The 72,089-nt window shown below is 40.6% G+C and overlaps 1 long non-coding RNA gene across 1 annotated transcript; it reads right to left on the bottom strand.

The window, feature by feature from the left end:
- Positions 1-37,038: 37,038 nt before the first annotated feature.
- Positions 37,039-51,682, bottom strand: LOC122455513. Its single transcript, XR_006273734.1, has 3 exons — positions 50,976-51,682; positions 43,041-43,188; positions 37,039-37,158 (listed from the first exon to the last, which is right to left on the bottom strand). It is a non-coding gene; the product is annotated as an uncharacterized LOC122455513 (long non-coding RNA).
- Between the last annotated feature and the right edge of the window lie 20,407 nt (positions 51,683-72,089).

The raw sequence follows: 72,089 nt of genomic DNA, 5'->3' as shown, positions 1-72,089 counted from the left end.
TAGGGAGTGGGATGGATTGACCAGGGAATGCCATTTAGTTCTGCTAGGACTGTCTGCATGGGGGATGGGAGAGCAGGGGATGACTTCACTTGAGTGAGGATGCCTGAACCTGTAACCTGAACTGGGAAGGGGTTGGACCCAGGTGACACCTTTGCCCGGGAAACTGGACAAAGGCTGGAGGAGGAGATGGGGGAAGGAGCAGTGAGACTGCGGGGGGGGAGGGGGTTGGTTTCAGTTTTGTGCTGGATGGTCAAATGCAGGGAACCCCAGGCTGGGGTCTAAGCTCCCTGCCCCCCCAGAAGGACCTGACTGAGGGGTCCTTGTTGTACCCACAAGCTCTGTTTTAGACTGTGTTCCTATTGTCCAATAAACCTTCCGTTTTACTGGCTGGCTGAGAGTCATGGTGAATCCCAGGAAGAGGGGTGCTGGGCCTGGACTCCCACATGGCTGCTACTCTAAAACTTAAGAGACATTGAAATGTAATTTTCTACCAAATGCATCCGATGAAGTGAGCTGTATCTCATGAAAGCTTATGCTCAAATAAATTTGTTAGTCTCTAAGGTGCCACAAGTACTCCTTTTCTTTTTGAAATGTAATTGAGACAATCTACTTGTATGTGAATTTCAAAGAGATGTACTAGCCCAGCAGTCATTAACCCAGTCAAGGGTAGATGCTAAGTGTATTTGTCTGTGTTTACCTATATCTTGTTAGGTTTCAGAGTAGCAGCCGTGTTAGTCTGTATTCGCAAAAAGAAAAGGAGTACTTGTGGCATCTTAGAGACTAACATTTATTTGAGCATAAGCTTTCGTGAGCTACAGCTCACTTCATCAGATGCATTCCGATGAAGTGAGCTGTAGCTCACGAAAGCTTATGCTCTAATAAATTTGTTAGTCTCTAAGGTGCCACAAGTACTCCTTTTCTTATATCTTGTTAGAAGTTTAACAAGGTAACCAGCTTAGTATTTGTAAATACTAATTCCCTTTCATGTCTTAATTGCCTTATATTATAGATGTGGATGGTTCAGTTAACCTTAAGATCAAAGATATAAGATAATGTTTAGTTTCCTGCAGTATCTACATTGTTTTCAGCTTAACTATTAACAGCTATAATAAAGTACCTGCTAATTGCCTTCTGAATGAATGCAATTAGTTTACCTGTGTATGTATAGGAAATAGAAGATTCGCTTCAAAGCAATGGTCCACAGGCAATCTGCACTGCATATTCTTCCTCAGGGGAAGGTCTGACTGTAACAAGAGACTTGTCAGTTTGCTGAGGAGCTATAAAGGAAACCTGCAAGCCTGATCCTGGCATCCATTGCTAGTCTGCTTAAACTTTGAACAGGGAAAGTATAAGTTGTAAAACAGAGATCTTTCAAATAATGATTTGGAATAACCTGGAAAATTCATGGAAAGACTCGAACAGACTCCACACCTGGACTGCCTAATGGACTATAACCCTTAAACTGATTCCAGAAAGACTTTTACAAATTAGCAGCCTCACGAACTCTACTATGACAGGTTTCAAAGTAGCAGCCATGTCAGTCTGTATTCGCAAAAAGAAAAGGAGTACTTGTGGCACCTTAGAGACTAACAAATTTATTTGAGCATAAGCTTTCATGAGCTACAGCTCACTTCATCGGATGCATGTTAGTCTCTAAGGTGCCACAGGTACTCCTTTTCTTTTTTCATCTCTACTATGAAACTGACCTGAGGACTTTACACATATTTGTATTAATATCGATCTTTAATCATTTGCGACTCTTTCTTCTTTTCTTTTATCATTAAACCTTTAGCTTTAGTTGGTAAAGGATTGGCATTGAGTAAAATCCAAGACTCTCATTGACCTGGGAATAAGTGTCTGGTCTTTTGAGATTGGTGAACCTCACATATGGTGAATCAGGTTTTCAATAACCCCTCACTGTACTTGGCTGTCTAGATGGGTATCAGGGGCTGGACTATTTAAAGGGGATTGTGTTTGGCTTCTTGTTAACCAGTGTGGTATTACAGAAGCTGGTTTTATTGGCTTGGAGAATCTAATTATAGAATAAACCATCAGTTTGGGGGATTGTCTGCCCTGTTCCTTGCAGTCTGCCCTGAGTGTAGCATTCCCAGTGTGGCCCATCCAGGCACCCCAGTCACAGGGCTTTACTGTCCAGTGTTTTTCAGCTGACTTGTTTTTCATTTTGTGGGCAATAAAACAAACCCTGAGGAAAAGCGGCTGAAGCTTTGCGTTTCCCTTCCCTGGCTGGTGAAACTGCCTGCTAGCTTACAGGCTCTTATATGATGACAAAAAGTCAAGACTTTATTCTTCAATGTCCTATCCAATAGCACCTACAGCAGCCCACTGTCCTACAGAGACTATGATGGGAATTGGCTCAAAGTGAAGAATGTCACCTACTGAATCATTAATACCACATACTGCTGCACCTAGCTTTCCCTGGAGGTCTTCAGTATATGTACGGAATGAGCCTGACCCTGCTTTGTTTGTGAGTTCTGGATCAGAGTAGAAAGTAGTATAGTAGCAGGCTTGTATTTTAAATAAATAAATAATAAATCAAATGGGCACCGTGGTAGAGGAAAATCTTCTTGGAGTTCTTTAGAGTATATAAAATAACTTTTCACATAGGTATTTATATTTCACTTAACTCTGGGCTATAAAAAGTGGTTTATTCTGTTTCATATTGAAGCAAATATGCAGTTTCTATAGCAACTCTCATACCTTTAATGCTATGACTTAGACAGAATGTACTTAACCCTATGAAATTTGTGGGTCTGACAATTCCACTACCAAAACCTAAAATATTTTGCCATTTGCCACACTGTCAAAATCCCTCTTAGGGGTTAAATAACTATTCTGTGCATGGTTTTATTTTACTTTGTGAAAAACTGGCTAAACATTGGCTTTTATGAACAAGAGGCAAACTGCTAATTATTAATACACTGGAATTTATGGGCATACTGCAAAGAGTCCTTAGGTCACATTAACAACCTGAAAAACTAACCAATGGGGTTCCAAGTAAAAGGATTGTATTGCTAGCCATTAAAGTTGCAAATTGAGCATCAGATCTAAGAGTCTAGCAGTGTTTTTTCTGACTCCTGCATCAGCCTGAATGGCCCTGAACCAACCGAGCTGCATCATAGATGCAACTGAAGACATAATTAATTGAGATGCATCATGAAAGATGTATTTTAGATTTGGTTCTGCAAGGCTTCATCAGTCAAGATTTGTACAGTTTAAAACAAATATAAAACCATAGATGATTTGGGAATGGCATCCACTTTACTTAAGCCACCTAAACTTCGGAGTTCCTGGGGCTGGATAAAAGATCTGGGCCTCTCTAGAATTCAGAGACACTTCAGTCTAGGGGAAAAAATAGACTAGGGCCTGGTGGATAAGTCTGGAGAGGGTTCTTCTGGTTTGCTAGAGATACTATCTACAAACCATAAGGCTCCAGCTTTGATTCTCAGCTGAGGTAATGTGTAAATGCACATACATGAAATCCAGCCAACAGATGCAGCATTCATCTAATCAATTCGTGTTAGTTCTAGTGTCTAACCTCATTTGGCAGAACTTTGGCCTGATTTGGGAGCTGCTGGGTGCTGAGCACTTCCAATAAATAAATAAATAAATAAAATAAAAATAAAAATAAAAAAAGCAGGCCAGTAACATCTAACCACAGTAGGATCACAACGGCTAAACTGTGTCTGAATAAGGACACTGAATCTTCGCTCAGGCCTGGAACAATTGAAAGCTATTAAATTTGTTAGTCTCTAAGGTGCCACAAGTACTCCTTTTCTTTTAGTGAAACCTCGGTGATAGTAACCCAGGACAAAAACACCACCTTATTCTATAATCCATGAGGATTCTCTTCCTTCCCTTTTTCTTTGGGGGGGGGTCAGGGGGGGGGGCAGGGGAAGGAAGGTGGGATTGTCAAACATGGGGAGGGATTTGCTGCTCCAAAACTGTCAAGTTGTTGAGTTTGAGGATTTCAGGGTTGTTTTTTTATGAAAGTCTAACATTTGGCGAAAAAGCAAAACATTTCCTGAAGACATTTCCATTTCAACAGAATTGCCATCTTCCCTCAAAAAGAGTTCGACCAAAAGAGTTTGAACAGCAACAACAAACAGAATGGATGACCCTGAAAAAGAATCCCAGACTCAAATACCCTTCAACTGTGGGATAATTTGGATCTGAAGCCAAACTTTGTGACTACTGAACGGCTCTAACCTGCTAGATCCTAGAATATCCTGTGAAAAATTAGTGTGATGGAAAAGACAAGGATAATCAGACAGACTTGTGGTGGCTAGAATTGCCTGGTCTAGACAAAAGAAAAACAAACTGTCTCATTTCCTACATTTAAAATGGATGGCTTGCTGAGGTGAGAAATTTGCAATGTTTCTGTATTTTCTGCTTTGTGACTCCAACAGCAATTGGCCCCTTCACACCAGACTTCATTACATGGTACAGCTTGACAATGCTATCAGTTATGATGCATCACTTGGGAAAAATGCTTCTGCCTTATGTAACTCCAGAACCAAAAATCTGTTTTAAAAAAAATTAAAGAAACTCAGTTGTTTTTTGTTTTTGTTTTTGTTTTTGTTTTTTAAAAAAAAACAGGAACCAATGACAGCTGACACATTATGCCAAAGGCATATCATCAGGAATCCCCTTTATTCTGATATAACCCCAGTATGTTTGTGGCTTTTTTATGATGCTTTTTCAAAGCCAAACTTCACTCTGTTCTGGAGCAATTTCAATAGTCCTTATCTGGTACTCTGAAGGGCAGCACTGCAGACTAATATTTTTAATTAAATTTTTGGCTTAAAATTTCAGACCATCAGGATATATACCTGAAGATCTGAATCAGAAAGCCCTGTCTAGAACTTAGTTTGCAGAGTTTAGACTTCAGATGACTGTGCAGCTGGCTTACAGAAGGGGCTAACATTCATGAGATGGATCAGACCAGGTGGGGAAACAAACCCACTGCGGAGAAGGCAACTACAAAACTTCTTGGAGGAAGAACACCATTTTTGATAGAAGCAGCCTTCATTTTTGCACAGACCATGTAAAGCACAAAGATTTTAAGTGCCCATTGCCATGAGTTGTTGCGGAACGAATAGCACTTACGAGGCAAAATTCACCCCAGTGTAGAGACCCAGCACTACAGTCCTTCGAAACAGGGCCATCAGAGGACTTAAGTGGTTTATAGGTTGCTCTTGTTCCTTTGCAGGGGGTGAATTTCAGCAAACAGATTCATATATTTTAGGCCAGAAGGGACCATTTATGATCAACTAGTCTTACCTACTGAATAACAAAAGCTATAGAATCTCACCCAGTAAATTTCTGCATCAAGCTAATCACTTTTGTTTGAAAACTGCAGACAAAATCTGATCATCCTCTATATTTATGAGAGATTACACTGCTTTAAAAAAAAATCAAACTGATTTCTAAGAGAAAGTTATTTTATCTAGGGTTGAAGTGATTTTGGAATCTAGCAGTGATCTAAAGATTTTTTTTTGTATTTATCCGCCCATGAAAACACTTGAAAAATTGATAGTTGGAATCAAGTTTGAGAAAAAAAATGTATAAATATTTTAAGTACTAGTTCTGCTATCCTCAGTAATTCAGGTTATCAGGTGTGATTTTTATTCTCCATGGTTAGAACTGGACATATGAAGTATCACTCAAATCATTTTAGGTTTCAGAGTAGCAGCCGTGTTAGTCTGTATTCGCAAAAAGAAAAGGAGTACTTGTGGCACCTTAGAGACTAACAAATTTATTAGAGCATAAGCTTTCGTGAGCTACAGCTCACTTCATCGGATGCATTTCATCGGATGCATTTCATCAGTGAGCTGTAGCTCACGAAAGCTTATGCTCTAATAAATTTGTTAGTCTCTAAGGTGCCACAAGTACTCCTTTTCAAATCATTTTAATCATCTATACCCTTAATTGTTTTATTAAAAAAATATAAGAATCAAGGTAATTGAAGAAAACTGGCTTGCAATACACAAGACAACAACAACAACCTGAGTACTATGTATTGTATATATAGCTGGGGCTTATTTTTGATTTAATTAATTAATTAATTAGGCAGCGAAGTCTCCCAATGGGAACCAAACCACCAACTGCAGGACTCCCATGTGATGTTAGTTTCCAGCATTCAGATCTAAAAACGTAGAACTCAAATATATTAAATTATATTTATCAGGCCTAGTACAAAAGCTCAGCACATTAGTGAGCTGACCCATTAGATTGCAATTCTGAGTTCGAGTCCCAGCATTGTCAGGAATGCATGGATTCAATCAAAGTGTGGGATAGAATGATTCTGGATTTTGATTGCACCAGACAGGGAGAAACAGTAGTTGTTCACCCAGGAGAAATTTGAGAAGAGCATCTAGCCACCTACAGTACTTGAAGCCAATTTATTAGGATTCAAGGGAAAACAGAGGGGAAAAATGCACTTATATATAGCTGCAAGGACTAGTGGTATATATATATTTTTATGGAAGAAAAAGTGTGTACACATGTATAATTTTCTGCACATACAATTTACCCATGTCAAATCTCAGACCTAGTACTAATAAGAAATCAAAATTAAGATTGCATTATTATATAGATTTAATAAAAATCACACACGCTACAACCTATCTTAAATTACTTTCCATTGGACCGGACAAAATGTATCGTCTAGCTGAAAGTCTTTCATGCTCCGATTCAGCACAGGATTTAGCATAGCTTTATGCAGGTGAATAGTAGTCCCATTAAAGTCAAAGTTGCTTAAAGTTACACCCCTGCTTAAGTGCTTTTCTGGATTTGGGGTCTAATTGAACCATATTGTCCTGGAAATGTTGGGGTTATTGGTTCCTGGACATGGACCTTAGTGTAGATGTCACTCTAAGATTTTATTTATTTCAATAGCAGTTAAAGAGAAAATTTACAGGACTATCCTTTAGACTTTGTCTCTGTGTTTATAAAGAACAAAATTTGGTTAAAACTGAATTTTAAAAAATCAGATTATAGTAAATTTAGTGGCTTGTCTAAAAGCGTAGGTGATTTGAATTAGAGTAACTGCATTATAGCAATCTTTTTTTTATTGAAACCAGGCTTATTAAGCTTAACTGGATATACACTAATGAAAGCATTTCTCATCCTGCTCTTCTTCTGCAGAATTACAACCCAGCCTTAATATAGGTTTTACAAGCTACAGCAGCAGCAGCAAACAACAATAGCATTGTATTTCCAAGATACGGGGAGGATACTAATGCAGCATGCTGCTCTGATTGCAGCAGAGAGCCTCTTGGGAGAAAAACGCACAAGAACTTGGACTCGTTATGAAATATACACATTGTCACAGTCTCACACTTTGTACCCAAAAGCTAAATCATACAACTTTGAGTATGGATCAAATGATAGTAGACATCTGTACTTTTACACCCAAGGTTGTTTTGTACATGTATGTAATGGAGTACTTTTACCAGTACCTTTGGAGATATTCAAGCAGGTAGGGGATTTTTATTGGAAGACCATAAAAGGGGAAATAGAGCAAGGGACTCTGATGTGACTGACTGGTGTGTGTAAATGACATACAGTCATCAGTTAAAAGCAGAGAGCTCTGCAGGATATACAAGAGCCACTAAGAATAGGCTTCCGTCAGTTTCCTCATACAGATTTATGCAACTGGTCCCATTAATGTTAATGGTAGATTTACAAGGGTAAAATTTCAGAAGACCGACCAAAAACATGCAATAGTAGAGGACAGAGAAATATTTATGGATAGAGGGCAGGCAGATCCAGGTGTGGAACGAGTTTGAGCCACCTTCTTAGACTGTGCTCTGATTTTCAGTTATTTTATATCCCTACTACAGCATATCATGATGCAGGACTGTTATTGTGAATACTACAGATACTACAATAAAAGCTTTCTTTCCACTACTGAAGGTCATTTGTACCTGCCAGTTTTGAAGAGACAGTGTGTCATAGTGGATGCAGCACTAGACTGGGGCTCAGCAGACCTGGATTCTATTGGTGGATTCTAATGGGTGTCACAGGCAAGACATGAGAATAATGATTGATTAGCGATCCCTTGATTTGAGGATGATCTCTACCATGGATTTACATATGGGTCCTGAGAGGACTCAGATGCCTGATCCTGGAACTGCAAATTCACCCACAGTAGGGTACAGACATTTCGTGGCAGACCAGCTGCCCTCAGTTATTTCTTTTTTCTTCCTTCTCTCTTTTCAGCTTCAAGGGCAAGGCGCTTCTCCTCGATGCGGGCCACTGCCTGATGGAGGATATGGTGCCATTGGGGTCGGTTGGTGGCTTGCTCCTCCCAGCTTGTGATAACCACATCAGTTTTCTTAAGATACGCTTTCAGTGCGTCTTTGTAGCATTTTTTCTGACCACCACGGAATCTCTGGCCATGGGTGAGCTGAGAGTAGAGGACTTGTTTTGGGAGGCAAGGTCTGGCGTCGACGCACAAACATCAAGCCCAGCGAAGTTGATGCACGAGTATCATTGCTTCAGTGCTGGTGACTTTGGCTTCGGCAAGGATACTGGAGTTAGTGCAGTGATCTTGCCACTTGACGAGAAGGATCTTCCAGTGGCATCATTCATGATACCTCTCCAAACTCTTGAGATGCTGTCGATCGGTCATCCACGTTTTGCATCCCTAGAGGAGTGTAGGAACAACAATTGTCTTATAGACCTGGATCTTGGTGTCCTGCCGTAGGTCATGGTCCATGAAAATGCATCGGCGCAATTTCCCAAAGGAAGCACTTGCACACTGAATCCTGTGCTGGATCTCACTGTCAATTTTTTTTTCCATTTTGAGGAAGTTGGCTACCGAGATAGCAAAAGTACTCAATGATCTCCAAAGTCTGACCCTAAATAGCTATTTGTGGTGGGTCATGTGCAAGGCCTGAAGCAGGTTGATAGACCGCTTTCGTCTTCTCAATATTGAGTGAGAACCCTAAGCTTCAGTAAGCTTGTGCAAAAAAATCCAGTATGGACTGAATGCCATTCTCTGTGTCATCCTTGCACTATCATCAGCATACTGAAGATCAGTAATGGAAACCCTGAAGACTTTAGACTTTGAACAGAGATGTCAAAGATTAAAGAGTCGCCCATCCATTCTATATTAATTGTCAACTCCACTGGGGAGGTGATCTTTAATGAGGACCAACGTGACTGCTAAATAGACGGAAAACAGGATTGGGACAATAATGCATCCTTGCTTAACCCCAGTTTTGATGATGAAAGGCCATTACAGAGAACCATGGCAGTCATATGATCATGGAGAAGCCTTAGGATCTTAATAAATTGTGGAGGGAGGGCAGCCAAATCTGGCCAGCACCTTCCACAGGGCTTTGCAATAGAGAGAGTCAAAGGCCTTTGTCAAATCAATGAAAGCCATGTGCAGGTCCTGATTTTGCTCCCAAGACTTTTTCTGCATTTTGCGGGCAACAAAGATCATGTCGGTTGCCCCACAGTATGGTCTAAAGCCTCACTGAGATTCTGGCAATATTTCCTCAGCAAGGGGAAGTAATCAGTTTAAGAGGATACGGGCAAGAATTTTCCCTGCTATAGATTATCGAGGCAATGCCTCGATAGTTTCCACACTCTGATTTATCTCCTTTCTTAAAGATTGTAACAATGTTAGCGTTTCTCAAGTAATCTCCTTTGCAAAGGGCTTAGAGATCAGAGGATGAAAACCTCTATGTAAGAGCTAGGTATTACTCTCTGGGCACTTTTAAAATAAACAGTCATGCTTTAAAATTTAAGTTGTTTCCTAGCAACCCAAGCTCCAAATAAGGAAGCAGAGTGAAAAAGTACATCATTTTCTGCACACTGATTTCAAAATTTGGATTAGTCAAAGATCATGCTCTGGTTGAATTAGCCAACAAACAACTAAACAGCATTAGCAGCTGTGGTTGTTTAATAATTTCTATCCAGTTAACCTGCAACTTCACACATACTCTGCTATCAATTTAACAGTGTAGTACACGAGGAGCTGGTTGGCTCAAACAGTTGTTAATAGGATACAGATCCTTTCACAGTTAGGCACCTAACTGAAATCTAGTTCAGGTCAGTAGTGATTGAAAATAGTTTCTGCTGAAAGGCTGTTATAGTGGACAAGTGCTCATAATCCGGAGACTACTGCCACAGAGAGCTCAGGGACTGAATGGACATAGAAAATAAATTCTGCTCTGATCTCTACATATTGTCTGCCTTGGGGTCTCATTCTGTTAGGTGTTAAGGACTTCCAAGAGGGACTGAGAGCCCTTTGACTTTTATTCTCCAGGCCTGTCCTCCTGTAGCATTTCACCAACACAACTTCTTAAAAAAAAAAAAAAAAGGCGGGGGGGGTAGCATGCTTGAATCTCCTGTGAAATCTTGCACAGATAGTGCTCAAGTAGGCCCATACTATCTCAAAACAAAAGCCATCTTAATGCTTTAAAACTGACAGGGTTTGATTTTGCAGGATCCTGAGCACCCTCACTTCAGTATCGGTTGAAGGCATGCCTAGCCTGATGCAAGTCATCAGCAACTTTCAGGATTACTTGTTCTCTCTTCGGAGAGCTGGATGGTAGGTAAAATGTTTGGGGCTCTATGGAACCCCCCCAAACTCTAGACTGTCCAATCAATCTATCCCACTTTACCAATTACCATCCTTGGGCCAAATTCTGTAGGAGTGAATAATTAGAATTCTATCAAAGTCAATAGAGCTGTATTCATTTACACCAGAAGAGTTCTGTCTGTGTACTTTTGTGGCCCTCATCAGCATAGTATCTGTGCAAGTCTCAATCATTAATGGATTTTATCTGCAGTACACCCCAGTGAGGTAAGGAGACTTGTTTTGTTTTAAGCACAAATGGGGAATAGAGACACAGGACTGATTTGTGAGCTTGGGCAAATCACTTAAAGGAAATTTGTGGCTCACCCAGAAATTGAATCTGTGTTTCCCAAGTCCCAATCCAGTACCCTGTCCACTAAACCATCCTTCCTACCCCTTGTCAACATAAAATGCTTATTTTCCTTTTTCCAGATACACATGCATTTCTTCTATCATGGAGCAAAAGGCTAGTATACCCCTTTGGTCTCAAGGAAAGACCAAATTTTAAATTCCTCCCATTGACTGTGAAAGACAATATTGCTTAAATTAGAAGATCTATTTTGTAAATACTGAAAACAGTTGCTTTTCTTTGAATCTATATAAAAAAACCCTAAGTCTGGATTGTATTGTGCATTTTGGAGAGGAAATATTTTTGTTCCAATAAAAAACAAGTGTTATGTCTATTCCTAATGAGTCAGAGTTGAGAAGCATGCTGCAGGGGCAACACACACATAGCGTAACAGAGTGAGAGGGGCCAATATACTGTGACTCCTGGAATTCATTTAAGAATGCATCCATTACAAGAGTCAGTGGAAAATAGAATTCCCAGCTCTGTAAATATTAGCAGCTCAGTCTGTAACCTAAATTTCCACACACCCCCAAATAAATATGAAAGCTTATGGCTAAATTAGAGAATGTAATGTTAAAAGAACATGACCTCAGTTAAAAAAAAACACCCCAAAAACTATCAGTGCTCTAAAATAACTGTCACCTCTAAAATGACATCTCTTAAGAAAGTTTGATTGCTAATTTCTTATCAAGTCCAATGGGGTGGGGGGGAGACTACTTATCCGACATGTCTTCCACAAGACACCTAAAAAGATGTGAAGATTCTTAAGTAAATAAAGTAGCTTCAAATCTAATTCTCTCAGACAGTTGTTCTCTGTCAGCCTGACCTGGATCTATAAGCTCTATAATCTGTCCAGTACTTAAATGCATTAATGTTTAGTCTTTACACTGGAAGAAATAATTGAGTATGATAATCCTAGGATCAGCTTGTGACCCATTACACCTCAGTGGATTTGACTGCCTGATCTTTTCTCATTCACGTGTAACCCCAGCATGCCTGGTTCATTTAATTCCTTAAGCTTTAATTAAAAAGCAGCAGTGAAAGCCAACAAGACTAAAGCAACCAAAAATTCCTTTATAGCTTGTAGAACAACTATAATCAGTTTTGAGAGACAAAGGCGAGCATGGCCTTCAGATACAAAAAAGACCTATTGAAACTTCTCTTCCTGTTGTATCCTTCTGCAGAGGGCTACTTTACAGAGCTGGTCTTTTATTTATACTCTTGCATCAGGCATTTAAATGAGATGAGGAAATCATAAAATTTGTGTAGGAGTTTATGCATCACACACAATATTATTTTACCCATGTACATTTTTCCCTGCAAGTTCCTTGGAGAGCTTGAATCTTAAGTATGTTTAACTTGGGGCAAAAGAATAAAAAAAACTTTTACTCGTTGAGGGCTGGATTGCCACCAGCCCTGAATAAGAGGAACAGACAAAGGAACCAGGACCCTGCTCCCCACCTACTCCAGGGGAGTCAAGGGAAGTAACCTGTGCAAGACGTAAGCCTTTTTCCAGATTACTTCCCCGCTCAGGGTTGACTCAGCTGCAGCAGCCAGTGCACGGTGGGGAGGGAGGGCAGGCAGGAGGGAAGGCAGGTAAAGTCAAAACTCCATCCACTCCCCAAACTCTTGTAGAGGCTTCTCCTCCCCTCAAGCTGGTAACCTGCAGTACAAACAGACCATGCAGGGAAGCATCTTACTAGCCCTTACTCTCCTGTGTCAGAGTGTACAATGGATCCCAATCTGAGCCTGAGCTAGTGCTGAAGTTATTCATCTGGAATACTAGAGTGTACAGTAATTACTAGTGTGGGTGACCTTGCTCAGAAAATAAGCCAGAACCCCCACCCCCAACTCTTCCATAGCTTATAGAACCAAGCTAAGTACAACCTGCAGACCCTGGAAGTACTAAATACCAAGTTCTGGCCTCATAGAATAATTGCACCAACAGGAAATGCATCATGCTTTCTGCAAGATATTTGGCTGCCCTATGCCAGAGTCAAGCTGTGGGTGCTCAGCGCTTCTGAAAACCAGGCCACTCTTATTTTAGGTGTTTCAAGGCCCTTGGCCTATATATTTCATACCCAATGGTATTTGTGCCCACATAAACTAAGGCAAAAGTTGGAATATAATCTTCACTGAAATGTGAAGGGTGGTTTTGTGTTTAGCACCCTGGATGGGACTCAGGAGTTAGGTTTAATTCATTGCTGTGCAGGAGTGCTGGAACTATTTTTATAGTGGGGGTGCTGATGATGGAAGCCATGGATTCGGTGTTAAGTATTACTACATCAAGCCAGCGGCTGCAGCAGCACCCCTAGTTCCAGCACCACTGTTGCTGTGTGTCACGATCCCTCAGTCAGAACTTCTCCTGCGTCAGCATTTGTCAAATATAAAGGGAAGGGTAAACACCTTTAAAATCCTTTAAAGGGTTAAGAAGCTAGGATAACCTTGCTGGCACCTGACCAAAATGACCAATGAGGAAACAAGATACTTTCAAAGCTGGAGCGGGGGGGGAGAAACAAAGGCTCTCTCTGTCTGTTGCCGGGACCAGAACAGGAATGGAGTCTTAGAACTTAGTAAGTAATCTAGCTAGATATGCATTAGATTCTGTTTTGTTTAAATGGCTGATAAAATAGCTTGCTGAATGGAATGGATATTCCGGTTTTTGTGTCTTTTTGTAACTTACGGTTTTGCCTAAAGGGATTCTCAATGTTTTGAATCTGATTACCCTGTAAGGTATTTACCAACCTGATTTTACAGAGGTGATTCTTTTACTTTTTCTTCTATTAAAATTCTTCTTTTAAGAACCTGATTGCTTTTTCATTGTTCTTAAGATCCAAGGGTTTGGGTCTGTGTTCACCTATGCAAATTGGTGAGGATTTTTGATCAAACCTTCCCCAGGAAAGTGGGTGTAAGGCTTGGGGAGGATTTTTTTGGGGGGAAAGACGTTTCTAAGCAGGCTCTTTCCCAGTTATATATCTGTTAGACGCTTGGTGGTGGCAGCAATAAAGTCCAAGGGAAAAAGGAAAATAGTTTGTACCTTGGGGAAGTTTTAACCTAAGCTGGTAAAAATAAGCTTAGGAGGTTTTCAGGCAGGTACCCACATCTGTACCCTAGAATTCAGAGTGGGGAAGGAACCTCAACAGCATTGTTATGTTGTGCCCCACTCAACAGTGCCCTTGCTTTCGGGCCAGTCTAAATGTCAACCTTCCTCCGGAGATGATGGCAGCACTTTAACTCATTTGTGTTTTTAGCTGTGAAAACTTAACACTGAAATAAGGCATGTTTCTGTCTTTCATTTTTATTGGCTTGACTTCTTTTAGTTCAATCGTATTTAAAAAGTCAAATTGAAAGCCGTAAAACTAGTTTATGGAATTTCACCTTTTTCTCAACTGGATAAGCTTATAAGAACTTTGCTGTTTGATTAAGTTAAAATGCATGAAGAACCAGAAAAATTTAAGGCAATCGTTCATTTAAATGGCTGCTAATTACGCTCTCCTGACATAGTTATTGAACTATAAGCACACTTAGGATAAAACTGCTGTACTACCTAATTGAACTCAAAAATATTTCTGACATTTTAATGAACACACCAATTAGTTTTATTTTACAAGACTTTCAAATGAACCACAGAGGATTAGAAAAATGACATTCAAGGTCTGCATATAATTTAAGGTGCCTAGCGAAGAAGGGGAAGTGGTAACATCACATAGGAGTGATAATATGTAGGGAGGCATTAGCATTGAAGACATGCTGGAATAAATAAGGAGAGTTTGTGAAAGACAGATATTCCTTTTTCTTCCCTTGGACTTCAAAGCTCAGCAAAGTCAGTAGAAGAGACTCCACCATTGACACCAGCTGCTCTCTGTAATATTCTGGGGACTCCCAAACCTACTCTGCATTCCTCACCAGAGGCCAATTAGGATCTCAGTTACAGGGTCTGAGTCACAAGAGCTTCCACTGAAGTTGATGGAGTTGCACTGATGTAATACTGGGGTGAGAAGAGACTCAGGCCCCTGGACTTTAGGGCAAATCAAATCAGAGACTAACCCTAAAGAGTTGGAAGCTTTTTACAAGAGACCCAGTGCATGCTGGAATAAGATACCTGGGGTAGTTTAAAGTTAATTTTGTACAGATATCCAGGCAGGTTGGATCTATTCAATACAGCTGTTAGCATTACATTAGTACTGAGTCAAAGGGCCAAATCCTTAGCTCCTGCTCCAGCCCCTTTGCACTAATTCCATGGAGATAACCATATTCCCATATCCCGGGCCTGCTCTGTGCCTTTTGCTCCTGGGCCTCCTGGCCTAAGAGGCAGATCAGGGCATGAATAGGGTGTGTTGTGGCAGATTGCTGAAGCTCCTGCCTGCTGTTGATCACCAGTTGCAAAAAGTCAATGGAAAAAGATTCATAAAATAAGTACTGTACTCATCCTTGATTACAGTGATGTACACATCTAACACCTTGAGTTTCTCTTTAGAAGGCAAGCCCTCAACTTCTTGATGTATTGCCGCAACCCTCCAGTCTCTCTAGATATGTTTTTTGTATTACGGAGACCAATGCTAAATGCAGTACTCTGTCTGCCATCTGAATAAGAAAAAAATATCACTTTCTTGATCATACAGACACTTCCTTTAGATACATCTCAGACTGACATCTGCTTCCTTTGCCTCAGCATCACGCTGTTTATCAATATTTAATTCATTCATGATATTTCTTACTTTCCCCTTGACTTTAAAAAAATAAAATAAAAAAGAGAACAATATTCAATCATACAATGGAGAAATAACTCATTCATTAATAGCCAGCAACATTTTATTAGACATTAAAGGAAGCTCCTGATGTAACCTTATATTTTTCTCCCTCATTATTTTTAAGTGTGCAAATGTTCTTAGAGAAAGTACGACATGATCAGCCCAGGATGAAAAACTACAGAAACCGAGTCAACCAACCACCTTCTCTTTTGTACAAAAGGGCAAAAGCATAAAAACTTTGGAGGAAAATTTTCAGCAGGTATAAACTGGTGTTGCTCCATTTGCTTCAGTGCAGTTATGCTGATTTGCAAAAACTGAGTATCTGGCCCTTAAAACCTTTTAATTTTAGCCTCTAAGTTGCAATTAATAATGTGATGCTAGCCATTTGATTTAGCAAGCTGCACAAGAAGCAAAGCAATGGAGAATCAAAGCCAAGTTTTGGCATTGACCCTAAAGGGTCAGTGCGAGAACTTTTGTTTCAGTTTAGGAATATTACTCATTCTCTTAATGTCATAAATATATCAAATAATGGTGCGACTCCACTGAAGTCACAACAAATTTACCATTTGGCTCATCCTATCTGAATGAACAATCTGCCTACCAGCATGAAAAGGGTAAAAGAGCAGATGAAAAGTGAGAACAAAACATATTTCTAATAAACCAACCGTGTAAATCGCTTCCTTATAGTTGTCCCCAGAAGCCTCTTCTACAAGCTCTGCTAAAAGGGCAACTAAGGAGAATGTTAAGTAGAACTGGTGAAACTTTCTGATGAAAAGTTTTTTAGTTGGGAAAAAAGAAAGTAGGGGGTGGGAAGAGATTAAAAATGAAGCTTTCATGGAAAATATTGTTCAGACTGAACATTTAGGGCTTTTCTTGAAACAGTTTTTGCCAATTGAAAACAAAGTTCTCATTTTTATAACCACTCAAAACTTTTCTTGGGGAAAGAAGCCATTTCCCAAAACTATAATGTTAAATATCTTAGACTCACCTTCTTATAGTTTCAAACCAGAGCTATTATTTCTGAATTAAAAAAAAAACCTCTAGTCTTTTAAAACTGTCACTCTCATCTGTCATTGTCTAGGTTTCTCCTTGAAGCAGGAGATTGTGCAGCGGATTCAGCACTAATCCAATGAGGTAGAACAAATCCATAGTTCAGTAATTCAGAGAAAAACAACATAGCTGATTCATTTTTTCCTTAAATTGGGCATCCTCTCTATCACCATTACTTTTGAAGATGCCTTGAAATTGCATAATGAAATGGTCTTAATATGCAATTCTCCTGTTACACTAATTTTATACTGGTGTAACTATTGACTTCCATAGAGTTACTCCCAATTTAAAGACAGTATAAGTGGAAAAATTAGGCCCTTAATATTAAATTTTGTCAGTACTTCAGAAATAAAATTTTTTCATAACCATGTATGCATTTGTATAAACTGAGGGCCAGATTCTTACCCAATGTAAATCAAAGAAGCTCAGCTAAAGTTAATGAAATTATGTTCTGTGACAAAGCTCTGTCCTTGTCTCTGTGGGTCCTGCATTTCCTGGTGGATTTCACTAGCCTCAGAGGCTCACTGTGACCCTCCATGTAGCCCTTCTCTCTAGAGGCAAGGGTCACAGCCTACTGAGCCATTTTCATCATAAGCCAGCAAGGAAGGTGAGGAGAAGCTACCTTCCCTTACACAGTCTCTGTTGTCTCCCAGTCTCAGTGATTAATCGGGGGGCAAAGAGGGGAGCCCGGGCCCACCCTCTACTCCGGGCTCCAGCCCAGGGACCCTAATAATATGAGCTATGGTAGCTGATTTTTTAGAAACAGGACGCGTACAATTCCCTGGGCCACTTCCCCACAGCAGCCCCCACTTCCTTGAGATCCATAAATTCAGGATTCAGTAAATCAGATATATCCTTCTGAAACTGAATTGCTCCAGATACATCAGGAAATAAAAGTATTTCCTGCAAATAGATTTTTAAAAGTTTAAGAAAGAAAGAGACTGACTCCTTACCCAGGGAGGACAGAAAAGTGAGATTGAAAGTTTGAGCATTACTGGGTTTTGAAAAAAATAAACTGGGAAAAAACACACACAAGAGTTAGACAATGTATTTGTATCATTAGAATGGCTAATAATACATCATGGTATATCTACACTTGGCTTTGTAAAGTTGTATATTAGTACATGTTAAACATGACTATAAATACTACTGCAGACAGACACATATATTGCTAGACATGTTTAAGCTGAGTTTGCAGCCTACAATTCAATGCGTCTACCAACAAATGTTTGCGTCCTGGAACAACTTTTGGTTAGAATCTACACTATTTCAGAGTACCTGCAGCCCAAGTTTTAGTTAGGGGCATATAGTAAAAGTCATGGACAGGTCATGCGCTGTGAATTTTTGTTGACTGCCCGTGACCTGTCCATGACTTTTACTAATACGCTACGTTTTAGTCATGGGTATTAGTAAAAGTCATGGACAGGTCACGGGCAGTCAACAAAAATTCACAGCGCATGACCTGTCCATGACTTTTACTAATACCCATGACTAAAACGTAGCCTTACTCATCGGTCATATTTTCTAGACCTTTAAATCATTTTTGTTGCTCTTCTCTGGACTTTCTCCAATTTCCTAAAATGTGGCACCCAGAACTGGACACAATACTCCAGCTGAGGCCTAATCACTGCAGAGTAGAGCAGAAGAATTACTTCTAGAGTCTTGCTTACAACACTCCTGCTAATACAGCGCAGAATGATGTTTGCTTTTTTTGCAACAATATTATACTGTTGACTTGTATTTAGCTTGTGATCCACTATGCCCCGATCCTTTTCTGCAGTACTTCTTCCAAGACAGTCATTTCCAATTTTGCATGCATGCAACTGATTGTTCCTTCCTAAGTGGAGTACTTTGCATTTGTCCTTACTGGATTTCATCCTATTTACTTCAGATCATTTCTTCAGTTTGTCCAGGTCATTTTGAATTTTAATCCTATCCTCCAAAGCACTTGCAACTCCTCCCAGCTTTGTATTGTCTGCAGACTTTACAAGCATATTCTCTAGGCCAGTATCTAAATCATTGATGAAGATATTTAACAGAACCAGATCCAGAACTGATCCCTGTGGGACCCCGCTCAATATGTCCTTTCAGCTTCACTGTGAACCACTGATGATTACTCTCTGGGAACGGTTTTCCAACAAGTTAGGGATGGGGTGATATGTTTCTGGCAGACTAGTTACCAAGCAGATGGGCTGCTGTAGTCTAAATGAATTGAAGTATTTGAATCAGTGATTTAATTCCTATTGTAGTTAGGTATATGCATACCTGGCCAGCCAGAGAAGATTATAAACAACATTTTTAATCAGATTTTTTTATTTCAATGATTTTTTCTTTTTAAAGAAGAAGCCTGTTTAAAATTAAATTTGAAATTATGACAACTTATGTTAAGGCCTAAACTTTCTAAAATTTATTCAAATTTAAATGCATATTTTCAAATATGCTGCATCAGTGAGCCTTCCTCAAATTTTACTGAGTTAAAGGGTGATGTGTGTGTGTGTGTGGTTTAATTGTGTACAGAACTACTGGGGAAAATATCCTTGAGGTCTCAATCAAGGTTTATAAATCTGTCAATTTCTATTTTCAGTCTCTATAATGGAACAAAACCTGGTAATTACTTATTTCCAAATATAAGGATTTTCAGTGTCTGTTGGGCAGAAAAGCTTTTCTGTATTTGAACTACTTCAAGTTGAAACACTGACTGGAAGTTGAAAAAGCAGGAAAGCTTATTTTCCTCTTCCACACTAATAAAACAAGGTAGGAGAGTAGGACAATCAGGGTCCACACATTCCAAGGAATCTAGGCACTTTTGAAACACCTCTAGGTACCTGTCTATATCTTTAGGTGCCCAAATACCTTTGAAAATCTGGCCAATGGTGAGGAGAAAATCAATTCTCTAACTATAGTTAATACTCTAATAAATCAGTTTTAAATGCAGGCCATGTTTTAGCAACACTTTTCTTACACATCCAGCACATTTTAAAATAGTTCATTAGTTAAATAAAACTATTTTAAATGTTTTGTATACTTTTAATTGAATTCCAATTTTCATCCCAATATAGCCTAACACAAATCCTGAGCAGAAAGCTATCTAATAATTAAGAAATACATTTTATTCATTTTACATTATTAGAAAACAGTGAATTAAGGATCTGAATAAATCTATGTTTATCTATATATATTTATTTAAGCAATTATATAGCCTGAGTATATCCTCCTGGTGGGCTAAAGTACCAAATTGAGCATAAAAGCTGCTATATTTGGTTGCAAGTTACCATGTTTTAATGGTTATACCAACAAATGAGAATGAACGTGTCTTTAGGAAAATAATTAAACCATCTTTGCCCACTCCTACACCTGGGCTTCTCCAGAGACTATAGAGGAAACTAGTATATTTTAGATACAGGCCCTGCAGGGCTCTTAAGTTATGTCTGCCTCGCTGGACTGTCATATAAACTGCAGCACTGCCTAAAGTCTCTATAGGGATACAAGGTGGGTGAAAAGAAAAGGAGTACTTGTGGCACCTTAGAGACTAACAAATTTATTAGAGCATAAGCTTTCGTGAGCTACAGCTCACTTCATCGGATGCATTTGGTGGAAAAAACAGAGGAGAGATTTATATACACACACACAGAGAACATGAAACAATGGGTTTATCATACACACTGTAAGGAGAGTGATCACTTAAGATAAGCCATCACCAACAGCAGGGGGGGGAAGGAGGAAAACCTTTCATGGTGACAAGCAGGTAGGCTAATTCCAGCAGTTAACAAGAATATCAGAGGAACAGTGGGGGGTGGGGTGGGAGGGAGAAATACCATGGGGAAATAGTTTTACTTTGTGTAATGACTCATCCATTCCCAGTCTCTATTCAAGCCTAAGTTAATTGTATCCAGTTTGCAAATTAATTCCAATTCAGCAGTCTCTCGTTGGAGTCTGTTTTTGAAGCTTTTTTGTTGAAGTATAGCCACTCTTAGGTCTGTGATCGAGTGACCAGAGAGATTGAAGTGTTCTCCAACTGGTTTTTGAATGTTATAATTCTTGACGTCTGATTTGTGTCCATTCATTCGTTTACGTAGAGACTGTCCAGTTTGGCCAATGTACATGGCAGAGGGGCATTGCTGGCACATGATGGCATATATCACATTGGTAGATGCGCAGGTGAACGAGCCTCTGATAGTGTGGCTGATGTGATTAGGCCCCATGATGGTATCCCCTGAATAGATATGTGGACAGAGTTGGCAACGGGCTTTGTTGCAAGGATAGGTTCCTGGGTTAGTGGTTCTGTTGTGTGGTGTGTGGTTGCTGGTGAGTATTTGCTTCAGATTGGGGGGCTGTCTGTAAGCAAGGACTGGTCTGTCTCCCAAGATCTGAGAGAGCGATGGCTCGTCCTTCAGGATAGGTTGTAGATCCTTGATGATGCGTTGGAGGGGTTTTAGTTGGGGGCTGAAGGTGATGGCTAGTGGCGTTCTGTTGTTTTCTTTGTTGGACCTGTCCTGTAGTAGGTGACTTCTGGGTACTCTTCTGGCTCTGTCAATCTGTTTCTTCACTTCAGCAGGTGGGTACTGTAGTTGTAGGAATGATCATCACTCGATCCATTGTCTACAGCCAAGCGCTACGATATAACCGCATTTGCTCCAACCCCTCAGACAGAGACAAACACCTACAAGATCTCTATCATGCCTTCCTACAACTACAGTACCCACCTGCTGAAGTAGGTATTGGCTAATCCTCAAAATGCTCAGTAGCTCTTTCTAACCCCCTTCCCACCAGCTCTTTCAAGGACTACCTGAAAAGCTCTCTGACTTCAAAGGGCATTGAATCAGGCCCCAGTAGAGGCACTAGTTCTTACCAAACCTTTTCCCCAGCTTCCACACACTTCACAATGTATGCAGCAGCCATACCTTACCAGGTCTTCTGAGAACGTTCATCCAAACCCTTTGTTCCTTTCAGAACTTCCAAAAGGAAATTTGACCCATTGTGTCTCAAGTTGGGGACCCAACAACTGAAACAGCCACAAACGAGTGGCTACATTTGAAGTGTTGAACTAAACCTTTATCTCACTTTCTCTTTCTGCAAAATTGGGAGCTTCTAGGCCTAAACTTTGGTGAAAGTCAGGTCAATAATGGATATATATCACTTCAAGTCCTGTAGTGCACAGGTTGCCAGCCTGAAGATCATAACCCCAAGAGGTTTTGAAGGCACATGGCCACCTTCATCTGGCTAGATGGGAATGAGATCCTGACACTTTTCTGTTGTTAACATGAATGAGAACCATGGTACAGAATATTAATTTCTAGTGGCCTTTTCTTCTTTCAAAGATAAATTTATTATCCCTTTAAGATGCATTGGGGCTAATGCTTTTAGAGTAAAACCTATCTGGTGAGAAATTTTGCTTTCTTTTAAGATCCAGTTCAGACTGCAGTCCGAAGTGAGCCTTTTTCAGGACAATGGAGGAATCACAAGTGAGAGAAAGGTAGAGATGACATAATAAACATAAAAGATAACAGATCCCAGGGGAAGCCAGAAGGGCTTGTTGGAAGTTATTGATGAGAGTGATGGGATCTGACAGAGATAAGGAATATAGTGTGGGAGCTGCAGTGAGAAAACAGGGATGCTTATTCAGCCCCTCTCTAATAGCAGAGCACACAAATGCTTGTGCATGGACATTTGTTTCTAAATATTTCTGGCAGAATGACTAACCCAAAAATATACCCATGAGAGCTATATTTTCTCCCAGCCATAGTTCATCCAGATTCACTATTTATCATCATCATTTATTTCCAGTAAATAGATGCCATACCAGGCCACTTATCTCTTTGTCAGAGGTTGTAAATGGTACTACTGTACCATGGGATTCCTGTTCAGAAGGTTTGTTTTGACTTTGAGGCCTCTAATCTTCATCAGATAATACATCCCACTTATCACTGTCGCTATCAGAAGCGTTATCAGCATCTCTGGCATTATTAGCAAGACCAGTTTAAGAATGTGAATCATTCTGCAGTTCATTCTCTGTATTCATACTTGCCTGACAGTTAACATTAACTCTGAAAAGCTCTTTCACCTCTTTGAACTTGCTCTCTAACTTTTCAATAGTACCACAAAATGTCAGTTTTTTTGAACAAATCAGCCAGTAGCACAAATTAAAAGACATCTTGAAATCAATATTTAATCTGGTTGACCTTTCCTGAATTAAGATTCCACTCAAAATCCAGGGGTGCACAGTGCTCCTGCATGAAAGAAACACAGGACACACCTTCAAAAAATATTTCTTGTCCAAAACTCCTGCTCCATATGAATTGCTCAGTCTAGTCCTAGTGACTTCAATGGGAGCTGAAGGCCCCAAATAGCTTCGGAGGTCAAGGGTCTTCACACAAATATCCTTCTACCATGTCAAAATGGAATAATACCTAGTTCTTACATAGTGCTTTATAACCATACATCTCACACTGATTTCTCTTCTAAAGCACTATCATTAGCTGCCATTTCACACATGGGGAAATAGAGGAACAAGGAGGGGAAATCATAGAAATGTATAGTAGAAGGGACCATGAGAAGTCATCAAGTACAGCTCCCTGTGCTGACGCAGAACCAAACAAACCTAGACCATTCTTGACAGGTGTTTCTCCAACCTGTTCTTAAAACCTCCAAGGATAGTGATTCCACAACCTCCCATAGAAGCCTGTTGCCAAACTTAACTACCCTTATTAGTTAGAGAGCTTTTCCTAATATTTAAGTTAAATGTCCCTGCTTGCAGATTAAGCTCTTGAAATTCCATGACACACTGCTTTAACAAAATCATTATGCAAGAAAATTCTGAAATTTAGATGCCAATATCTATAATTTTCCTTTTCTTTTTAGATTTTTGCTCATCTCATTTTTTAGATTCCCTCATCATCGGTTATATTTCTGCTCTGGACCAAAATAAAACTGCTTTATCAAACAAGTTTTTTCCAACATTGTCAAAGACCATGGAAACATAAGGATTCCTGACTTGCAGAAGTTGTTGCTTATATAAGAAGTATAAAAGCTCAGTTAATAGTATCTGATATTATATATTAACAAGAGCGACACTAGTAGTGTGAATGAAAAAGCTAGTTTGCCATGAGACATTATGGTGCCATCTTTCTATTGCTTCTTTTGTTTCTTTCTCACAAGTGGAATAGTAAATGTGGTTAAGCAAAATCCCCTGCAAAAAAACCTCAAGCTGCAAAAAACCCAGGTGGGGGGAGGGAGAGTGAAAAAAAAGAAGAGTGGGAGAAATATAAAGAGAAGGGGGGGACCCTGAACATTTAATAAAATAGTTTCCATTAAAAAAAGAAAAACAGCACTTTAAAAAAAATGAAAAGTATAAAGGAATAATTGAAAATAATGTCTGTCTGCCCATGGGAAAAATAATTTAATGAAAAACATTATTTCAATCAGGAAAATTTTGATACTACATAGGTCTGATGATCACCACATCTTATCTTTTGGGGAAGAAACACCTCTGCTATTATCTGATTGAAGAAAATAAACAGTGGAATTTAAAGGAGTACTTGTGGCACCTTAGAGACTAACAAATTTATTTGAGCATAAGCTTTCGTGAGGTACAGCTCACTTCATCGGATGCATTCAGTGGAAAATACAGTGGGGAGATTCAAAACTCAAAATTTGACCATCTTATTTTTTCCTTCCTGCTGACTAACTCCTTCAACCTCCCTCTAGTGTCTTCAAGTATGTAGTGCATTTAACGGAGCTGCATCATTCTGTCATAGTGGGCACCATCAAATATTTGGCGCTTCTCTGCGCCTCCTATTCTAAATATATGAAGATGCCATGGCTTCTGTAGGACCTTGGGATAGTGGGTAACGGTGCAAATATTAATGGATTATTATTGCTTTTTTTATCCTGTGATTGTATGCACATTATTTGAACACAACTATACTAAGTGGCAATCTCTTACAAATGAAGGAAACATGGAGAAATACACTTAGCTTGTGCAGTGTGTTACAATCCCATTATACAAAACTCATATCTTCAGCACTTGAGGACTGCAAGTATTTAAATCCAAAATGGGGTGCCATTTGCTTACTAGCTGCGAGTGCATCTAGACAATAGTTGTCAGAAGATTAAAAAACTCATAACTTAGAAAAGTCATGCTGCACATCACCACATTGTAGGTGACCAGACAGCAAATGTGAAAAATCGGGATGGGGGTGGGGGTAGTAATAGGAGCCTATTTAAGAAGATGACCCCAAAATCAGGACTGTCCCTATAAAATCAGGACATCTGGTCACCCTATCACATTAATGGTGGTTGTGGACTAAACAACACTAGAATTATAGGTTTGCCCAAGACCCACCCCTTATGGCTGCAGGCTTGATTGGAGACATTGTCTGAAGCAGCCCTGAATTACTTACTTTTGGACTTTCATTTGCAATCAAGCATTAGTAGAAAGTACACGGATGAATTTTCTAGCCAAAACCATAATACCTACAAAGCCATGGTCTTGTTTGTTTTCATTTTTGGTTTTTTTTCAAGCTTTTGTGGAAATGTAAAAAAAAGTACAAAGGTCTTTTTTGAGCCATCACTCCTAGCCTGCCTGATGATAATGTCATTCCTGGATCCACGCATTGCAGCCTGTTAATCTACCTAATACTGCAACATTTACACAGACCGAACATTTTTTCAAAATATTCACTAACAAAATGAAGCTTCCAAATTCACTTTCCCCTTTCTTAAAGATGCAGAAGTCAAATTCCCTAACACAAATGAACCTTTCATATGCTAATTTGCCTAATCTTGTGCACTGACAAGTCTATCAGGCAGCAGATGTGAATAATTCCCTTATCCTAGAAGGCCTGAATCTTTGACCAGCACTAAATATCAGCATAGTTTCCTGATATATTTAAATGCGAGGGAAAGCTCCCTGCCTGAAATTAATGCATAGTATGTTAGGCTACTCCCAGCGAACCCCTGGCTCCAGTGTTCTTCCTGGCTGAACATTAAGCAGTCAGTGGGATTTGTTCAATTACATAGAGACAGTCTATTCAAATGAAAGAGAAAAAAAAGAGGAGGAATGTAGAGAAGCAGCTCTTCTAGGTAACTCAGAAGCACCAACGGATGGGGTATTCCAACCCAAGAGAGTAGGTTGAGAGAGTCTGCGGGGTGCCCCCAACTGTCCTATTCCAAGGCCAATTCCTGTGTAGCCTTAACCCAAGACAGCAGAACAAGCCATATTAAAAAAAAAAAAAGCAAAAAACCAAAAAACACAGAATGATCAAGTAATGCTGTAGCCAGTCTACATTTCTCCCTCCCTCGATGGCTTGCTCTCCCCCACCCTCACTCACTTGCATTGGGCTGGGGAAGGGGTTTGGGGTGTAGGAGGAGGCAAGGGCTCTGGGTGCAGGCTCTGGGGTGGGGCCAGATATTAGAGGTTCAGGGTACAGGAGGGGGCTCCGGGCTGTGGCAGGGGTTGGGGTGCAGGTTCTGGCTAGGGCTGTGGATGAGGAGTTTGGGGTGCAGGAGTGTAGTCCAGGCTGAGGCTCAGGGATTTGGAGTGTGGGAGGGGGCTGCAGGTTGAGGGACCAATGCTAGAACTCTAATTAATAAGAGAGGTGAACTAGAGTGCCTCGTATTAAATGAGGATATTGATATAAAAGGCATCATAGAAACTTGGTTGAATGAGGATAATCAATGGGACACAATAATACCAGATACAAAATATATCGGAAGGCCAGAATAGGTCATGCTGGTGGTGGGAGTAGCAAGATATGGGAAAGAAATGAATCAAATGAAATAAAAATCTTAAATGAACCAAGCTGTACCATAGAATCTCTCTGGATAGTAATTCCATGCTTGAATAATAAGAATTTAACAGTAGGGATCTACCACCAACCATGTGACCAGGAAAGTGATAATGACTGAAATGTTCAGGGAGATTAGAGGGGCTAAAAAAATTAAAAAAAAAATGGGGGATTTCAACTATCCCCCTACCAACTGGGTACATTTCACCTCAGGACGGCATGCAGAGATAAAGTTTCTTGACACCTTAAATGACTGCTTCTTGGAGCAGCTAGTCCTGGAACCCACAAGAAGAGAGGTAATCCTTGATTTAGTCCTAAGTGGAGCACAGGTTTGGTCCAAGAGATAAATATAGCTGGACTGCTTGGTAATAGTGACCAGAATATAATTAAATTTAACATTCCTGTGGTGGGAAACCACCACAGAAGCCCAACACGGTATTTAATTTCAGAAAGGGGGACTACAGAAAAAATAGAAGTTTGTTAAACAGAAATGTAAAAGGTACAGTGCCAAAAGCGAAGTCCCTGCAAGCTGCATGGAAACTTTTTAAAGACACCATAACAGAGGCTCAATTTAAATGTATACTCCAAAATAAATAACATAGTAAGAGAACAAAAAAAAAGTGCCAACATAACTGAACAAAGCAAAAGAAGTAGTGAGAGGCAAAAAGGCATCCTTTAACTTCCACTTTTTAAATCCTAATGAGGAAAATAGAAAGGAGCATAAACTCTCGCAAGTGAAGTGTAAAATGTAATTAGGAAGGTGTAACGGGGTCAACACCCAAGTCTCACAAGAGCCCCCTCTGATTGGGTATGTCTGCATCCTTTCCGTAAGTAGTCCTGGCCCTGGTATGGGGCTGTATCTCCAGGGCTTCCTCCTGGAAGACACTATGTTCCTGCAGCCCTCTCCGGGCTCAGTCCCTGCTCAGTCCTCACAGCCAGCCAGCAGCTGCTCAATAATTCCCAGGTCCCTGCTAGCAGACTGTCTTCTACTCAGACGTAGCAGCCAGCCAGGATCCTCTCACTCCCCCAGTCCCTGCCCCCACTTAGCTATCCATGATCCTGCTGCTCTGCCAGCCAAGCACACAATCCTTCCTCCTCCAGCTCCAAGCAGCTACTAACTACTGCTCTGTTCTGCAGCTACTTTTATATGGCCCTCCTGGCCCCTAACTGGTGGTTCCAGCAGCCCCTCTGATTGGTTGCTGCCTCGCAACCACTCTAGGCCACTTGAAGGACTTCTCTACTGATTTTTTCCTTGGATGGGTATGACAGAACCCGGAGGTCTCCAGCAGGGGGTCTTTGGGTCTAGTCCACTTCCTCACAGAAGGCCAAAAAAGAATTTGAAGAACACTAGCCAAAAGACTCAAAAAGTAATAGAAAAAAAAATTAAAGTACATCAGAAGCAGGAAGCCTGTTAACCAACCAGTGGGGACACTAGGTGATCGAGATGCTAAACGAGCACTCAAGGATGACAAGGCAGAGAAACTAAATGTATTATTTGCATCAATCTTCATGACTGAGGATTTGAGGAAGATTCCCAGACCTGAGCCATTCTTTTTATGCAACAAATCTGAGGAACTGTCCCAGATTGTGGTGTCATTAGAGGCGGTTTTGGACCAAATTGATAAATTAAAGAGTAATAAGTCACCAAGACCAGACGGTATTCACCCAAGAGTTCTGAAGGAAGTCAAATATGAAATTGCAGAACTACTAACTGTAGTCTGTAACCTATCATTTAAATCCACTTCTGTACCAAATGCCTGGAGGATAGCTAATGTGATGCCAATTTTTAAAAAGGGCTCCAGAAGCAATCCCAGCAGTTACAGGCAAGTAAACCTAACTTCAGTACTGGGCAAACTGGTTCAAACTATAGTAAAGAACAGAATTGTCAGGCACATAGATAAACAATTTGCTGGAGAAGAGTCAACATGGTTTTTGTAAAGTGAAATCATGCCTCACCAAACTTCTATAATTATTTGAGGGGGTCAACAAGCATGCGGACAAGGGGTATCCAGTGAATATACTGTACTTAGATTTTCAGAAAGCCTATGACAAGGTCCCTCACCAAAGGCTCTTAAGTAAAGTAAGCCATCATGGGATAAGAGGGAACATCCTTTCATGGATTGGTAACTGATTAAAAGATAGGAATAAATGGTTAGTTTTCAGAATAGAGAGAGGTAAATAGTGGTGTTTCCCAGGAGCCTGTACTGGGATCAGTTCTACTCAACGTATTCACAAATGATCTGCAAAAAGGGGTAAATAGTGAGGTGGCAAAATTTGCAGATGATACAAAACTACTCAAAATAGTTAAGTCCCAAACAGACTGCGAAGAGTACAAAGGGATCCCACAAAACTGGATGACTGGGCTACAAAATGGCAAACAAAATTCAATGTTGATAAATGCAAAGTAATGCACATTGGAAAACATAATCCCAACTATATCTATAAAATGATGGGGTCTAAATTAGCTGTTTCCACTCAAGAAAGATCGTTGAGTCATCGTTGATAGTTCTCTGAATACATCCACGCAATGTGCAGCGGCAGACAAAAAAAGCCAACAATGTTGAGAATCATTAAGAAAGGGATAGATAATAAGACAGAAAATATCATATTGCCTCTATATAAATCCATGGTTTGCCCACATCTTGTACAGTGTGTGAAGATGTAGTCATCCTATCTCAAAAAATATATATTGGAATTGAAAAAGGTTCAGAAAAGGGCAACACAAATGATTAGGGGTATGGAACAGCTTCCGTATGAAGAGATTACTAAGACTGGGACTTTTCAGCTGGGAAAAGAGATGACTAAGAGGGGATATGATCGAGTCTATAAAAATCAGGACTTGTGTGGAGAAAGTAAATAAGGACGTGTTATTTATTCCTTCTCATAACACAAGAATTAGGGTCACCAAATGAAACTAATAGGCAACAGGTTTAAAAACAAACAAAAGGAAGTATCCCTTCACACAGCGCACAGTCAACCTGTGGAACTCTGCCAGAGGATGTTGTGAAGGCCAAGACTATAACAGGGTTCAAAAAAGAACTAGATAAATCCATGGAGAATAGGTACATCGGTGGCTATTAGCCAGGATGAGTAGGGACGGTGTCCCTAGCCTCCGTTTGCCAGAAGCTGGGAATGAGCAACAGGAGATGGATCACTTGATGATTTCCTGTTCTGTTCATTCCCTCTGGGGCACCTGGCATTGGCCACTGTCGGAAGACAGGATACAGGGCTAGATGGACTTTTGGTCTGACCCAGTATGGCCATTCTTATGTTCTCTACAAGCTAGAACAAAGGTGGTCTCAATTCACACAAATATGTAATTCATATTTTGGTTACAGCAAGCTGCACAGTCTTGTGTTCAAAATATTAACTGTGGAACAGATTTTTAATGCCATTTTTTTGGACAAGTTCTCTAGACATTTATAATCCATAACTCACACTTCTGAATTGATTTGCTGCTGCTTCCGAAAAGTCATGTAGTGAAGATCTTGATGAATTGTAGTTCTAAAATACCACTTTTAAAAATTCCCATTTACATGTATGCTGTCTACACACTGCAGACATTAAATATCATAAATGTAGAGTTAATGTCTAATTTCTAGAAGTTATGTCTTTTAGTAATTGCATTAAATGAGATATTGACTTTTAGAGACTAAATTCCAAGTCCTTTTCTATTGCCAAAGCAGTCAGGAATATCTTTAAATAAGCTTATGTTACAATGACACTTTAAGAAAAGAAGTGAGTTGTAGCTCACGAAAGCTTATGCTCTAATAAATTTGTTAGTCTCTAAGGTGCCACAAGTACTCCTTTTCTTTTTGCGAATACAGACTAACATGGCTGCTACTCTGAAATGACACTTTAATGATCCATCAGCTAAAATTGAGAGGAAAAAGTAGTCCCCGAGAACTAGAATTAGAACAGAATTAGAATTCACCAAACAATAGTGGAAAGTTCAAAACAGGTAGATATAGGACTAAAAGCTCAGCTACTGACAATCAGGAAAGATCTATTAAAGTCTGGAAAGGTACACTGTTTTACAGCAGCTAAGGAACTTGCTTATGATAGTCTACCAAAGCTATAAAAAGAACTGAACATCAGATTAAGACAATTATACAATACATACTGGGTTTTTTCCTGCCTGAATCATGTTTTTCATTAGATCCTTTGTAACTGCTTAGGTTCCTTGCATACTCCAGTGTATTATATTTATCTTCATAAATATTGAGATTACTTGGGCATCTCCAGTGCTTGAAATTGGCTTTAGCCTTTATTTACTTATTTTTAAACAGTGAGGATGATTAACCAGTGGAACAAACCATCAAGAGAAGTGGTGGATTCTTCATCTTTTGATGTCTTCAAATTAAGAGCTGGATTAATCTCAGGAAGTCAAACAAGTCACAGGTTATTGGTTCAGTTCAGGAGTAAATGGTTGAAATGCTCTACCAGAGATTGGCCTGTGTAATTTAATGGTTCCTTCTGGCCTCAAATCTCATGAATGTATAACTTCCACATGCATTCCACTATAATGATGTAATGTAAGTCTTCATACTTAGGGTATGTCTACAATGCACAATCCTTACAGTGGCATGTAGAATGCATATTCCCCCCTTCCCCAGCACAGGTATAGCAGTGAGGCACTGTTTAAGCATGTAAAGACACACCTGAACCCTATATGGGTCTCTGCATGCCCAAGCAATGCCTCCACTGTCTATCCTACACTTTAAAAAAAAAAAAAAGTGTAGTATCCTACTGCCTCTCCATTGCTTAAGTCTTTCCCCACCATAAGCAAAAGACTTCAGCAGGAGGGAAAGAGTCTGGCAGAGCGGAGGCAGCAGGGAAAGACTCCAGTAACTCCTTGCTGCTAGAACCTTTCCCCACTTCCTTAGACTTTCATTAAGATGTGTAGCTACACACCACAGCGTGGATTCAACCTGCTTTTCACTGCACTGTGTAGCTACACCTAGTGTACACACCACCACTAGTGGTGTGCAATGTAGACATACCTTAATGGTAAATGCTTCAAGGATAAAAATGTATTTCAGTCAGAGGGCTACCACAAGAATTATGCACCACTCCATACCTCAGAATAAGGCTAGAGAGAAATTTGGCATCTAGAACTTGTGGGACTCTCTGCACAAAGCTGATTTTCATCATAATACTATGTCTACTGAAGTCTATCCTTCATCCCAAAAAGCATGCATTTGTTTTGCAGCAATGGTTGCCATGGCAAAAGAAAACTTCGACACAGTTCTCTTTTTTGATCATAATGCTGTTTCTGATGATGCTATTTCTAGTGAATAATGAAGAAACATTTGCTTTGTAATTTCCTGTTGCTAATGTTTTTTGCTGAGAGTAATTCTTATTCCCAGGGAGTGTGGCTTTTGGTGCTACTAGGTACATTTTCAGAGATTAATATGAACAGACAATTGACCTGATTTTCTATCACAATATAAAGTACTAGTTACTCCATAGTTGATACAATTAGTATGATATGAATGACTTAGCAAAAACAAATGTTTTACCCCCCCACGTAGGGTTCTCAAATAAGGATTTCTGAAACCTTTATTGAGGCACATTTTGTTTATTCTCCTCTATGGTTCAAGTGAATTAACAGTACAACGGAATCCATCTAGCATAAGTGCAAACTTGGTTAGCCATGTATCTACACAGGACTTTATACTACACTCACAGTATCTGAGTGCCTTTCACTACAGCATTAAGCAACAGGACTAGTATCTGTCATTTGTTTGTTCTCTCATCCTCTCCTCACTGGGAGAAGATTATGCAGGGAATGTTTTGTTTTGAATTTTTACACACACTTAACATGTATGTCCCCACACTTCTATACCATTTGTGCTAACGGAGTAACAAGAAGTGGTATAAGTCTGTTATCTTCTGCACTGACCTGTCTCTTGAGGGGATGGAGACACATGCTTTGCCAATGGGATTCAGAGCTATTTCTAGACAGATGAGTGGTAAAATAGCTTAAAATAGCTGATTCCCCCTTTAAGGCCCTTTAACACTGCCAGAGAAATTTGTGGCCTTACTGTAAGTGACAAGCTTAAGTACTTCTCTGAATTTTTGTTTTCTGAAAAGAGCTTATTTCATAATTAGTCAATGGAACAAATCCTGTAGTCCTTATTCAGTGTTAATAGAAGTTTTGCCTGAAGGTGCTGGTGAGAAAACACTTTTTTGGGTGGGGGGGAGGATGGTGTGAAGGAAAGGTGGCAGAGGACACAGTGCCTGTCATGTTTGCAATCCAGATCCTTAGGTGGTATAAACTGGTATTGTTCCATTAAGTCAATGTAGCAACACTAATTCATACTACCTGGAGATATGTCCCAGCATACTAAATTCTTCCCTAGTCCTAACGTTGTCAAAAGGAATTGCAGAAGTTTGTGCCAGAGCTGAATTTAAGTTAGTAGTCTTACTCAGATTTGCATTTTATTTGCTAGTTTTGACAGTTGCCTCAGGCAAAAAAAAAAAAAAACCCAAAACCCAACACACAACACTTCACTTTAGTTAATTTTGGGGTAGCCATACAAATTCCAGAAGCTACTGTTTCTGAATCAGACGGATGCAAAGGAGTACCTTTCAGCTTGGGTCTCTTTCCTTTGATTTTGTACTTAGAAGCACAGAAAAATATTCAAAGTTTTAATTAAAAAATTAGGGCCACCACCTCCGCTAATATAAATTAGTGACTTCAGTTGACCCATGCAGATTTACGCCAAATTAGAAGCTGGCCTTTGCATCCCTGTGGTTTTATATCAAGTTTCATGCTGGAATGATTTTTCCATTTTGTAATATCCAACTTGTAGACCCTGAAAATGGATGGCAGAAGCAACTTTAAGCAAAGCATCACATATATAAAAATAAGACCTTTTCAGTTAATGCCAAATGCACTTTAGCTACATTTTGAGTGAAAGGCTTATTTTATAAACTGTAGATAGCAAACCTTATAATTTAAATATTTAATGTGCTATAGATAAGAGAAAAGGTATAATGGTGGTACCATATGTAAAAAACTAATATAAAGAAAGAAAACTGTCTTAAATCAGAGAGTTGGCATAGATTGTTCTCATCAGATTGCTTTTTCAGTCTATATTTTATTATGAGACCACAGTTTTCTCCCATCCAAGATTTTTACAATAGTGAGTTTCAAAATGTAAGCAAAATATGGAAAAAACTTCCAAATGCAAAGTTGGGGTATTGCTTGGGAAATATGTCTTTTTGTTCAGAGAAGAATTAGAAAAGGTAACATTTCTCAATATTAGAGGCAGCTTTTAAATCCCCCATTAGAAGATTCAGAACCATTCATTTTACTGCAGGGCAAACGACATTATGGAGAAGGGCAAGGGATAAATACACTTTTTTATGGAAAAGAAAAGCAATTACATTATTTTTAATGCATAGTATGGATTTCATTTAAGTTTTACCTCATCAAAAAGATTGACGTTTTTGCATGTTGTACAAAATTGTGTTTTGTTTAAGACATACTGTGCTAGAACTAGAATACCTGTAATTCAGTGCCATAAGCATAGCTTTTAAAACAGAAAAGAAAGTAAAAACCTAAGGGTTTATGGACTGATTCTCAGAGATAAGTACCTGCAGCTTCCAAGGAAGTCAAAGGAAGCCGTGGATGCTCAGCACGGGACGGGACAGGACAGGACAGGACCAGGGTGGGGGGGGGGGAAAAGAGTCGAGAGAGACTTAATTCAAAGCCTATTGAAGGCAATGGGAGTCTTCCCACTGATTTCAGTGAGCTTTGATCAATCATGTACATTCCATTTTTCCATTTTTCAGATAAACAAAGCCCTGGAATTTGTTTTCCTTTTGAGATGCACTGAACACAATTTCTGTAGTGCAGCAACAGCAGTTCTGCATTGTCCCAAGATGCAGGATAACTTATTCCAGCTTTCCTTATTTCTAAATAGGTCAGCTTCAGATATTTTAACCTTTAGAGAGTATATAACAGAAATCATCCTGGCCAACAGTTTGTTGGTAACCGCATTTCCTTTTTTAAAGCCTGATTCAGGAAAGCACTTAGCCAAGTGCTTAATTACAAGCATATGCTTAAATCCTTTGAGAACAAATAGGGATAGGATTACACATATCTTTAAAGTTAAGCACATGATTAGATACTTCACTGGATAGGGCCCAGAGTGCTCAGAACCTTGCAGGTTCAGAGCCTTAATTCCCACAAGAGCTATACAAGTGTGTTTCACATATATAATTACAAAATACCGTAGAATGAAGAGGTCAGTTTAACCCCTTTGAAGCACACATAACCCAGTATGCCACTCTAGAGGGAGATCCTCTGCTGGTCTACATCATTATAGCTCCGTTGCTTATGGTAAGATCAGTTGCATGAAAGATGCAAATAGATTTCGCCCACAGTGTAAGAAAAAAAAATGAATTGAGAACTCTTGCTTGGATACTTCCGTGCACTCCAGTCAAGCCACCCAAAATATTTAGTCTGCAGAGCTGGAATGGATTTTTCTTTCAAGATTTCCAATACTTCCCGCTTGAAGCTAGGCTAGAATTACCATGGGATCAGCTGCTCTCTTAGCTTCTCTCCATCTCATGTGGAGCAGGGAGGGGAGAAGCACAGAACAGCAAACAACTTTCTAAAAGATTCAGGTTGGGGTTTGGGAGAAGTTTGGCATGGGGGGGAGGGGAGGAAAGTAAAGTGGTCTCAGTTGGTTCTTTTAATCAAACATTCAGGTAAACTCAGGCTTTGTAGCATTACCTAAGCTTCCCTTTATTGTATTACTACAAAAGGAGCAGTTAGATAGAATACTAAAAATACTGTGATAAGTTAAGACATTAACTAAGGCAACTAGCAGGACTTTAAAAGGCAAACATATGAATCTTGGTAAGAAACAGTGATCCCAAGTGGTGTAGCTCCTAACATCTGAGATTATACCTAGTTTGTGTGTTAGAGTATGCTTTTTTAGAAATATTTTTAAAAATAGTGCCATATTAACAGTGCTGGAGCCTGAATTCTCTATTTTCGGATATAAGCAAAGCGTCGGAACAATCTGACCCTGTGAACAGCATACTAAGGTGGGACTCAGGAGGAATTCTATTCCCAGCTCTGCTGCAGGACATTGGTCCAGTTACTTAATCTTTATGCCTCTGTTTTCCTCCCCACAAAATTGGTCTTTTTGAGTACTTAGACTGCAAGTTCATTGAGACAGGGACAATCTCACCATGTGTTTATAATGCACCATACGGCCTTGATCTCAGTTGGAGCTTGTATTACAGTTGCACCTACAAATAGATAGTAAGCATGGGAAGTAGCAGTGAAACTTTCTGCTCATATTGCCTTCTTCTGAAGAACTCACCTCTAGGGGAGAGAAGGAGTTAAGTTTCCATGGCTTTGGTATAGGGTCTGCCATCAAAGCTTCCAGTTGCACTGGGACTTCATTTTAGATATGCACCCTGCTGAGGATCTTGATTGAATCTGGCCCAATGGATTCTTTAATTTTAAAAATATTTTCTTGGAATTGAAGTTGATCTTTAGGGTAAATGGAGACATGTGAATAGACAATATTCAAAATGTATTTAAATCCCCAATGGATACATCAAAGTATGTGCCCATAGTTTTAAAGAGCGGGGAGAGAGGGCTGATAATCCTCACTTTTCCATTTGACAAACTCTTAACTGACAAAAGTGTTTGGAGAACTGGTTTAGACTAATTTGCCAGAATAGATAAGAAAAAATAGCGTTCTGAATACCAGGCAGGCTTTGAGCCTCTGAAGATTAGAGTGACATCACGTGCAGATATTTTACTGGAACTATGTATAGTGCCAAGGTTGTTATTCAGCAAACATATTATTGATTAAATCATATGCAATTATTTATCATGGTTTTAAAAATATACTTGGAGTGAAGGTAAGAAAGACAAGCATATTACAATCAGACATTAGCTGTGCTAACTTCCCACTCACTTCTGTTAATGCACTTCAGCCTTGACCTGCAACAACCTTGCATATTGGGTCTCTCCTTTCACCAGAGATGTTAACTGTGCCCAGTTACACGCTAGTTTTGTGACTGGTACAAATGGGCATTAGTCTGCACACAAAATAGCAGTTCAAAGGTTGTGGTCCTACGCTGTGTTGTTTTTTGGACTATTTAAAAGAATAAAGAATAGACAAACTTTACTTCAGACTTAATGAGTTGCTTGGATTCCCTTAAGAAATTCTTTAAAAAATATATTTTATATAGATCACATTTTTGCTTTGCATTTATGGGTCTGAACCAAAGCTCATTAAAGTCAGCGTGAGTCTTTCCATCAGGTTCTAAAACGCACAAACATACCTTACCAAACATCTACATCAGAATCAGCTGCAAACTGATATTTTGTAGTCCAGCCATTTCATCCTCCTTCCTCTCTGACTGGCTTCTCCTGGCAATCTTACTATTGGTAGCTCTTTGTTGAAGTTTCCATGATACAAAGGTGGTAAAATGCAGCAAAGAGAATTATCTGATCAGATTCTCTACACAGCAAGGACGGAGTAGCACTTGTAGAGAGGTTTCCAACATATGTAAAAGGGAGATGTCCTTCTTCTTATAGTACTGATTACCCAAAGTCTGGTTCAGATGCTATCGGAGAAATAATTGAAGATTACATCTGCTCTTTCAGAATCTTTATTACAGCTGGAATCTTTAGAGTGGTCACTAAGTTTTAAAGGCTAATTTATTTATTCTCATTTCAGTACATAAATGAATAACTGGCTCAAGTGAGGTTTTTAAAAAGTCAATTATTTATTAAAGTAAAATTATCTTCTCTCTCCCCCTCTCTCTCTCCCCTTCTCCCCCCCTCTCTCCCTCTCCATATATACACATACACACACATATAGGAGCTAGCAAACAGAGCTCTAAACAGGGGAGTTTGAAAGGGGAGTTTGGATTGTGGTGCTTGTTTGGGGTTTGCTTTTGCTGGGGGGGGTCTTTTTGGTGTGGCTTGTGTTTCCCAGATTAACAGGATTTAGGTGGGAAGGAGATGACAGATACAGAGGCAGCTGTGGGAGTGACTCCTGCAGTGAAAGACACATTGAGGATGACTGGATGTGGAAGCTGTGGTATGTACATGATCCTGGAGGGGGGAACCGGTAAGAGTTTTTTCTGCATGAAATGCCGTCTGATAGAGCTGATGGAGGAAAAGATCCGAGGTTTGGAGATGCAGGTGGAAAGTCTGATTGAGTTTAGGAAGGGGTTTGAGCAGATGATGGAGCAAAGATATGAGGTATCTGAAGGGAAAAGCTCAGACTCACGGATGGAAACAGGGCTGGGGAATTTTGAGGGGAGACTGGGTGAGGAAAGTGGTCAGTGGAAACATGTGACTCAAAGAACCAGGCAGAGAAAAAGACGGGCTAGTGAAGGAGAAATAGAGCTTAGGAACAGGTTTGCAGAGTTGGAAAATGAAGAAGGGGCTCAGCAGGTAGTCGCTGAAGGTGGAAGGGTAAGGAAGAAGAGAAGAGAGGCTAGCCCTATAGAAAAAGGGGAAGAGTCAAGGGAGACTACACCAAATATGAGCCCCAAGAGGATACAGGATGGGTTGAAGAAGATTGTAAGGGAAAATAGGAATGGAAAGAACTTGCAGCCAGAGAGAACAGGGGAGACACTAGAGAATAGCACTGTCACCAGGAAAAGGCAGGTCTATGTGATCGGGGACTCTTTATTGAGAAGAATAGACAGGCCTGTAACTAGAGCTGATCCTGAGAATAGAAGGGTGTGCTGTCTTCCGGGTGCTAAGATACGGGATGTAGACCTGAGGTTGAAAAGGATCCTAAAGGGAGCGGGAAAGAATCCCCTAATTATCCTTCATGTGGGAACAAATGATACGGCTAGATTCTCGCTGGAAAATATTAAGGGAGACTATGCTAGGCTGTGGAAGACGCTTAAGGAAATTGAGGCTCAGGTGATCTTTAGCGGGATGCTTCCTGTTCCTAGAGAAGGGCAACAAAGGTCTGACAAGATTATGACTGTCAACAGATGGCTTAGGCAGTGGTGCTATAAGGAGGGCTTTGGGATGTATGACCACTGGGAGGCATTCATGGACAGAGGTCAGTTCTCTCGGGATGGACTTCATCTCAGTAGGGAAGGAAATAGACTTCTAGGATCCAGGCTGGCACAACTGATAAAGAGAGCTTTAAACTAGGAATTGGGGGGAGATGGATGGGAGATGTCCAGAAAATCTCCACGCCAGATTTTAGCATTGAGAGGGAAGAAGATGAAGTAAGAATGGATACAGCCGTGGGTAGGAGAATATATATAAGGAGTGAGGGCGGTGTGGATACTAGTCTAATAGGTTATACTGGATGTAGAATGACTGTGCCTAATAGGGTACAAAATGTGAGCGAGGCCAAACAACAAAAATTAAGATGTTTGTACACCAATGCGAGGAGTCTAGGTAACAAAATGGAGGAACTAGAGCTACTGGTGCAGGAAGTGAAACCAGAAACATGGTGGAATAGTAGTCATGACTGGACTACAGGTATTGAAGGGTATGTGCTGTTTAGGAAAGACAGAAACAAAGGTAAAGGGGGTGGAGTAGCATTGTATATCAATGATGAGGTAGAATGTAAAGAAATAAGAAGCGATGCAATGGATAAGACAGAGTCTGTCTGGGCAAAAATTACATTGGGGAAGAAAACTAGTAAAGCCTCTCCTACGATAGTGCTTGGGGTGTGCTATAGACCTCCGGGATCTAATTTGGATATGGATAGAGCCCTTTTTAATGTCTTTAATAAAGTAAATACTAATGGAAACTGCGTGATCATGGGAGACTAACTTCCCAGATATAGACTGGAGGACCAGTGCTAGTAATAATAATAGGGCTCAGATTTTCCTAGATGCGATAGCTGATGGATTCCTTCATCAAGTAGTTGCTGAACCGACTAGAGGGGATGCCATTTCAGATTTAATTTTGGTGAGTAGCGAGGACCTCATAGAAGAAATGGTTGTAGGGGACAATCTTGGCTCAAGTGATCATGAGCTAATTCAGTTCAAACTAAATGGAAGGATTAACAAAAATAAATCTGCAACTAGGGTTTTTGATTTCAAAAGGGCTGACTTTCAAAAATTAAGGAAATTAGTTAGGGAAGTGGATTGGACTGAAGAACTTATGGATCTAAAGGTAGAGGAGGCCTGGGATTACTTTAAATCAAAACTGCAGAAGCTATCGGAAGCCTGTATCCCAAGAAAGGGGAAAAAATTCATAGGAAGGAGTTGTAGACCAAGCTGGATGAGCAAGCATCTTAGAGAGGTGATTAAGAAGAAGCAGAAAGCATACAGGGAATGGAAGATGGGAGGGATCAGCAAGGAAAGCTACCTAATTGAGGTCAGAACATGTAGGGATCAAGTGAGACAGGCTAAAAGTCGAGTAAAGTTGGACCTTGCAAAGGGAATTAAAACCAATAGTAAAAGGTTCTATAGCCATATAAATAAGAAGAAAACTAAGAAGGAAGAAGTGGGGCCGCTTAACACTGAGGATGGAGTGGAGGTTAAAGATAATCTAGGCATGGCCCAATATCTAAACAAATACTTTGCCTCAGTCTTTAATAAGGCTAAAGAGGATCTTGGGGATAATGGTAGCATGACAAATGGGAAGGAGGATATAGAGGTAGATATTACCATATCAGAGGTAGAAGCGAAACTGAAACAGCTTAATGGGACTAAATCGGGGGGCCCAGATAATCTTCATCCAAGAATATTAAAGGAATTGGCACCTGAAATTGCAAGCCCATTAGCAAGAATTTTTAATGAATCTGTAAACTCAGGAATAGTACCGAATGATTGGAGAATTGCTAATATAGTTCCTATTTTTAAGAAAGGAAAAAAAAGTGATCCGGGTAACTACAGGCCAGTTAGTTTGACATCTGTAGTATGCAAGGTCCTGGAAAAAATTTTGAAGGAGAAATTAGTTAAGGACATTGAAGTCAATGGTAAATGGGACAAAATACCACATGGTTTTACAAAAGGTAGATCGTGCCAAACCAACCTAATCTCCTTTTTTGAAAAAGTAACAGATTTTTTAGATAAAGGAAATGCAGTGGATCTAATTTACCTAGATTTCAGTAAGGCATTTGATACCGTGCCACATGGGGAATTATTAGTTAAATTGGAGAAGATGGGGATCAATATGAACATCAAAAGGTGGATAAGGAATTGGTTTAAGGGGAGACTGCAACGGGTCCTACTGAAAGGCGAACTGTCAGGTTGGAGGGAGGTTACCAGTGGAGTTCCTCAGGGATCGGTTTTGGGACCAATCTTATTTAATCTTTTTATTACTGACCTTGGCACAAAAAGTGGGAGTGTGCTAATAAAGTTTGCAGATGATACAAAGCTGGGAGGTATTGCCAATTCGGAGAAGGATTGGGATATTATACAGGAGGATCTGGATTACCTTGTAAACTGGAGTAATAGTAATAGGATGAAATTTAATAGTGAGAAGTGTAAGGTTATGCATTTAGGGATTAATAATAAGAATTTTAGCTATAAGTTGGGGACGCATCAATTAGAAGTAACAGAAGAGGAGAAGGACCTTGGAGTATTGGTTGATCATAGGATGACTATGAGCTGCCAATGTGATATGGCTGTGAAAAAAGCTAATGCGGTTTTGGGATGCATCAGGAGAGGCATTTCCAGTAGGGATAAGGAGGTTTTAGTACCGTTATACAAGGCACTGGTGAGACCTCACCTAGAATACTGTGTGCAGTTCTGGTCTCCCATGTTTAAAAAGGATGAATTCAAACTGGAGCAGGTACAGAGAAGGGCTACTAGGATGATCTGAGGAATGGAAAACTTGTCTTATGAAAGGAGACTTAAGGAGCTTGGCTTGTTTAGCCTAACTAAAAGAAGGTTGAGGGGAGATATGATTCCTCTCTATAAATATATCAGAGGGATAAATACAGGAGAGGGAGAGGAATTATTTAACCTCAGCACCAATGTGGACACAAGAACAAATGAGTATAAACTGGCCACCAGGAAGTTTAGACTTGAAATCAGACGAAGGTTTTTAACCATCAGAGGAGTGAAGTTTTGGAATAACCTTCCAAGGGAAGCAGTGGGGGCAAAAGATCTATCTGGCTTTAAGATTCTACTCGATAAGTTTATGGAGGAGATGGTATGATGGGTAATGGGATTTTGGTAAGTAATGGATCTTTAAATATTCAGGGTAAATAGGCCAAATCCCCTGAGATGGGATATTAGATGGATGGGATCTGAGTTACTATAGAAAATTCTTTCCTGGGTATCTGGCTGGTGAATCTTGCCCATATGCTCAGGGTTTAGCTGATTGCCATATTTGGGGTCGGGAAGGAATTTTCCTCCAGGGCAGATTGGAGAGGCCCTGGAGGTTTTTCGCCTTCCTCTGTAGCATGGGGCATGGTTGACTTGAGGGAGGCTTCTCTGCTCCTTGAAGTCTTTGAACCATGATTTAAGGACTTCAATAGCTCAGACATGGGTGAGGTTTTTCGTAGGAGTGGGTGGGTGAGATTCTGTGGCCTGCGCTGTGCAGGAGGTCGGACTAGATGATCAGAATGGTCCCTTCTGACCTTAGTATCTATCTATCTATCTATCTATCTATATGGGGATGGACTATCATAGACAAATACTTGTCTTAATATTTATTCCCTCTACTTCCCTTTCGCCTCAGCTTTTTTTTATTTGATTGGAATGACCCAAAAACTGTAATTCCCCAATATGAGGAATTTATTGAATATTTAAAAGAATTGTTGTGCTCTTTAATATTTTGGTCTGTTGTGAACAGGCCTGGCCCTAGGTGTTCTACCAGCCAGGGTGGAAAACAGCTCTCCTTCCCCACATAGCAACTGAAAAGGGGGAGGGAAAAAGCTGAGCATCACTGAGATGAAGTTGGTGCCCACAGCAACCACCCTGCTCGGTTGCCCCTAAAACCAACCCTGGCTGCACATTATGCATTAAAAAAGTGGTAAAAAACCTAAACAAACTCTGAATGAAGTTATTTGGTGGAGGGAGTAGGGAGGCATAGGACCATACACACACACCACAATACAAATATTTCATCAGACTGACATCCCAAGTAAGCCCACCACAATTCCTAAATTGATATGTTCCAAGGGTGGCACAATTTGGGATGGTTGGTTTATATATGGTAGCCTTATCTGCACAAACAGTTGTACAGCTTTAACTGTACCAGTGCAATTAAAGCGATACAAGCCACCTAGCGTTAATACAGTTCAACTGGTATGAGTGGGCTCAGTACAGCTTATTTCTAAACTATTTATATAGGTCATCTTTATAATGGTAAGACTATAGGGTCTATTCTAGCTCCAGCACTTTTCAACCTATATACACCATTAAGATTCCACCAACTTCAAGTACATGGATGACATTGTGCTCACTACTCAGGCTTCCTCATTTGAAACTTCGGAATAGGTTCTAGAACAGGATCTAAAAGCACTAGAAACCTATTTCAAGTCGTGTTGGTTAAAACCAAATACCTCAAAAACAGTTCTCAGCTTTCCATTTGATACCACCCAGGCCAAGAAGACATTAAACACCAATGTCTGTGGATCACAGTTTATGCACGATCACTATCCGCGGTGACCGGGGATAACCCTGCACCACACGCTCAGCTTCCATTGCTAACTTGAACAAAACAAAAAGAAAATGAATGCCAGGGTCAACATCATACAGAAGCTTGCGGGAACCTCTTGGGGAAGCAACATCAGTACACTCTAAATACTGCACTAGCCCTGGTCCATGCCACAGTGGAACACTGTGCTCCAGTTTGGAACTGAAGCCCACATGCCATTTTAGTGGGCACCACAATTAACAATGCTCTTCACATATTCAGTGGCACCCTCTCACCAACACCACTTCCATGGCTATCAGTATTGGCTAACGTTGCACCAGCAAGCATCTGATGAGATGCTGCAACAGTTAAGGAATACGTAAAGATATTGCAAAGACCACACTAAGTTGACCTAGACCACCACCCTTGCCACCAACTAAACTCAAGAAAACCCTCCTGGTCTCATGCCACAGCCCTCCTGGCAGTAAATAAGGATGTTTACAGAAGATGGTCTGAAGCCTGGGCAGCTGCAGACAAACAAAAATTTAATTGATGATCCAGCTGTGCAAGAGCCAGGCTTCTCCTCCCCATGGTGCATATGGACAGCTCTAAACCATATCTGCATCCAACATGGAAGATGTGCATACTTGCTCCATAGAGGAAAGTAAAGGGAATCACCAAACTGCAATTGTGGCATGGTGCAAACTGTCAGACACATCACAACTGGTAAAACAGCATCCAAACTCTAGGGGCTGTACGGGTATAATTATCACTTACAAAACCAGCTCTAACCAGTTATACTACTAACACCCCTCCCCCCACGCCCCCCAAAAAACCTAACCCCACTGACAAGGCCTTAGCAGAGATTCCACTGTTCTCTGCATACTGGGTCTTTAAGTATACAGTAATCACCCTACCTACAGCAGGGATAGCTATGAGGTAGCTACAACTCTGTTTTCATTCAGATGCAGCAGAGAGACACTGCTCTCACACAGTCTCCAGGTTCACTTCCTTTCAAATTAAGGAAATGTTTGTCACTTCACAACCCCGCTGCTCCCAATATTTTGCTCTTTGAATATAGGTAGATATAATAGCACGGAGGCCATAGGAATGTTTTTAAGCCAGCGCTGGCCTTACCAGGAGGCAAACTGAGGTGCCAGACTGTGGGAGAGAGCCACTAGGACCCAGAGTATAGAAAATCGTGTCTGCTGCTGGTGCATATGTCTTCTCTCTGCTCTAGTTGCACAGAGATGGTGGCGTGCTGGGCTGGAGGAAGGAGGGCACTAGAGACATAACAGGCAGGCAGGCGAAAAGGTGAGAAGGAATAACAGAAAGCCGCAGGAGCTGCAGGGAGAGAGAGAGAGAGGAGGAGCCTCTTCCTCTTAACCTCTCTAGCACCCCCAGGAGCCTGGACTGATTAAACACCAGCTTCTCAGGGAGCTTCCTGTTCCCTGAATCCACTTGAGAAGAACAGGCAGTCAACTGAAGTAGTAGGAGCCAGTTAGGCCCTTAAGATGCTGATATCTTCCCTCACTCAGGCCCTGCTACCAGCCTGCTTATTTGTCCCCTTCAATTGAGTGTTGAGAGCCCCTATAGCTGGCACAGAACAACAGTCATGAGTGAAAGAAGAAAATGCCCCTCTGGGGCAGCATTCAGAAAAACAAAGCAAGCAAAGGAAACTTTTCTAACTAAGTGTAAGCGGGGGAACAGTCCCGCTCTTGTGGAGAACTTTCCTGGCTTCTGCACTACCCCGGTGAAGTGGGCTAGCGAAAGGATCCGAGTCCTCGCTCCCACTTCCTTTACCCAGTGGCCTCCCTGCCTTTGAGGATTCCCCTTCCATTCTCCTGTCTGGCAGAGTCCTCGTAACCCCAACGAGGCTGGGCCCAGGATTCCTGGGGGCCTCGACCCCCAACCCTGCTGTGGTCACCTAGGACAGGGGCTAGGGTGTCCCCACTACGGGGTTCTCTCTCTGCACTGGGCACTTCTCTGACCCACTGACCATTACATTCAAGTTAAGGCAAATGCAAGTTATTTAAATCAACAATTAATTTTAAAAAGAATAAGGGAAAATGGGAAAGGTTAAAGGAAACATCAACCCGCTCTGTGGCAGGGAACATCACAGTGTCTCTGGAATGTTAGGGCAGTTCACCGTCTGTTCCTTGCAAGTCCCAGGCCTTCTTCTCAGACCCTGACTTTGCTGCAGGGATGCTATGGGTTGGACACTTGCTCTGGTAATGGCCTCACATTCTAAGTGGTAGGACCCTTCTTCCCAGTGTCGCCCCTTCCCTGTTGGGGTTATGATCCAAGCCTGGCCTGCAGAGCCCCTTGGCTGAGGCGTCTCATTGGGCAGGGCCTGCTGCCCAGGGTCCCCCTCGGTCTCCTCAGCTGCTCACCGCACCCAGCTCCAGACTGCTCCAGCCCCAGCTGCACCACTCTGTCTCTGCACTGCTGCTGCTGCTCTGCCTCCAGCTCCCAGGGCTGCTTCTTTGGCCCCTCTGGCTCTCGTTGCTGCAGCTCTGCTCCCAGTACAGGTCTGCTCTGCAGGCTGCTTCTGTGACTCTGCTCCCAGCACTGACCTGCTTTGTGGGCTGCTTTTCTGGACCCTCTGGCTCTGGTTGCTGCAGCTCTCCTCCCAGGGCAAGTCTGCTCTCTCTGGGCTGTGTCTCTGGCTTTGGGGCTGCAGCTCTGCTCCTAGGACAGGCGCTGCTCTCTCTGGACTTCTTTTCTGGTTCCCTCCCCAGCTTAGCTTGGGCTCCTGCTTTCTCCTTACCTCGGCCCCACTCTGTCTGACCCAGGCAATTCCAGCTCACACAGAGGACAGGACCTCCCTGGCCCCCGATTAGCCTGCTCGCCCTGTCATTCAGGCTGACCTGGAGCATTGACCTCTCCCCATTGTTCCTGTGGGCTGTCAGTCTCAGGTCCTGATTCCCCATCGAACCTTCCCCCTTTTTAGTACTGGGAGCTAGCCAACCAAAACACCCCCACTGAATGTTAGTAAGGGGGCAACTGTCCCCTTACATAAGCAGGAAGGCACTCTCCTGAGATACATTGACAAATGTTCACAGTGAGCCTTCCAGCCCCAGTGAGGATGTGAGTGGTGAGGAGATGCCTGATCTTCCAGTTAGTCAGAGTGCGGGTGACCTGGCAAATACTGCAGCATCCATATCTCCATCTCAAATGGATGTAACCATGCACATTCCTGAAGAAAAGTGTAGATCACAGAAGTGTGGTGGAGGCGCAAGAAACGGCTGCGGCTGAGTTTAATTCCTTAAGTCTAGATGATCCAGAACTGTGGACCCACTTGAGCAGTAGCCCAAGGGACTTCCTCGTACTGCATAGGCCACAGCAAGTGAAAAACTTCACGTTCCCCAAAGACAATGAAAATAGAAGTTTCCATCCCACACATTACTGGAGTGAAATCCCCAATGGTGACAAAGTGGAGAGGCCATGGCTTATGTACTCAAAAACCCGGAATGCTGCATACTGTTTTTATTGGAAACTCTTCCAGGCTAATGTTCCAGCCACATTGGGTTCTACAGGAACAAAGGACTGGAAAAATCTGGCTAGAAAGCTGGCATGCCACAAAAAGGCAACAAATCACCAGAGAGCACTCCAGAGGTGGAAATGGCTTGAGATGAGACGCAGGTTAAAGGCCACCATAGATGATCAGCATCAAGAGAAGATTGCATCAGAGTCTCTTTACTGGCAAAATGTTCCGAAAAGGTTCACTGCCATTGTGAGAATGCTTGCTACCCAAAACCTAGCACTGCATGGCACTTCAGATCAGCTGTACATGCCAAACAATGGAAACTTCCTTAAAATTGTGGAGCTGATGGCTGAGTTTGACACTGTACTCCAGAAGCATCTAAGAAGAGTCACCACCCAAGAAATGTACACACACCGCTACCTTGGAAAAACGATTCAAAATGAGATCACACAGTTACTGGCAACAAAAGTCAAAACAGAAGATTGTGGCAGATCTGAAGTCAGCTAGGTATTACGCCATTATTCTGGACTGCACACCTGACATCAGCCGAACAGAACAAATTACTTTAACGGTGCGTTTTGTAGCAGCAACCTAGTGAAAATGTCCCTGTAATGGTGACTGAGAGCATTTTCTAGAATTTATTGACATTGATGATACTACAGGAGCTGGTATGACAAGTGTGCTTCTTAAAAAGCTGGAAGATATGGGATTGTGATAGCTGACATGAGAGGTCAGGGCTACGATAATGGTGCCAACATGAGAGGAAAGAACAGAGGAGCGCAGACACGGATCCAAGAGTTAAACTCTCAAGCTTTTTTTGTCTCCTGCAGTTCTCATTCATTTAACTTGGTGGTCAGTGATGCAGCCTCAGCTTCTAGTGAGGCTGCTGAATTTTTTTAATGTAATTCAAAGCATCTATGTATTTTTCTCTGCATCAACTCATCGATGGCAAATTTTGCAGCAACGTCTGGGAACATCCTCTCCGACACTGAAACCACTGAGTGCCATATGATGGGAAAGTCGAGTGGAGGTGATAAAGCCTATCAAACACCAAATTGAGAAGATAGATGATGCCATATTTGCCAACATGGAGGATAATGCTATGACAGGAACTGTTCATGGGAGAACAGTGGCAGAGGGAAATGAAATCACATACATAACTTCAAATTTCTGTGTGGCTTAGTGTTGTAGCATAACATACTGTTTGAAATAAATGTTGTAAACAAGAGACTCCAAGGTGTTGACCTTGATATAGCTGGAGCAATGGAACAACTTGACACAGCAAAGTCATACCTACAGTCTTACTGGTCAGATGAGGGATTTCAAAACATTCTAAAGAGTGCACAGAAGTTGGCAAAGGAACTTCACACTGAAGCTATTTTCCACCCATTCAAAAATACAAGAGTCACCAAAGACGACGACATTTTGATTACGAGGCACAGGATAATTCCATAAGAGACCCCAAACAACCATTCAAAGTTGAATTCTTTACCAAATGCTAGATTGTGCAATACAGTCAGTTGAATAATGTTTCATGCAGCTCAAGGAACACAGCAGTACATTTGGGATGTTGTATGATATTCCCAAACTCCTCACTATACCTGAAGAAGACCTACACCAGCAATGCAGGGCATTAGAGACAGTGTTGACACATGTGATATTGATGCGAGTGATTTAGGTGATGAACTGAAAGCCCTTTCAAGATACGTTTCAGCAGGATCAACTCCAAAGGCTGTTCTGAAATATATGTGCACAAGTAAGATGACCATCCTCTTTCCAAATGCTTTTGTTGCTCTGCGCATACTTTTAACACTTCCTGTAACAGTTGCCAGTGGAGAATGCAGCTTCTCCAAGCTGAAGTTAATAAAAACACATCTACGCTCCACAATGACACAGGAGAGGCTAGTCAGCCTTGCAACCATCTCAATAGAGCATGAGCTGGCCCAGACTGTGGACCTTCAGCAGGAAGCAGTTCAAATCTTTGTAACCAAGAAGGCACAGAAAGCACCACCTTGATTATTCTAACACACAAAAATGCCAGTGTTTACTATACAGACAAGAAAAGTTACATTTGCTGTTCAGGCGTTTGAAAGTTAAGTGTTAACTTAAAATGCCTTGTTCAAAAATTTTAAGTTATTAGTCTTCTTTATTGGGGTAGGTAGCAGAGCAATACCATGAGAGGAGTAGAACAGGAAGAAGGCAGAATTGAGACCTTTCAAAGTTTTGGCTCAGGTGAGGGGTTATCAGGGCATCATTTTAGCTCCCCGCCTCAGGTGCCAAAACGTTGTGGGCTGGTCTGTTTTAAGCCAATACTCTATACAGCAGTCAGCCAAAATACATGCTAAAAAAAACCTTCTTGTAGGATCAGTACTAGTTCACCATAGTAAATTTGACAAATTTCACTTTAAAAAATGTTTGCTTCATAATTTATGCTGTTGGGGAACAGAAACAGTTTGAGGCAACTAATGTAACACAAGACAAGTTGTGAATTGGGAGTGAAATCCCAACTCCATGAAATTCAAGGGCAAAATTTCAAAAAAAGATTTCATTTAGATCAGGATTTCATGTTGAGACTTTTAAAAGATTAACAGAATTTAATTTTGCTTTCGACAGTGATATACACACACACATACACATTAAAGATTTACATGTTACATGTTTATCCTAGTAAGAATTTAAGAGTTGAAATATATTAATTGGGAAACAAGTTTGGATAAGTTTTCCAGTTGGAATTTAAATTAGTCTTATTTAATAAAGTTTATTAATGCAGACATTAGGAGAATCTAACTGAAATAATGATAGTGAAATAAAGTTTTAGAAATTAGAGGATGATATTGATATGTGTTCTTTCTTATTAAGAAAGCAAGTTCTCTTCACAGAAGCATGATGGCAATTCTTTTATTGATGATCCTGCTTGCACTGACAAAACTCCAAATGGACAAAATGCCAATTGACTTCAGAAGTCACTGATCAAAGGGTTTGAGCTAAGCTACTTACGATGCAAGTTGGGCTGTTGCAAGATCAGTGTTTGCATTTTTTCTGAGTCAAAATGGCAGTTTATTTCAGCTGTGTTCATGTCCCTTCTTGTTCAGGAACATTCATACAAACAGGTTTTGTTTGAAGAAGTGTTTGGGCAATGGCTGTTTCTACAAATACCTGTAGTTACATGCAAAAAAAAAAAAAAAAAAAAAAAAAAGCTATTGTGCACAAATGAAAACATTCCCTGTTTGTTATTTGCTATTCCAGGTTAGTCATTTGTTATTTTATTTTAATTATCTTGTTTTCAAGAGTCTCAGTTGTTGAATCAGAGAGTAGAAGCTATCATCTGACTTTCCTGAACCCCCTCTTCTGGCCTTTCACCACCCCCAGCCTCTCCAACCTCATTATCAGAAGCAAGCTCCCCACAGACCAAGCCACACAAAACCAAAATGGTACCAGACCCTTCCAGAACAGATGAAAAACCGAGACATATCACAACAATTATTAATGTGTAACACCAACTGACCCCAGTTGTTGGTGGGTGGGATCAAACCTGGGACTTCTGGAGCTTAGTGCATGCACCTCTACTGCATGAGCTAAATGCCAAACTACCTGTTAGCTAAGGCAGTAGAGCAGACTCAAATCTCTTGTCTAAGTGATCTCATTGCCACTAGATGGAATAAAGCACCATACCCTGGAGGTGTGTGGGTTACAACTGCTCCCCACAAACACACCTTTCAAGATCCATGGGCACCACACATGCCTACCACAACATATAGCATACCTTATCCAGTGCATTAAATGCCAAAGAACTACGTGCATGAAACCAGACAATCACTACCCTCTGAAATGAACTTGCACAGGAAAATGATAAAAGACAAACACCGTATCACCTGTGAGTAAACACTTTTTCACAAAATGATCAATCCATACTTCACCTCTTAGTCCTCATTCTCAAGGAAATCTGTACTTCACCTTCAAAAGATGAGCCTGGAAACTTAAATTCATTACTTTGCTAGACACTAAAAATCAGACTGAATGGAGACACTAGATTTATGGCTTATTGACCCACTAATACTTCCTCGCTCCCTACCTACTTCTCCCACCTATGACTGGAGTGGTGTTAATGGGCCATTTCACCTTGAAATGTATGTTAGCTACTTACATTAAACAATCTGTTCCACCTTATATTTAGCTATGACACACTGAGTATGTTTCCCAGACTTGAAGAGAAGCTCCGTGTAAGCCTGAAAGCTTGTCTTTCTCACCAGCAGAAGCTGGTCCAATAGCAGATATTACCTCACCCACTTTCTCTCTAGTGTGATTTAGGAAGCAGAATGCATACTATGAACAGAAAATAGTTCAAATGAAGATGAGATGGGTTGCTGTACTCACCACTAGATGGTGCTGCCCCCTGGCAGTTTTGGAGATTAGCTCAATCAGGCAGACACCCCTTCCAGCAGTTTACCCCATTTTCTCCTCTGCAGTTCATCTTTAGCTTTCAGGAGCCACAGCTGTCCTCTTCATGACTCAGTCCTCCAGCCAGGTCACTATTGTGGTTTCCCTTTCAGGAGCTGTTGGGGGCAGAGTACATCAAGCACAGGTGGCGGGTAGCGTAGGCAGGGGAAGGCTGTGCCTCCCCCCAACATCCTGGCATGGCCCTTCCCACGTTCTCCCTGAGGGCCCCCTCCTGCTTGTCCTTCCCCCTTGGCCCCAGCCCAGGCAGGCTGGTCTGGTCATTCATCTTCATCTTCTAAATACAAGCATACTGGGACTGGGGTTAGGGTTGCCAATCCTCCAGGATTAAGCTTTAATTAATAATTATGTAATGTGATGAAACCTCTAGGATTACATCCAACCAAAATTGGCTACCCTAGCTAGGGTTAGAGGTGGCCATGGGGTTCGGGGCCCAGGCAGGAACTAGCCTCTCCTCAGGATTTGCCATGCTCTTCACTCCCTCCTCCTGTGGAGTAACTTTAAGTAATTTTGCAGTCCTTGAAACACTCCTCCCAATGACTGTCTACTGCCCCCACCGCTTCCAGTTTCCTGTCTTTTGTAGAAGCCCTTCCTGTCCCTCACAAGTGAGCTTGTCTCTAATTAGCTGCCTCTAGGCCTAGCCTAAAGCTCCCCTGTTTGCAGCCTGCTTAGCTGATTGAGCCCATCTGGCCCAACTCAGTTCTATGAGCACACTCCTTCACAGAAGAGTTCCTACAAACCAAACCAAAGAACTAAAATTAATCCACAGTCTATTAGGTGAATACTTGCAAACCATACATACTGCATTCACAGAAATCAGGGTTGGTTTGCAATAGATTTGGAAGCAGGAAATTGATTGCACACAGTTATTTTAGGGTTGCAAAATAGATATACAAAGGATCAGCACACATTTCAAAACTTCTTGTTCTTACAGTCAGCTGTTCAGCCAACAGCAACATGACTCTTTCTGTGAGGGGCTGATTTTTTCAATTGCTTATTGTTCTCAATGCAATATGAAGCACTGATTAAACAATGTTAAAATTCACTGTGAGCAAGACAAAAGTAGTTCTGATGTAGCCTACGTGCCTTCAAACTCTCCACTACAAACACTATTCACAATAAATGCTTCCTATTCAACTGTTTCTTCCAAGCAAATGCAGAGCAAATTCTACTTACTATTTTATTATTAGGAGTAATATTATCATAGCACCTAGGAATCCTTGTCATGGACCAGGACTCTGTTGTGCTGGCCATTACACCCAGAACAAAGGATGGGGGGTGGAAGGCTGTGAATGTGAACACCTATGACTGTTCTGGTTAAACCAGGATGTATGGTCATTTTAGTTGGCCCAGCAGCTCAGTCCTGCATTTCTTACATAGGGAAAAAACACCTCATTGGATCAGTATTTGTTTCGCTTTGTAAAAGGGTGGCTGGAGAATATATTATGATCTTTTTAGTGATTCAGTTGATTGTATCCTGTAAAACCAACCTTTTCCATTTCCAGTACCAAGACACTGCATTACATTTCCATAGCAGCAATTTCCCTCACACAAAATTAACCCATTTATTAAACCCTTTTTATGGTACTGTTTATTATGAGTCACATGATATTAAAAATGGAAATTATCTTTTATTTCTATTTTTGTTTTCAATCTGTATAGTATTTATATTAACATTTTAGTTCAATGTTACTCTTACTTTCTTGCCAGGGACAAACTATACATCAGATTTATGATTTGAAAGAGTTCAAATGAAATCAATACATGAAACAATCTCCAAAGCACACACTTAAAAAGTTGTGATATTATTCACCAAGAAAGTAGAATTTAAAAGCTCTCTGTGTGAAATATGCAATATTTTAGCTTGTGTATTTACACAATAGACTGAAATTAGTTTGGATCAATTTTTTCCCCATTTACATGCAAGTAACTTACATCAATGTAAATATAATCCATGCACATTTGTGGTCAATATCTGGACCACTTTGTATAGATCATTTACCATCCTTTTAATATTCCTTTTAAAAGTAAGCTTAGTATTAGAAATAGATGTTCATCTTCAATAACCAGAGACCATGAGTAACTTTAGATAATTTTACATCTTTCCATTGTTGTTCCTGGAAACTGCTATAAACGGGATAAACTGATTCTTGAATTGAAATCAATGGAGCTGTATATGCATAAAAAATTGTCCTAGTGTGATTATTCAAAACCAGCACACTCTGTTCTCCAGGTCTGTGTACCTGTTTATCTGTGATATTTCTAAAACATCCATCACCATAGTATCTACTGTAGGGTTTTGTAATGTACTAGCTGGTGGGTTTCTTAAAATATATATATGTACCCCCAGTGTACTAAAGATAAGAACTCTACCACTATTAATAATAAAGGAGATTCTCCTTACTTCAAGTAGTAGAAACTGATGATTTTGGAAGAGATGGTCATAAGCATTGGTCTCTGATGTCACAGATGTGTGATTTTGCTGCCAGGATAATTGAATATAGGCAGTCTTGGATTTTATATCTTCAGTACTCTGGAATGCTACATATTGCATCAGTCATTTCACTTAGTATTTCCCCTGTTCTTCTGCCTACCATTATTAGTTAAGCACTGTGCAGCTATCTCATTAAACCAATAGCAACATGTACAAGGAGTCTGTTTTATGTCCATGTGCTTGTGTGCCTTTCCCTGCTTGATGCTGGAAATAGTTTGTCAGTCAGTTCTGCAAGTAGTCTGTGGCAATTTTCACATGCAAAGGGAGAATGAATGAGTATTTTCCCCTGATGTACAAGCCCATCCACACCTCTCCCACAGCTTGATCACCACATAAGTTTATGTACATTTATGTCCTGAATTTGGGGCAGAGAGAAGAATTCCTACCATGAGAAGATCTTTTCTTGGTCATAGGAGTAAGCCACATTTTTATTAAGTGCAGGATTAAGTGCTTAAAACAAGAGAAAAAAAGAAAAAAAGCAGGGCCAATGCTGTACTTGTTCTTCAATTCATACTAAGTTTCCACAGGCAGATAGGGTGGAGATTAAGTTGTGTACAAAGTGTGACCATAACATTTAAATTTTAACTCCAGATTAGGTTAGTTAGTAGCCTGGTGATGGTTAAGGGCCCTGACTGGGGATCAGAGACCCACCTTCAACTCCATGCTCTTGCTGCTACAGAACAGGGACTAGAATCTAGGTCTCCCATACCCCAGGCAGTGGTGTAGTGGAATCAGCACTCCACTGTGGAATTTTTGCAAGGTCATGCAGTGCAGAGGATGCCATTTTATGAAGTAAAATTCTTCACACAGCCTGACTGCATATGCACTGCATGTATGAGGTGATACCACATAGAGGAGGCCATTTTGTACAGAGGTCATGTTGGTGGGGCCGATCAGTTCCATAAGAACCGGTATGTGCACATTCAGGATTATACCACTGATCCCAAGTGAAGGCCCGATGCACTGGCTGTTGGCAGGGGTGAAAGTAATGGGGTACGGGTTGGTACAATGTACCGGTAAAAAGTAGCCGCTAGTACCAGCCCGTACCGCTAACTTTAAAGTGCTGCTGCTGCAGCGCTTTAAGGACCCTGCTTAAAGTGCTTCTCAAGCAGTGCTTTAACGTCACTGCCCCTTTTGCGCCCCCCTGGCGACCCTGCAGGGGCAGCGACAACCCGGCAGGGCCGCCGATGTGGGGTGCAAAGGGGGCAGCGATGTTAAACCCCAGACCCTTTTAATCGCTGCTGGTGCCCTGGGTGGCACGGGCCAGGCAGCACAGATGGGCCCAGGCCCCAGATGGCACAGCCGGCCCCGTACCGCTAAGAGCTCAATTTTACTTTCACCCCTGGCTGTGGGTATTCTGAGGTGGATGGATCTCTCTCTTTCACATTGACCAAAAATTCCATCCTGAACCTCAGAAACCCTTCCTACTAAACTTTTGTCAAAACCGCTATGCTTCTGTAAAAGTTTCAGTTTTGACAAAAAAACAAAAAGTTGTGTCAGAAGGTTTTTTTTAAATCAGATTTTCATGGTTGTCCATTTCTTTATATCTTATTTCCCCTCCTTGTCACTAAAACAGCTTTTCTTAGTTCACATTAAAATGCCATATCTATTTTTATCAAGTACCACAAAACAAATACACTACATCACTTCTACATCATTAAGTTATAGTTGCATCATTGAGGAATCTTAATATAAAGAATCAGAGGTGCTCTGCATATTTAAATAGAAGGGGACACAGGAATTTATTCAGTTGCAATCTATTACAGCTAAAATTGAAAGTATGTAATCAGCTAGATGATTTGCCTGATAATGTATTTGTCTTCTTAATGAGCTTCTTTGTTGAAGTGGTTAGAATGATTAATGTGTCTGAGCACATCATCAGTAACCTTGAACACCAAAAGTCAATATTTGGGAAAAAAATCTTTACACAGTGATGTATGGTACTTAAAGCTACAGAAGTCTCTGAAGGGACACCGACTAGTTGATAAGCAGGTATGTTTGACATGTTGTTATTTAAATAGGATTAAGTATATAGGGTAAGTGATGGGGGGGTGTCATTTATAAACTTCTTTTAACAGGAGAATTATGGAGCCTCAATATTTCCAAGAGGATTTCATTGTTTTAATGCTTCTGCTAATCACCATAGGGTAGATCCTGCAGCCCCTTATTTAACTCAGTGAGATGACTCATTATTAACGGAATAAAGGCTACAGGGTCAGTCTTTGTGTCTTGGCAATGCAAGCTTAAGTTATGTTCACAGAACTATCTGCTAAGATAATGATTCCTTTCCATCAAATATAGAAAACATCACCGAAGCAATGCAATACACTTTGCTTTTTAAATAAGTCATTAAACATAAAGATGCCACAATTTGATTTCTTTAATTTATTATGAGATTCCTATGAGGGGTTTGAAATAGGAAAAGCAAGATGCTGTGATATAAAACTTGTGTTAGTTTGAGTTTAGGTTTTGTTTGCCACTCTTTAATTAGGCAGATGGTCTCAAATGACTGTGCTAATAAAGCCTTTATACAACATGAACCATCCTGTACTCATTCTGTTCCATAGACATAGGATGAAAAATGATCTAGTGAATGGGACACTGGATTTGGGAGTCAGGAGACGAGAATTCTAACCTGTCTCTGCCAGTGACCAGCTGCATGACCTCAGCCAACTCATTTCACCTTTCTGTGCCTCTATTTCACCTAGAGCTGGTTGAAAAATTTCCAGTGGAGCAATTTTCCCATTGGATAATGCTGATTACATCAAAATTTAGACAGAAACCAGTCAGGCAGGCTGCGTGGTTCCAGCCAACCCACAGAGTTTCCACACTCCTCAGACTGGTTTTAGAGTAGCAAACGTGTTAGTCTGTATCCGTAAAAAGAAAGGGAGTACTTGTGGCACCTTAGAGACTAACAAATTTATTAGAGCATAAGCTTTTGTGAGCTATAGCTCACTTCATCGGATGCATACAGTGGAAAATATAGTGGGGAGATTTTATATACACAGAGAACATGAAACAATGGGTGTTACCATACAAATTGTAACAACAGTGACCAGGAAAGGTGAGCTATTACCAGCAGGAGAGCCGCGGGGGGGGGAGGGAACCTTTTGTAGTGATAATCAAGATGGGCCATTTCCAGCACTTTACAAGAACAGTAGGAGGGGAAATAAACAAGGGGAAATAGTTTTACTTTGTGTAATGACCCATCCACTCCCAGTCTTTATTCAAGGCTAAGTTAATTGTACCCAGTTTGCAAATTAATTCCAATTCAGCAGTCTCTCATTGGAGTCTGTTTTTGAAGTTTTTTTGTTGAAAAATTGCCACTTTTAGGTCTGTAACTGAGTGACAAAGAGACTGAAATGTTCTCCGACTGGTTTTTGAATGTTATAATTCTTGATGTCCGATTTGTGTCCATTTATTCTTTTGCATAGAGACTGTCCGGTTTGACAAATGTACATGGCAGAGGGGCATTGCTGGCACATGATGGCATATATCACATTGGTAGATGTGCAGGTGAAAGAGCTTCTGATAGTGTGGCTGATGTGATTAGGTCCTATGATGGTGTCCCCTGAATTGATATGTGGACAGAGTTGGCAACGGGCTTTGTTGCAAGGATAGGTTCCTGGGTTAGTGTTTTTGTTGTGTGGTGTGTGGTTGCTGGTGAGTATTTGCTTCAGGTTGGGGGGCTGTCTGTAAGTGAGGACTGGCCTGTCTCCCAAGATCTGTGAGAGTGAGGGATCATCCTTCAGGATAGGTTGTAGATCCCTGATGATGCGCTGGAGAGGTTTTAGTTGGGGGCTGATGGTAACGGCTAGTGGGTTCTGTTACTTTCTTTGTTGGGTCTGTCCTGTAGTACGTGACTGCTGGGTATTCTTCTGGCTCTGTCAATCTGTTTCTTCACTTCAGCAGGTGCGTATTGTGATTGTAAGAACACTTGATAGAGATCTTGTAGGTGTTTGTCTCTGTCTGAGGGGTTGGAGCAAATGCGGTTATATCGTAGCGCTTGGCTGTAGACAATGGATTGTGTGGTGTGGTCTGGATGAAAGCTGAAGGCATGTAGGTAAGTATAGCAGTCAGTAGGTTTCCAGTATAGGGCGGTGTTTATGTGACCATCACTTATTAGCACCGTAGTGTCCAGGAAGTGGATCTCTTGTGTGGACTGGTCCAGGCTGAGGTTGATGGTGGGATGGAAATTGTTGAAATCATGGTGGAATTCCTCAAGGGCTTCTTTTCCATGGGTCCAGATGAAGAAGATGTCATCAATGTAGTATAAGTAGAGTATGGGCATTAGGAGATGAGAGCTGAGGAAGCATTGTTCTAAGTCAGCCATAAAAATGTTGGCATACTGTGGGGCCATGCGGGTATCTTTCCTGGTCACTCTTGTTACAGTCTGTATGGTAAGACCCATTGTTTCATGTTCTCTGTGTATATAAAATCTCCCCACTATATTTTCCACTGTATGCATCCAATGAAGTAAGCTGTAGCTCACAAAAGCTTATGCTCTAATAAATTTGTTAGTCTCTAAGGTGCCACAAGTACTCCTTTTCTTTTTACTCCTCAGACTGTAATCCTTTGGGACTGTTTCTTACTATGTATTTGTACATAGTGAGGTCACAGTCTCAGTTGATGTATCTGGACTGTATTGCAGTACAGTAATAAATAAAAGCCATTTTATTGGTGCTTTATACCCTGATCCTGAAGTCAGCTCTGTGTAGGTAGATCCCTGGGCTCACATGTAGCTCATTGTAGGACCCCTTTATAAAACGCTATATTGGGACTATTTCTCATGTCCCCTGTCTGTAAAGCCAAAGGCCTTTGTTTCTTCTAGTTTAATTGTGCATGACTCAGAAAAATATAAAGCCACACCCCTCCCCCTCTTATACACACACACAAAACAATAGTGTTTCTATTCATAAAAACAAAATTATTTTGAAGGCAGATAGCTTGGGCATTTTTAGCGAGAGACAGGTGCTAGCCCCGTTTGGAAACGGGAACTCTCCCAAAGATCAGTCTGCCTAATTGAAGATAATTAAATCATTAATCCATAGTACAGAGTTGAAAAGAGTGAGTGTGAATATTATTAACAAAATATAAAATACTGTTTCTCACTATTACACTATTCACATAGCAAAATCTGAAGACACATACTTGTTGGAAGTTACCTAAGACATAGTGCAAGATTAAAACTGCTCAGATGTAATTAATTTTGTGGACAAATTGACTTTTGATTGGTATACTGTCTTAAGTTAATTTTAATTATAGTCCTTTTCAGATGTTCAAGGCCTTGACACAACCAGTTCCCTTCCGTTTTTCCTTGTTCATCACGTAGAATATAACTGGCAGCTTTTGTTTATCAGCTAGTTGTATTATAGCAGACTTAACATGTTCTGATAACCTCAGTACTCTTATAGCACTGAAAAAAAATCTTGAAAAATTACAAAGTTGGCAGCTGTCCTACAATAGTGAAGCCAGCAGCATACATTTTAGAGTGGCAATCAATATTAACTTCAATCATGTTTTGGAAAGATTTGACAATAAATATAAGCAGATTTGACAATTTGTATCACAAGAGCAACTGCTAATTGACTGTTTTAAGGAATTTCTCCTACATTTCATTCATCAAGTTTCTAGTGGTTATTCAGATTGTCCAATAACCTTTCAGTACCCTCAAATATTTATGGTCACAATTGTGTTTTCAAAGATAGTGTGGATTGATTTTTTAAAAGTACATGCTTTAAAAATTATGATCAAAATAAGTCAGTGTCCTCTATATAAGTTACAAGAACTGCTATTGTGGAAAATAAATTACTGTTTGTTCTCAAAGTAAAGTTTCAGAGTAGCAGCCATGTTAGTCTGTATTCACAAAAAGAAAAGGAGTACTTGTGGCACCTTAGAGACTAACAAATTTATTTGAGCATAAGCTTTCGCTACAGCTCACACCAGGGAACCCAGAAATAACAAGACACCTATATGTGGATGCACCTGGTATTTTAATATTATTGAGTCAAAAACTTGGATACTTCTTCATAGGATTCAGCACATTATCAATGATTAATAGAGTGCCGCAAATTGTGTAAACACCAATGCTTTACAAAAACTACATCTCATTATTTTATTTCAGTAGTACTGTCACAGAGTGGCATAGGTTTCTTCCCCCTTGTCCCTGCACCCTGTGCTTGAGCTGGCAAAAGAAAGAGTCTCAGACGTGCAGGTGCTTCATCCGTGTTTCTTTATTTACAGTGGCTGTACAGTCCCAATTCTTCCCCTACTACCCCCCGCAACACCGGTCCCCGCCCGACCACTCACTATACATTTATCTCACTTTTGAAAAAAAAAACACTTTTTTTCTCCTGGGTATCCCAGTGCAGAATTTGGTGTATTATTATCATTATTATTGTTTTGTTCCATGTTCTATTGTTTTGTTAATAGAAAGCCAAATCTGATTCAGGTTAATTATGTAAAACAATACCAGTAACAACCTGACATTGCAAAAATCACTTTGGGTAGCTTCTGAACATTTGGGAGGGGGGGTGAGAGGGAGAGATAAACAGTGACTGTTCTGGATCTATTGTTTCACTACAAACATGCTTTGGCAGGTTTCATATTGATATTTTAAACCTTTTGACATCAACCTCCAGCATGAACCTTTGTGTGTTTTGTTTTAGGGTTTGCCTCTCAGACAAGTAAGCTAGAACATTGGGGCCTGATTTTGCTTTCATTTAGACTGCTGTAAATCTGGAGTGAGTTCACTGACAGCAGGATTACACAAGTGTAAATTCAGGATTCGACCCATAGTCAGTTAGTGCAAATGAAAGAACTGAATTAGTTGCATATTTATACAGTAAGTAAAAAGAAAACAGATTTAGATGCCAATCCCAAAAGTTACCATTGTGCTTTGTTCAAGTTTCCTGAATGACAAAATCTTGGCTAATGTACCTATTTGTGACCCTTTCACACTAAATTGTATTTGCCACACTCTTTAAGATAGCAGCATGATATAATGGAACATGGCCAGTACAGAGAGCTTTCATTTCTCCAAATTCCCTCCCAGATATGTTGTGTTATAACATTATATGCTATTGGGATCCATTCACCTTTGCAAGACACTATTTAAAAATGAGGTAAATCGACTTCAACCAAACATCACTGAGAAAAACAAAATATATTTTTGCAGTAACATTTGAGGCAGAAATTCATTTAATACATTTGATCAGCAATAAGATCGTCAGATGTGCTAAAAATATTAGTATGTAATTGGTTCTTTGATGAAAAAGTGAATGAAAGGAATTTTTTATTTCAGGAAGTTTTTATTGAAAACCCTAGAACAAGAGAAATTCAGCTTTATTGGTCAAGTTAATACACTCTAAATTAACTTTTTTCAACACAGCTAGACCCCACTTCTTATCAAGTGTGTGCAATTTTCATCCATGCCAGAGCCACACAAGTGCTGTTGTGTGCACATAAGTCAGAGTTGTGTGCAGACACAAATGCTCATCCTTCAAGGGTGGCATGAACAAATATGAAGGAACACTTTTGTATAGCTGAATCATCATTCATGATTTCACCTATTACCTACTCTTCCCCTTCTTTTGGTGAGGTGTTCCTAGGGAATCTGATCCAAAGCCCTTTGACTTTAATGGAAGGATTCCGATGGGCTTTGGATCAGGCAAACTGATAATAATAAATATTAATAATTAATAATTAATTAATAATAAAATTATTATTTGAATACGGTCATACCTAGGAGCCCTAGGTATGGACCCCTTTGTGCTAGGTTCTGTATAGAGCTTGATAGCAGCCCTATGCTCTCCTGGGCACAAGGGCTTATGTAGGCATCTACAGCACCCCATGACAAATCCATCATAGATGGATCCATTGTCTTTCCCATGCAAATTTATGGTATTATGAATAATTTATTATTAATCCTTACTTTTTCTGAAGCACCTGCTTTATGCTTGGACAGGTTCACAATTGCCTGATTTGAAACAAAGGCCAAATAAGGAGATGGAAGTAAAAAACCTGGAGAAGTTTTAATATTTTTGAACTCATGCAAACAAAAGCAGATGCTAACAGTCATAGTGTGGCACTGAGAGGGCTTCAATGACATTAAACAGCAACAATACTCAAATATTGATGGGGTTTGTTTTACATTATTCAAAGTCTACATTTCTCTTTTCATGAAGTGACTGAATGCTGAGCACTTGTTTGAATATTTATTAGAAATATTTCCCCCGGTAACAAGTAAAAATCAAACAGAAGGTAACTAAAAACCCACTAAGCTTTCAAATTTTCATTATATTATTTTATGAATACAAATCTTCCCATTATAATCCTAAAGAAGGCAAAAGGGGCTATTCCAAGCATGTAGGTCTTGGAGTAAAGTCATCTTCTAAGTATCCAGTCAATACTCCTACACAGAAAAATTTTATAGGAGTCCACTGCATGCATCCCATGCTCAGTGCTTGTATGTATCAATCTAGGTTCTTACATTGAACACATATACCAATATTTTCATAATATATTGTCTATTTTGGGTATCACAATAGTGACTCAAAGCCAAGTTAGAAAAAGAGCACTACTGTTACCATGTGTGGAGAACTGGACTTGATAGTGGTTTTTGGTATTCTCCTCACAATTCCAAATATTCTAGTCTAGTCTGTTTATATTCTTATATCACATACACATCTGTTGGATTCTGTGCTGCAATGGGGGAAAAAACAACTTAACTTCTGCTTAGCTTAACTTAGCTTGCTCAGTGCTCCCCTTTGTCGTCTACTCATGTTCCTCCCTGTCTTTTCATTCTGTTCATCCTGTCTTCCTGAGTGCTACTCAGGTCTTGTTTGGAATGACACTTCAGCAGCCCTGAAGGATCTTTCAGGTACAGACACAAATCGTCACCTGGCCTTTTGTTCAGAGTCTTTCCTATTTTGAGCCTAAATAAAGCTTGTAAGCTTCTACAGACTTCTTCACCTGAATGGGACAAACAGTTTCTTTTAATTCCAATTTTCAAATTCTTTAGTAATGAGTTGCAGACCTTGTTGTGGCACTTAGGGATCAAGTTCAGGTCAAGACACAATTATGACCTCGGGTGGCAAGTTTCTACATCTTAGCCAAGAACGGCTTCTTGGAAGGAGGAGAAGTAACGTAGCCCATTTAATTAACCTGAAATTTCACATTGGCACAAAATTCAGGATTATCTGCCAGAATCATTAGTAATTTGCAAGCTTTGTTCAGCAGGAGAGAAGCAGATATTTGACTACATGTGCCCTTTCCACTAAATGGCAGCCATTATTGTGGAGAAAAAGAAGTACTTCAAAATTCATTCTATCAAGTGTAGCAATTTGGTTAGTGGTTTGTTCAAAAGCCTGTTAAACCTGGGTGCATACCATGTTGTAGGATCAGGATATTATACTACTGGAAAATTCCACAGGGCCCCTTGTGCTTGATTTTTAATATTTAGTAAGGGAACATTTTATAATGCAAAGCAAAAGGATACAGTACTATTGGGAGATCCTGGATGGTAACCATGGACAGATCATGTTCTCCTACCATCTCCCAGATCTGCACAAAAAAGCAAACATCTGTATGCAGATTTCATCTCTTCCACATGAAAGTGGTGTTTGGAAAGAGAAGGAATCACCCATCGTCATGGCCCTGCTCCTTTCCTGTGATTCTGAGATCTTTGTGAGGATGGGGACAGTATGGGCTGGGGAAGTGAGTAGGCAACCCTATATTGGGTGGAGTAGTTTCAAGAGGTACATATAATTTTGAGGCTGTGTTACTTGTTATAATGTGTGCCCTATGCTGTGGGAATCTCCCTTTAAAAGGGATCCTGGGGACAGCCATGGCCAGCAGGTCTCTGGGAGCCACATCATTACTAGTGCTTATAAAAAAAAATCTGAACACTTTTCTGTCAAAAAAATCCAGTTGTGTCAAAATAGAAATATTTTGTCGTAATGAGTTGATTTTGAAATTTTCAATGAGAGAGTTGAAATGACTCGTTTCCTGTTGTTTGTTTCATTATGATAATGTATAAACATTTTATTCCAATAGAGTAAAACATTTGTCTTGATCCAAAACATTTGTTTTGACTTTCTCAGTTCAATTAATTATATTTAATTTTTATTATATTAAAATATCACTTGTATTGTATTATACTTAATCTACATATTATTGTTATGCTGGGGCGTTGGGTGAAACCTCATTGAAGCTAGTGGGCATAATTGCCACCTTTCATTCAGGATAAAAGAAATAATCAATCAAGCTCCTTTATGGAACCAGATAGCTGAAACAAAAGGAGCCACCACCTAAAATGCGGGCACATGGCAAGGCTTGAATAGAAGCTGAACCATGTGGCCCAACGGGTATGCTTGGGGGCTGATATAACAAATGCAGACACTTGGCCAATGATTGGTGAAGTTGTGTGTGTCTGTGTGTAAGGGACAAGCAGCAGACACCCACTGAAAGAGACAGAGAAGGAACAAAGATGCTCTGGACATGGGGAGGGATGCCCTTGTAGTGTGACCCTGAGAAAAAAAGCTAAGAGTGTTTTGGGCAGAGTGCTGGCTGGAAAGAGGTTCAGGACTGTGAGCAAAGAAACTGTTGTGACGTTCCCCTCTTATCTGGTGTTATCCAGACCGGTGATCTGCTAGACCACTCCAATCCTCGATTCTGGGAACCAGCCTTGCCCTGCTCTGCTGTGAGAACCCCCGCTCCTGGGATGTTCACGCAAAGCCTCTGGCATATAAGCTGCTTGGATTGTGCAACCGAGTGACACTAGCCAATTTCTCTGGTCCCAGACACAACCCCCTCTGTCTTGCAGTATCCAGTTATGCCTGCTGGACACTGCAAGCTTATATGAGTTCATCAATTTAACAAAGAAATTGATATGTACTAGGCTTGTTATCCTGAGGGGAGTCTCTGACACACTTCAAACCAAAAGCACTCCTTCAGGTAGAATAAACAAACACATTCATTAACTACAAAGATAGATTTTAAGTGATTATAAGTCAAAAGCACAACAAGTCAGATTTGGTCAAATGAAGTAAAAGCAAAAAGCATTCTAAGCTGATCTTAACACGTTCAATGCCCTTACAAACTTAGGTGCTTCTCACCACAGGCTAGCTGGTTGCCCTTCAGCCACATTCTCCCCTTTGATCAGCGCTTCAGTTGCTTGGTGGTGATGTCTGTAGATAGAGAGAGGGAGAGCAAGGCAAAGTCTCTCCCTTTTATCATGTTCTTTCTTCCCTCTTGGCTTTGCCACCTGCCCCTTCAGAGTCAGGGGAGCATTACCTCATTGTAGTCCCAAACTGACCAAAGGAAGGGGGGTGACTCACTTGAGAGTCCAACAGATCCTTTGTTGCTGCCTAAGCCAATGTCCTTTGTTCCTGTGAGACGGGGCTGGGTTTGTCCCATACATGCCCTGGTGAGGTATGAACTGCCCCTCTGCTCTTGGAGAGTTTTTGCCTGGGCATGTTTTAAGCCCTGAGGACACGTTTTCAGCCTCATAATTATATATTTGAAATTACAACCTATGACATAACATTACTATGACAACAATGTTCAGTGTATCATGAGCCTTTTGAAGACACCTGACATGACAAACTTTGCATTTGATACCACACAATCATATAATATAGATGAACAGGGGGGTGTAGGGTGTTCTCCCGAGGTACAGAGCATCACAACTGCCTTCTGTTGTTTTATTCCTAGTGCTTAGGAAAACAGGACTTTGTACATTCTTTGTACATTGATTGTACATCCAAAATTAGCTGGATTGCATCAAAGAAATACCTTACTCCATCATAAATTTCTCCTCCTAACAGAAATAACCACCTAGACCCCCCAAAATTGGCTAACCACTTAGTTAAAAAAAGGGCAATATAATAACATTTCAACATTATTGAACAAAACTAGCTGATATATCAAAATGAAATGTTTCAATAATTAAGAATAGAAAATTTTCAGAATTTTTATTTCACAGGAAATTTTGGCTTTTTGTTCCAATTGAGAATTAAAACAAATTTTGAATTCTTATTTACTGATGAATTGAAGACTTCTGGTTTCCAACCACCTGTAATGATTAGTTAGCAAGAGGACTGCTGGGACACAGTGCTAGAACAATGCACAGGGCCTTTGTGTTCTTTATGGATCCCCTCAGATTGTTCTACGAGATGTCAAGCCCTGTCTGCCTTTTGCCCTCTCCTGTGTGTTTTGCCATAGGGGGACCCATTTCATCTGTGTAATAATTGTTGCATGACACATAAAAGACAAAACTAGAGGGCATATATAGTGTGTGTGTGTGTGTGTGTCCTCCAGTTTTGTCTCCTGTTTGTCATGCAACAATTTGGTGTGTGTATATACACACACACACACACCCCCCAAATATATATATATATATATCCACAAACACACACACATAATTATATGTAATGTCCATAATTCATTCACCATGGATTTCTTGAGGTAAGATTACCTTTGGAAGCACAAATGTGTCAGATAAACTCTGTAGTTATTTTACTCATTTTGTCAAGTCAAGGGAAGGTACGAATGAGCTGACACAATACATTTTTTCCTGTAGCTTTAGCTGTAAGAGGGATTTCCCGTTAGCTGGAGCTGGGCTTAATTAAATTAAGAAGCTATATAATTGACAGCTTTGTCATACAGAGGAAAAATTGTTAAGAATACTTAATGCAGATTGTTCCATGACTTTACTTAACTCATTTTAACAATCTTAGGTCATCTCTATTTCATTACTCTCCTTATGATAGATCAGTGCTAGAGCAAGTATTTTGGAATCTTTGCCTTTATCTAGTAACAAAAGGTATTCCAGGTGTCGTAATATAATTCCAATAACTGCTGCTCTCATAATACCCTTCTTTATGGATCACATCATTGCAATGACATATTAGCAGCCACTAGATATGCAGGTGGATCTGAGTTGTGGATATTTAAATGTCCGCACATCTCTAGCACCTTTGCGACCTAAATAGCAATCCAGATTACTACAACAATTCTTCTTCATAATCTGATTTAAATTTCAGTGTTTATGCTGTCTGTTTGCTTTCATATTCATGTCATCTTGGACAATTAAATATACTAATCAGTTTCTATGTGAGGTACTTATGTGGCCCCTCTTACCATATTGAATTGATTCCACATTCTTTAAGGGTATGTTTTCACTACCCGCCAGATTGGTGGGCAGCGATCAATCCAGCAGGGATTGATTTATCATGTCTAGTCTAGACGAGATAAATCGACCCCTGAGCAATCTCCCGTCGACTCCTGTACTCCAGCGCCATGAGAGGTGCAGGCAGAGTCAACAGGGGAGCGGCAGCAGTCGACTCACCGTGGTGGAGACACCACGGTAAGTCAATCTAAGTACATTATTCATGTAGCTGAAGTTGTGTAATTTAGATCGATCCCCTCCGCCCCCAAGTGTAGACCAGGGCTAAGGTATTTATCTTCACAACATCCCAGTGAAATCCTCATTTTACAGATGGGAAGGTGAAGCATAAAAGGGATCAAGGCCCAGAATTTAAAAGGGATTTAGGTATTGCAACACTCAGTGTTGCAACACCTAACTGATTTAGGAGCCAAATTTTCACTTTCAAAGGAATTTAGGCACTTATGAGACTAAATCCCATTGGCCCAAAACTTTAATGTTATTAATATCTTGCTCCACAATATATTTTCTCCAGTATTAGACCCCATTTTGCTTTTTCTCAGACAAGCTCTTCATATTAACAGATACGTTTTGACAATTGGAAACTCCCATATTCTAATTTCTCTCATTTTGTTCTGCACTTATATTTTCAGTGGAACTCCAAACTTCTAACTTGCTAGAGCTGGTTGAAATATGGTAACATTTAATGTGAAAGTTTTCACAATGAACGTACTCATTTCGTCAAAAAAATTGAAATTTCAAAACTTTTGGCTAGCGCCATAGAGGGTCAAAAATAGGATGAAATTGTTTTGCAAAATGTCAGTTTTTTGACAAAATTCTTTGAAAATTTAAGCCATGATCTAGTCACTGTTTTCAATGCAGCCAAGGTTGAAATGATAAAATGGAATGAATATGTAGGTAGTGTATGTTCAGTAGTCTAGGAGAATATGTTCAGTAGTCTAGGAGAAACAAGCTTGTAGTCGAAGTTCAGAAGAGAACAGTTGTTCAGAGATGTCAAGAAATGAGTTGACTTAAGTTCTGATGTTTAGAGCTGCTTCTTTCATGTCAGGGTTAGAGCACATTGTTGGAGGACAGTGAAGGGAAAAGCTTACACAGCCAATATCCTGCTGTAGCTTTCCTCTGAATAGCAGAATTCACTCCAAATCTTGGACCAAACACCCAGCTCAAGTAAATAAGCTGCATCACTGTATGGATCATAAAGGTAAAGTGGGGAAGAAAGTTTGTAAGAAATTCCTCCTCCCCACCCCCAAGACCACAGTGCTCTAGGCCTCTGCCTTTACTGAGTGGCTGAAAGCTGCTCCTGCCACAGACATCCTACCCCCATATAGGAAGAAATAGCCCATAGATCCATATAGTGTAACCCTCACACCTTCTGACTGAACAAAGGAAAACGTTTTTGGTTTCGGTAGGTTTTGATTGTTCTAAGTCTGATTTATTTTTTAGTTTTTTGATGAAAATTTCATTTTCTGTCAACCCCCCCTTCCCTCAATTTCTGACTCGCTCTTAGCTTGATTCTATGCCACTGTTTCTCCTCCAACAGAAAAGTGAACTACAAGGACCTAAAATCTGCTACTTCTTGGAAAAGGGGCACCACAATGCACATACAGGTTATTCTTTTCTCTATGTTTTCCAGAAAAAACCTGTCCTGGGATCCCGATCCCCTTTCTTTTTATTCTATTTTGTAGTCTCTTCTCCTTCAGAATCACATTCAGTTCTGTTTTCCCAGAGTTCTCTTTTCTCTCAGAAGCACCTGACCCATATCAGCAGAGGACAATGTGGGCTCTCATGAGAAACACCATCAGAGATGAGAGAAATGTGTTCCCATTTTTTGCCCTTTAATCAAATTCTGCCCCTTTCAATACAGGACTATCATCATTATATTACAAATTGAGTGATACAAACTCTCTGGCTTTGTAAAATGGGAAGATAGAGATGCAATAACAGCTTTCAGTAATGTACTGTCCTTGATCTGTTGAGGAACTCAGTGGAAGCATATGATCCATTGTCTGCTTGTATTTAGTTAAAATAATGAGAATTTAACAGAACCCAATATGCTGCAGTAGTACTCCATAGGATATTTCTACTTTTCCTGTGTCACTTGCACTCACTCCCTGATCTAGGCTTTTCCTAATATGACTATAGTTGAAGGCAGCAGCTTCATAAAGGACTGCAGATATTGCAAAGCACAAGTGAGGTCAGTTCCAACCAAATCAGAAGTGCCCTGTTAATGTGTTGTTGTAATTCAGAAATAAGCACTATATTATGTGTACAGTCTGGCATTAAGAATTATATTTGTTCATTCTACCTACTAAACACTGAGACATGAAATAGTTCAAGAGATAAAAATGGATGCTTTTCTGCCTATGTTATGAAATTTATGGATGCACCTATGCTCACATTGTGCCAAAGGGAAAATTTTTCACAGGAGGAATCAGTTGCTTAATTAGCACAGAATAATTAAAACTCACTGCAGGGTAAGTTATACAGCCCCACAGCAATTATGTAGGAAGAGTTCATGGCTATTGCTTGAGGCCAGATACAATCCAAAAAGTAACTTACATAGCTATGTTACCAAAACACACTATTCAAGATGGTCTTATAGTAGAGTTATTCCTGAACTGTCCAGAAAACAATCCTAATAATTAATAATCACCAATATGAGCTCTTCAACCAATGTATTAATTAATTTCACTTCATTTCCCAGGATCAGCTCCCTACAGCCAGTCATACTGATTTACGTGAATTCTTGGACCTTAAAAAGTAAATTTAAGGTAACTAGAAAACAAGACAAACTTCACAAGTTCAATAATAATGAACTATTTTAACTAGCAATACAATCCTATTTAAAGTTTATTTATTTTCAGTGCTTAATATGCCACTATCCAGTTTCAATAGATTGTGTGCCTGTTTTGACTCCTCATTTGCACGAGTATAGTTTAGATGAGAATCAATTGCCTTAGCTGTATATATTGAGAACACAATGTTCACCAGTTTAAGAGATCTAAACTCTGTTCACTTAAGGGTATGTCTACACTATGAAATTAGGTCGAATTTATAGAAGTCGGTTTTATAGAAAGCGTTTTTATACAGTCGAGTGTGTGTGTGTCCCCACACAAATGCTCTAAGTACATGTAGTCGGCAGACTGCGTCCACAGTACCGAAGCAACAGTCGACTTCCGGAGCTTTGCACTGTAGGTAGCTATCCCACAGTTCCCGCAGTCTCCACCGCCCATATGAATTCTGGGTAGAAATCCCAGTGCCTGATGGGGCTAAAACATTGTCACGGGTGGTTCTGGGTACATATCGTCAGGCCCCTGTTCCTTCCCTCCCTCCATAAAAGCAAGGGCAAACAATCGTTTTGCACCTTTTTTCTTGAGTTACCTGTGCAGACGCCATACCACGGCAAGCCTGCTCAGCTAACCGTCACCATATGTCTCCTGGGTGCTGGTGGACATGGTACTGCATTGCTACACAGCAGCAGTTTATTGCCTTTTGGCAGCAGACAGTGCAGTATGACAGGTAGCCGTCGTTGACATAGTCCTGGGTGCTCTTTTAACCGGGCTCCTGGGCAAACATGGGAGTGACTCAGCCAGGTCATTTCCCTTGTTTCGTCTCATGGCGATTGAGTCCTACCAGCAGTGCACTGTCTTTTAATTTGCAGCCAGCAGAAAATGATGGACAGTAGTCATACTGCACCATCTTCTGCCGAGCACCCAGGAGGTCACGATGGCTAGCAGTCGTACTGCACAGTCTTCTGCCAGCATGATGAATAAAGATAGATGAAATGGCTGAAAACAAGAAATAGACCAGATTGGTTTTGTATTCATTTTCTCCTCCCTCCCTCTGTGAAATCGACAGCCTGCTAAACCCAGTTTTGAGTTCTATCCTTGAGGCGGCCATTCAGTTTCTCGCAAAGCCACCCCCTTTGTTGATTTTAATTCCGTGTAAGCCAACCCTGTAAGCCATGCTGTCAGTCGCCCCTCCCCCTGTCAGGGCAACAGCAGACAATCGTTCCGCACCTTTTTTCTGTGCAGACACCATACCATGGCAAGCATGGAGCCCGCTCAGATCACTTTGGCAATTAGGAGCACATTAAACACCTCACGCATTATCCAGCAGTATATGCAGCACCAGAACCTGGCAAAGCGAAACCGGGTGAGTAGGCGACATCAGCACAGTGACGAGAGTGATGAGGACATGGACACAGACTCCTCTCAAAGCACGGGCCCTGCCAATGTGGGCATCATGGTGCTAATGGGGCAGGTTCATACAGTGGAATGCCGATTCTGGGCTCGGGAAACAAGCACAGACTAGTGGGACTGAATAGTGTTGCAGGTCTGGGACGATTCCCAGTGGCTACGAAACTTTCGCATGCGTAAGGGCACTTTCATGGAACTTTGTGACTTGCTTTCCCCTGCCCTGAGGCGCAAGAATACCAAGATGAGAGCAGCCCTCACAGTTGAGAAGCGAGTGGCAGTAGCCCTGTGGAAGCTTGCAACGCCAGACAGCTACCGGTCAGTCGGGAATCAATTTGGAGTGGGCAAATCTACTGTGGGGGCTGCTGTGATGCAAGTAGCCAACCCAATCAAAGATCTGCTGATATCAAGGAAATGTGCAGGTCATAGTAGATAGCTTTGTTGCAATGGGATTCCCTAACTGTGGTGGGGCCATAGACGGAACCCATATCCCTATCTTGGCACCGGAGAACCAAGCCAGCGAGTACATAAATCGCAAGGGATACTTTTCAATAGTGCTGCAAGCACTGGTGGATCACAAGGGACGTTTCACCAACATCAAAGTGGGATGGCCAGGAAAGGTACATGACGCTTGCATCTTCAGGAATTCTGGTCTGTTTCAAAAGCTGCAGGAAGGGACTTTCTTCCCCGACCAGAAAATAACCGTTGGGGATGTTGAAATGCCTATAGTTATCCTTGGGGACCCAGCCTACCCCTTAATGCCATGGCTCATGAAGCCATACATAGGCAACCTGGAAAGTAGTCAGGAGCTGTTCAACTACAGGCTGAGCAAGTGCAGAATGGTGGTAGAATGTGCATTTGGACGTTTAAAAGTGTGCTGGTGCAGTTTACTGACTCGGTTAGACGTCAGCGAAACCAATATTCCCACTGTTATTACTGCTTGCTGTGCGCTCCACAATATCTGTGAGAGTAAGGGGGAAGACGTTTATGGCAGGGTGGGAGGTTGACGCAAATCGCCTGGCTGCTGGTTACGCACAGCCAGACACCAGGGTAGTTAGAAGAGCACAGGAGGATGTGGTGCGCATCAGAGAAGCTTTGAAAACCAGTTTCATGAGCGGCCAGGTTACGGTGTGAAAGTTCTGTTTGTTCCTCCT

Source organism: Dermochelys coriacea, chromosome 8 (genome assembly GCF_009764565.3).
Source record: "Dermochelys coriacea isolate rDerCor1 chromosome 8, rDerCor1.pri.v4, whole genome shotgun sequence".
Taxonomy (NCBI): Eukaryota; Metazoa; Chordata; order Testudines; family Dermochelyidae; genus Dermochelys; species Dermochelys coriacea.
Note: the sequence above shows the minus strand (reverse complement) of the source record. Positions and strands in the feature narration are given on the sequence as shown.